The sequence below is a fragment of the Equus quagga genome, chromosome 8 (assembly GCF_021613505.1).
Source record: "Equus quagga isolate Etosha38 chromosome 8, UCLA_HA_Equagga_1.0, whole genome shotgun sequence".
In the NCBI taxonomy this organism is placed as follows: Eukaryota; Metazoa; Chordata; class Mammalia; order Perissodactyla; family Equidae; genus Equus; species Equus quagga.
This window is the reverse complement of record NC_060274.1, coordinates 63,858,411-63,930,499: the sequence shown is the minus strand read 5'-3', so window position 1 is coordinate 63,930,499 and position 72,089 is coordinate 63,858,411. Positions and strand designations below refer to the sequence as shown.

The window sequence follows — 72,089 nt, the reverse complement described above, 5'->3', positions numbered from 1 at the left end:
AGTATAGATAATGCTACTGATTTATGCAAATTGATTTTGTACCCTGCAACTTTGCTGTAGTTGCGATTACTTCTAAGAGCTTTCCAATGGATTCTTTGGGGTTTTCTATGTATAAGATTATGTCGTCTGCAAACAGCGAGGGTTTCACTTCTTCCCTCCCTATTTGGATTCCTTTTATTCCTTTTTCTTGCCTGATTGCTCTGGCCAGGACCTCCAGTATGTCAAATAAGAGTGGCAATAGAGGGCATCCTTGTCTCGTTCCTGTTTTCAGGGGGATGGCGTTCAGTTTTTGCCCATTGAGTATGATGTTGGCTATGGGTTTGTCATATATGGCCTTTATTATGTTGCCATAGTTTCCTTCTATGCCCATTTTGTTCAGAGTTTTTATCATAAATGGCTGTTGGATCTTGTCAAATGCCTTCTCTGCATCTATTGAGATGATCATGTGGTTTTTATTCCTCAGTTTGTTGATGTGGTGTATCACGTTGATTGATTTGCGGATGTTGAACCATCCCTGTGTCCCTGGTATGAATCCCATCTGATCATGATGTATGATCCTTTTGATGAATTGCTGAATTCTGGTTGCCAAAATTTTGTTTAGAATTTTTGCCTCTATGTTCATCAATGATATTGGCCTGTAGCTGTCTTTTTTCGTGGTGTCCTTGTCAGGTTTTGGTATCAGCATGATGTTGGCCTCGTAGAATGTGTTAGGAAGTGTGCCATCTTCCCTAATTTTTTGGAATAGTTTGAAAAGGATAGGTATTTAATCCTCTCTGAAAGTTTGGTAGAATTCCCCAAGAAAGCCATCTGGTCCTGGGGTTTTATTCTTTGGGATGTTTTTGATTGCTGTTTCAATCTCTTTCCTTGTGATTGGTCTGTTCAAATTGTCTGCTTCTTCTTGAGTGAGCTTTGGGAGATTGTAGGAGTCCAAGAATTTATCCATTTCCTCTAGGTTATCCATTCTGTTGGCATATAGTTTTTCGTAGTATTCTCTTATAATCTGTTGTATTTCTGCAGAGTCTGTTGTTATTTCTCCTCTTTCACTTCTGATTTTGTTTATTTGAGCTTTCTCCCTTTTTTTCTTTGTAAGTCTGGCTAGGGGTTTGTCAATTTTATTTATCTTCTCAAAAAACCAGCTCTTTGTTTCATTGATCCTTTCTACTGCCTTTTTCGTTTCAATAGTATTTATTTCTGTTCTGATTTTTATTATTTCTCTCCTTCTGCTGACTTTGGGCTTTATTTGTTCTTCTTTCTCTAATTCAGTTAGGTGTAGTTTAAGATTGCTTATTTGGGATTTTTCTTGTTTGTTATGATGTGCCTGTATTGTGATGAATTTTCCTCTTAATACAGCTTTTGCTGTATCCCATATGAGTTGGTATGGCATGCTACCATTTTCATTTGTTTCCAGGTATTTTTTTATTTCTTCTTTAATTTCTTCAATGATCCATTGCTTGTTCAGTAGTGTGTTGTTTAGTCTCCACATCTTTGTGCCTTTCTCAGCTTTCTTCTTGTAATTAATTTCAAGCCTTATAGCATTATGATGGGAGAAGATGCTTGTTATTATTTCAATTTTTTTAAATTTGTAGAGGCTTGCCTTGTTTCCCAACATATGGTCTATCCTTGAGAATGTTCCATGTGCACTTGAGAAGAATGTGTATTCAGCTGTTTTAGGGTGAAGTGATCTATATATGTCTATTAAGTCCAATTGTTTTAGTTTTTCATTTAGCTCCACTATTTCCTTGTTGATTTTCTGTCTGGATGATCTGTCAATTGATGTGAGTGGGGTGTTGAGGTCCCCTACTATTATTGTGTTGTTTTTAACATCTTCCTTTAGGTCTGTTAATAGTTGTTTTATGAATCTTGGTGCTCCTGTGTTGGGTGCATAGATATTTATAAGCGTTATTTCTTCTTGATGAAGTGTCCCTTTGATCATTATATATTGTCCCTCTGTGTCTCTCTTTACCTGTCTTATTTTGAAATCCGCTTGGTCTGATATGAGAATTGCAACACCTGCCTTTTTTTGCTTGCTATTAGCTTGAAGTATTGTCCTCCACCCCTTCACTCTGAGCCTGTGTTTGTCCTTGGGGCTGAGGTGTGTTTCCTGGAGGCAACAAATTGTTGGATCTTGTTCTTTAATCCATTTTGCCACTCTGTGTCTTTTTATTGGAGAGTTCAATCCGTTTACATTGAGAGTGATTATTGATGCATGTGGACTTAATGCTGTCAATCTGTCGCTCATTATCTTGTTTTCCTGTGTTTCTTTTCCTGTGTGCTTTAGCCTACCCATTTAATACTGCAATTTCTTATGCTGGGTTTCTTAGATTTTTCCTTATTTATGATTTGTGACTCTGTTCTGTATTTTATTTTAGTGTCTACCCTGAAGTTTGTATTTAAAATCTCGTGTATAATATAGTCTATTCTCTGGTGGTCTCTTACTTACTTGGCCAATACTGATTTAGACCCTTTGCTCTTCCCCTCCTAAATAATTATTTTCATTTCTTATTCCAACTCATGTTATGAATTTGTAGTTAGAGTGCTAAGATCGTCCTTGCTTTGGTAGTTTCCTTACCTTTACCCTAATGCTATAATCGAATATTTGCTGTCCTGTTCTGGTTCTATCCATCGGTCTCCCTAGTTTGTGGATTGAGACCCCTTTCTCCCTTTTTTCTTTTTTCAGGTATGAGAGCCTTCTTGAGGATTTCTTGTAATGGAGGGCTTTTAGTTACAAATTCCCTTAACTTTTGTTTGTCTGGAAAAGATTTAATTTCTCCCTCATATCTGAAGGAAATTCTTGCTGGATAGAGTATTCTTGGCTGAAGATTTTTATCTTTTAAAGCTTTGATTATGTCACTCCATTCTCTCCTAGCTTGTAAGGTTTCTGTAGAGAAATCCCCTGAAAGTCTGATAGGAGCTCCTTTGATAGGTTATTCTTTTCTTTTTTCTTACTTCCCTGAGTATTCTTTCTTTATCTTTCCTTCTTGCCAATTGTACTACTACGTGCCTTGCAGTAGGTCTTTTTACATTGACAAATCTAGGAGATCTGAAAGCTTCCTCTACACACATTTCTCCGTCAATCCCAGATTTGGGAAGTTCTCTTCAATAATTTCGTTAAGTACACTTTCTGCTCCATTTTCCTTTTCCACGTTCTCGGGAATTCCTATGATCCTTAAATTCTTACTCCTCATTGAATCCACTATCTCTCGGAGATTTTCCTCATTTTTTTTTTAATTCATAGTTCTCTTTCTTCCTCTGTCTGGAGCCATTCAGCCTGTCTATCTTCAATTATGTTAATTTGCTCTTCTATGGTGTCTACATGGGCATTCAGGGAATCCATATTCTGTTTTGTCTGGTCCATTGTGTTTTTCATCTCTAGTAATTCTGTTTGATTCTTCTTTATAATTTCAATCTCTTTTGTGAAGTAACTCCAGAACTCATTGGCTTGTTTCTCTATCTTTCTCTGTCCCTCATTGAGTTTTTTGATTATAGCTGCTCTGAACTCATTATCACTTAGTTGACCTAATTCCAAGTCCTCAGGACTTAATTCTATGTTTTTATTGTTTTCCTTCTGGTCTGGGGCTTTTATAAATTGCTGGATGGTAGAGGAGCATTTTTTTCACATGGTGGTAGAATTTGGTTGCAGTTACAGCCTGTTGCCACTAGATGGGGGTCGAGAGCCACGTGTTCTGAGCTCTCGCCTTCCGGCAAGATGGTGGCACCCAGTGCGCTTTTCCATGAGGGAGGGGCTGCTATTCTTGCAGCCGATCTGGATTCAGATCAGTTCTGTTCTCTGGTCTCCTGAGGCCCTGGGTTTATGGGGTCCCTGTGCACCGAAGCATTCCCCCCTAGCGGGTTTCCACTGAACCAGCAGCAGGAGTCCTGGATGATCCCCCGGTCACGCAGCCCCTCCACTGCTCCTTCCCAACCAGCACAGCAGGGATCGCAGACTCTAGGGGAGGGAGCCACTTGCTCTCCTACCATTCCAGCGCCTCCGAGGCCATCAGCAGGTTTATGGTCTCTGCCTTCTTGGTATTGTAGGTCTCTAATGTGTTGGCATTAGATTTATTCTCTGAAATTCAGTTTTTCCAATCCTTTGTTGTATTTTGGAGGGGAGAGAATCCCGGGTCAGCTCACCCCGCCATTTTGCTCTGCCTAGAAGACCTGTCCATTTACTTTTTAATAGAGGCTATTATAATTTCTATTCTAAAAGCCATATTTGATTCTTTAAAAAATCTACTATGCTAATTTTTTTGTAGTTTCTTATTCCCTGCAAGTATGTGCAAGCTTTTACTTCATTTATTTAAACTTATAAAACATAATTCTTGTAGAATATTTTCTGATAATTCTCATCTGTTGTCTTATAGTTCTGTTTCTGCTATTTTTCCACCTTTACTTATGTATAGTACCTTGTTTTCTTATATACTTTGTGATTCTACACTGTGGGCTGCATATTGTCCTTGAAACATTATTTGTGGAGAATTTTGATGCCTTGAATAAAGCTACCTTCTTTCAGAAAGCATTTTTATTTGTATTTATGTCAGGAGCCTAGAGGCATTACTAGTCTAAGACCAATTTAGATTAAAATTAAATTCATGGGCTTGATATTTTTTCAACTACTTAAATGATATGAATGTGGACTGCAAATTTTCACTAGGACCAGTTTGTAAACACAGCTTCTAAGGGAAAGATTTTATTTTTCCTCTGCTCTGCTCAGCACCAATACAGACACTTGGGGTTATTTTAGGTGGTGTAGGGGGATGAGTTTATCTCTTGTCATCCTTACCACAATGCTGCAGTCCTTTGGAATCTCAGCTTAACGTGGGGAGGGGTCCTAGTTGACTCCCTTCCATTGAGTATGCCCTGGAACTTGATGTGAAAATCAAAGTTCAAGTTTGGCATAGCAACAGAGATTGGATTGGTGGTTACCTTAGGGCAAGGGGGGCAGGGGGAGGGCAAAAGGGGAGATTAGGCTCACATGGGTGGTGATGGACTGTAATTAGTTTTTGGGTGGTGAACATGATATTATCTACACAGAATTTGAAATATATTACTATGTACATCTGAAAGCTATATAATGTTATAACCCAATGTTACTGAAATAAAAAAATTTAAAAGAAATAATATCCAAAGTCAAAAAAGAAAGTTCAAGTTTTCAGAAATTGGCAAAGGCCCTGAGGACAATAGCATCGAATTTCTGAGCCTTCATTTTCCTCTTAGGCTTCATAGTTGCTTACTTTCTTATCAGCTCTTTGATGCCTTTAAGATCTTTTTGTTATTATTATTTGATGCAGAACTTTTAGTTGTGGGAGGTTTTGGTATTTGATACAGAATGCATGGTTCAGGGAGGGATTGGTCCCAACAAATTGATCTGCCTTCATCACAGAAATAGAAGTCTCCTTCATGTCTTCTGGATCCTCCCATATCCTTTAGCTCCCCTCTTACCCTGAAAACTTGCTATTATCCAGGTTTCCATCCTTGTATTCTTTTCTATTTGTGTATGTTCTCCCTTGGTTTGGTGACATCCACTGGCATGGGTTGATTGCTACATTCCTGTCTTCTACTCTGAGTTGGACATTTCCATGTGGATGTATTTGCCTGCACCCTCAAGTCAGAATCTTTTCTCATGAACCAGTTCCTCCTGTCATATTCATCTGTGAAACAACACTGTTTTCCCAGGCATCGTTCTCAATATGTAAAGTCACAATTGATTCTTCTTCATCCTGTGTAAGCAGTGCCTCACAGTTCTCCCACAGGCTTGCTATCTTCCAACTTGGTCACGTCTCATCGAGCCATTGCTAACTTTTACCTGGGCTCCCTTTCTCTGTAATCTTCCACCTCTGGCCCATTCTGGGCATTTCCTCCAGTAGTGAATGCCCTTTTTACGAAACGCTTCATGGGTTTACATTTCTCAATCAAAAAAGCCCAGACTCCTTAACCAGTTGTCATGTGAGCCCTACATGATCTTCTTCTAGGCTTTCTTTTCAGGCTTGTATCCCACTATACATAGGCATTAGGCCAACTCGACAACTTGCAAATCTCTGAAAACACTGTATATTTTTCTATTTCTATACTCTTGTACATTCCATTTGTGTTCTGGAATAATCTCCTTCATGTATCTCTCTTGAAATCTAATCATGCTAGGTCGAATTCTAAATGTCGCTACCTCTAAAAATATCTTCCGTCTTCACCCTAGCCTTTTTTTCTAATACCCATAGAATCTCTTATATATCAGATTGAATCATATGAGATTGAAGCTTTGATAGGTCAAAATTGGCAATTTCATTTGAGTTGACCTAAAACCTAGCTCAGTGCTTTATGTAAAATTAACACGTGCATAATAAGTATTCACTTAAATGAGTGAAGGAACATTTTGACAAAAATAAGCAATACAGTCCAACAATGAAGGAAGATAAGTCTACTTTAATACTTTCAGAATAAGGAGAATTGAAATTTTACTCCCCTAAATGTATGAAGTATTGTCAGTGTACATTCATATACACATACAGTAAGTGAAATTGCCCAAGGAAGTCAGAAATCACTATGGCTGGAATTCAGAGAAGAATAAGCATAGCAAAAGTAGCAGAATTACCCATGTTTGCAGCTCATACTCACTTCATAAGGCTCAATGGAAACTGATAAGCTACATGTACCCAAATCTACTTTGAACTAATTGAATGCAAGGGACTCTTTAAGAACAAAGTGTTATTATTGCAACAATACTATTGAAAACATCATGTGGTAATTGGAAAATAAAGTCAGGAACTGCAATTTAACTTAAAAATTAAAGGAAATTCATTTAAGAGCTCTCTTGGCATTTCACTTCTTGTTGCTAAAAATCTACTTTTAAAAGCCAAATTAACCAGATTGTCCATTAACATTGATCACATTAGCTAGATAATTTCCAGGTCTCGATCTTACTTATGCTGTGTGAATGCAGCATAATGTGAAAGTGAAGACAATGTGTCTTTCTTTTTTTCTTTTTTTTGGGTGAGGAAGATTGTCGCTGAGCTAACATCTGTGCCAATCTTCCTCTATATTGTATGTGGGACACTGCCACAGCACAACTTGATGAATGGTGTGTAGGTCTGCACCTGGGATCCAAACCTGTGAACCCTGGGCTGCCAAAGTGGAGTGCATGAACTTAACCACTCTGCAACCAGGCCAGCCCCTGGGGACAATGTATTTTGATGCCTAATGTACTGTTTTCACAAGAATCCTCTCTGCCATGTCCATTGTTAGTTAGAACTGCTTTGTATTACATAAGCATGGAAGAGAACCATTAACAAGGACTTCTCTGATGTCATAAAAACAATGTCTCCTCTTTGCTCTCTTGTGTAATGAAGGACAGAGTTCACAGATAAATATGAATGAGACTCCGCCAAGATTTCCTTAGCAGTACCTGTAATAAAGACGCTGAGCTGAAAGGAAAAATCCTCCTCCATTTGCTGAATTGGCTACTTCACTTCACAGAGCTGTCCTTACAGCTTTTTATCACCAGGGAAACAAAGAATGTACCTTGAGCTCAGTGCCAACCTTTGCAACTCTCCCTCTTAAAATAAAATGAGTACATTTTGTACCACCTGCAGAACAGGAATAATTAAGCAATAAGCTGAAAAACATGAATACAACTTGATACTTTTCTCAATGAACTGATATGTATCCAACTAGGAAATCAAGAATCTTGCTTTTTGACAGAATAATTTTTAAAAATATTTATGGCGATGTTTTCATTTTTGTGCAATGTTGTGGTTACTTTCCTTTTAATTTGCTTAGGATTGTATGGGTTTGGTTGTACTATTGGTGGAGAAACTCTAGCATCTGCTCTATTTCAAACCAGAAGAGCTCTCAGATGTATAGTTAATGGCCATCCAGGATGGTTGCAGTGCTGTGTGAGCTTATAGAGCATGTTTGCAGGGAAAAGTAAAAACGAAACACTGAAGCAAACACCTGCGTTTGATTCACAGTTACTACCAATGAGGTGTATAATCTTGAGCAAGTTTTTAACCTATTTTTTTTAACCTTTTCTTCCTTTCTATAAAATTAAAATGAGACTATGCACTTCTTACTTTATTAAGATGCTGTAGGGATTAAAGTATATTTCATAAAAACTCTATGAGGTGCAATATAGCATGCATCCATAAGGTATTACTGTTGTTAATTTCTCTCATAGAAAGATAACAATGTAATGAGAACAAAGAATACTTTAGGAACCGTGAGTGCTATGCATCACTTAATAAAAGGTTGGCTTTATTTCCCCAAATACTTTCTTTTGCTGTTCTGCTACTATTATTCAGACCATTAAGGGAAAATGGTGCACCCTGTGAACAGAATTATGTGTGACCTATTCTGTAATGCAAGTGGGAGCTCTGTTCTCTGATTGCAGCATTGTAATCTCCCATTACAGCATGCACGGTAAATCATTCTGCAGGCAGAAGGCAGGTTGGATCCTCAGGTAATCTGTGAACAGTGACACTCTTTATAACAAGGCTACGCCACTCTGTCCTCCGTGTGATGATGGTGTCTCCAGCATACATGGTACTGCATTTCCACTAGACAGTTAGATGTAACGATCAATAAAAGAAGATCTATTTTTATTCTGTGGAGCAGCTTCTAAAAGGTGCACAATGAGTAAGATATACATTGAACAACATAGCAGACCAAGAAGCACAGATGATATCAATCAAACCAATGATAAAATAGTAATATCTTACACTTGTATGACACTTTTTCGGTAAAAAAACAAAACAGAAACAGAGCCTTCTCATGGATGATTTTATTTGATTTTCACAACAGCTTCATGCGGTAGGTAGGCAAATTACATTTACTGCCATTTTTACAGACAGTGAGAGGGGTTAAGTGACTCGTCCGAGCTCACAGAAATTTTATGATTCCTACTACAGCTCTCTTTCTAACATTTCTGATTATGCAAAAGGCAGACAAGAAACATTCCACCGATTATGTTGCTTTATTAAATTTTTTTTTCTCACCTTCTCCAATGGAGTTTGTGACTAGGTGAAGGTAATGTGAAAAGGGAAAGGAGAGACAAGAAGAAAACATAAAAACGGTATTCTTCAAACTGCACAAAATTCTAATGTATTGGGGCTGGCCTGGTGGTGTAGTGGTTAAGTTCACAGACTCTGCTTGGGCAGCCTGGGGTTTACCGGTTCAAATCCCAGGGGACAACCTACACACCACTCATCAAGCTATGCAGTGGTAGTGTCCCACATACAAAGCAGAGGAAGATTGGTGCGGACGTTAGCTCAGTGGCAATCTTTCTCACACAAAAAGAGGAAGATTGGCAACAGATGTTAACTCAGGGCCAATCTTCTTCACCAAAAAAAAAAAAAAAGTAATGTATTATGCTCATACATTTGGTTTTGAAATAGCCATCTAACAGCAGCATGTGGCATTCACTGGATTTTTTTCTGTAACTGAAATTAATTTGATTTTGATAATTTTACTGTAACCTTTGTGTAGGCACCTTAAGATGCACTGAAATGAAAAGTATCAGTTGTTCATTTTTAATGATTTCCCAATAATCTGGATGCCTCCTGCCACATTGCCATACCTCCCTCCACATGTCACATACTCATACTGCTTTCCATGGCACTCCCACCAAATAAATAAATAAATAATGCATGTATGCATGCGTTAAGAATTTATAATTGGTCAGATAATTTTCTAGATTCTTTAGCAAATATTGTCTCCTTCCTGACTTGAAGAAACCGTAAGCTTTTCGACAGAGAAGGATCTCTTCAGTTAGGGGCCTGTACATTTTGAGAAATAGTGTTTGAAAGTGTTGAATGGAAGAAAACTCAATAAATGAGGATAATGTATAACTCTGGGGCTCCTAAAACTAGACGAGGGAGGTGGGAGTGTGACAGGTTTTTCATCAGTCTCTGCTCTTTTCGTATCTGGCATGGAATGGGTGCTTGGTAACTGTTTGCTGGTGGTTGGTTAGATGGGTGGATAAATTTAAAGTGACACACTCCAAGTGTAAACTTCCTGTAGAAATTATATCTTAAATATCTCTTGCACTTTTGAGCCCCAAATTGGCCCTGCAGGCCAATGTTGGGCAAAATCATAAAAAATTACATTCTTTTTCACTTGACCTCTTACTCATCTTCTTGGCTCTTTGATTCACACAAAAGCGTTGAAGAACATGGTAGCATTTACTAATTACAGTGCAATTTTACATAACATCCTTATAATATATGTACGGCAGACATTATAATCAATACCCCTTCAAAGATTGAGAAACTGATGCTCAGAGAAAGGAGTGCAGCCAAGAATTTGGTCCAAGTTATCTGAATACAGACATGTCCTGTATCTTTCCTATCAGACTTTTCTCTGCTATCTCTTAGAATCTAGCTGTCAGCTACCTATCAATTATTCCACCAGTATTTATATGATAACTAATGATAGTGCTTAGACAATGCTTCCTAGGACACTTAAAGTCTGGAAAATGGCAGTTTTTTAAAAACCTTCAGGATCCAAAGGAACGAAATTATAAAGGTCAAAGGATAAATTGGCAGGGTTCATGTGTTTGGTCAGGAAACCCCACTCAATGCTTCCTTGAAGTCACATTCTCAAAAGTCCTCTGTTGATTAATGTATGTATTCACACACATGGGAAGGGTGGGAAGCAAAACAAAATTTTATTTATCTGTTAATGTCACATGCAGGTTCTAATCCTGACCCTACAAAGACATCCTTCATAATGTTCTCAATGACACACTTAATTTCAGAGTCTTAATACAACAAAATTACACTTCTTCAGTTAATTTCTTTGCTTGTTTGTAAGTGAATTCCAATTGGAATTAAGTTTTTGCCTGGAAAACATGATCTATTCCAAATTTCAGCATTTTCTGTGTCTTTTAAGCACTGTCCATAAAGGCCTCTGGGAAAAGGTTTGAATTTATTTTTGATTATTTTGTTTCTTGCCCACTAGCCCCTTGCCTCCCTTTCATTTTTCTTTATCTCAATCAAGGCCATCCTGATTTTAAACTTGAATTTGGATTCTGAAATCCTCAGGCAACACTAAGTGTTGTCCTAGTTAATAAATAATAGTTATTTAGTGCAAAATTTGTCTGTACCTTAACAAAAAGGGAAAGGGTAAGAAATTGGCAAAGATTTGAATAGTGTGCTTCAACCAGCAATATGAGACATGTTTAAAGATAATTTTCTAGGTTTGCACTCATATATTACTATACTGCAAATATAATTTTTAATATTTTAATAGCTATATTTGAATATAATTGGTGTTCTTTGCAATCCTGTGTGTTTTACTTTATGCATTTAAATATATTTTTCTGATTAGCAGTCCGTCTCATGCTGCTAAAGAGTCCATGGCACAAAATAGGTTAATAACTCTTGCTCCACATGCTGGGATACTAGAGGTCAAACAAAAGACAAAGCTCCAAACACTCATTTACAGAAGTTTAGTGACATCAACACAAAAGGGCCTACTTGTTGTGGTGGCGAAATAAAATTAATTTAAAATAGATAGAGAAGAGATATAATGAAGAGAGTAATGGATGTAAACTTAGTTTGTAAAGTGTAAAATGGTTATGTAAATAATGATGTTACTGTTATCACAAGCAACAATATTAGTGTAAATAATAATATTTACTACCTCTTGAAAATTATTCCTTTTGCCAAGCTTTATGAAGTTTCTAGGATTCCACTCCAGTGGAAAGAAAATTTTAAATTTTATTTAATCTTCATTCAGAAGATAAACTGAATTATAAACTACCTATGTCCTCCTTCAGTATATAAAGCTTTTATTTCCCACCCCCCCCCAAAAGAAAAGGATTTGTATATCTTAAGTATGGTAATTTCTCTGTTTCAAATTTTGTGCTGCATATTCTGGTCCCTAGGAATAACTGAAGATTCTGGAAAAATATCATGTAATAATATCTTTTTAATTTATAAAATGAGATTTTTTGAAATATGTATCTTCCTGTTTCTACAGTTTTCTCCTCTGTACAAAGATTTTACATTTTGCAGCCACAGAACTTGATTTTTTTCTATCTTCATTCCAAAATATCTTATGAAATGAGGCATAAATATCACCCTAGACAAGAGACATTTCATGGAGGAAATGGAAGAGGGAGTTGAGGAACTCTCTAAATTGATCTACAAATTCAATGCAATCTATCAGAATTCTACCTGGCTTCTTTGCAGAAATTGACAAGCTCATATTAAAATTCATATGAAATTCAAGGGCCCCAGAATAGCCAAAACAATCTTGAAAAAGAAGAACAAAGTAGGAGGGCTAGCAATTCCCGATTTCAAAACTTAGTACAAAGCAATAATCAAGACGGTGTGCATTGGCATAAGTATAGAAATAAAGATCAATGGGATAGAACTAAGAGCCCAGAAATAAGCCTATCTATGACCAACTGATTTTCAACAAAGACTATTCAATGGGGAAAGAATCGTCTTTCCAACAAATGGTGCAGAGACACCTGGATGCAAAAGAATGAAGTGCGACCCTTACCTTACACTACATAAAAAAATTCACTCAAAATGGGTCAAAGACATAAGTGTAAGAGCCAAAACCACAAAACTCTTAGAAGAAAGATAGATGTTAAGTGTAAATTTTCATGACCTTGGTTTTGGTAATGGATTCTTAGATATGACAAAAAAGCACAAGCAACGAAAAAGAAAAAATAGCTAATTGGTCTTTATCAAAATTAAACTTTTCTGCCTCAAATAACCTCATCAAGGAAGTGAAAAGACAACCTACAGAATGAGAGAAAATATTTTCAAATCATATCTGATAAGGGACTCATATCTAGAACATAAAAAGAAGCCTTATAACTCAATAATAAAAAGAGAATGCAGATAAAAAATGAGCCTGGGTGTGGAGGACTGAAAACAGAAGAAGTGGTTGAAGGATTGCATAAAAAACAGATGGGCTTCCAAAACCCAAATTCCTTTGTTCCCCACCTCAGCAGAAGGCTCTCACTTTCGTGAGAAAGAGCAGAAGGCTCTGAATATGAAACTCCAGGTATAACTGAAGGCAAGAATAAGGCTCTGAAATGGAAAACAGAAGTTTTCAGGGAAATCTTGTATTTCTACCAGAATATTGGCAATCAGGTTTATACCCCCAAGCAGGAAATTGGGAGATTTCTCCCTGGAAGAACTGACCAGCCCAAGAGAAAATTTGAGGTATGCTCTCAAAACACAGTCAAGTTTTTGCTTAATCACCCTAAGTGGCCCATTAGTCAGCAAGCCTTTCCCCTCACACAGAACTTCTAATCATCAATCAGCTTTTTAGTAACATGCTCCTGAATACATAAATGCAGGATCATCAGATAGATTAGGGAAATCTCAACTAAGAAGAATTATATACAAAAACACTTCACACTTATACTACACATCTGTACACAAAAACCCAACTATAAGCAATATTCTTAGCTAAGAGAAAATATTAACCCATGAAATAAGAATAAGATACTATAAAAAGGAACCCTCAATAAATAAAAAAGAAGCCATGGAAATTCCAAAAAGATGGAGAGAACAGAAAGTTTTAAAAATTCAATAAAAGTGTTGGAGGATAAAGATGAGGATGTCTCTGAGAAAGCTGAAGTAGAAGATAAAGGGGCAGAAAACAGAGAGAAAGGAAAACTATAGGATCAGTTCACAAGATCCAAACTTGAATTACTAGGAAATCCATGAAAGAACAGAGAAAAAGGAAAAGAAGGCACTATCAAAGAAGTAATAGGATAAAATTTCCAAAAGCGAAGGTCATGATTTAGCAGATTGAAAGGACTCATCCTGCATAATGGATGAAAAAATCCATATTTAGGCACATTATCATGAAATTTTTGAACACTGTAGTTAAAGAGAATATTCTGCAAACTATCAGAGAGAAAACCAAGAATGAAGAGAACTTGATACCAAGGAAACAATAATATTACACACAGGAGAGAGATGAAGGAAAATTTCACGACAACAGTTGTGCAGATGGAAGGGGAAGAGACGAGGCTTCACTGGGACATTGCCAAGAAAGAAAAACGGACTTACAGAGTAGCTGATATGTTAGCCATATTTAGCAGAGTTTTAAAGTTCTGTGAGAAAATTTGTGGCTGAATTAATAATAGGTGCATATAAAAGTAAGGAAATTTTTTAAAAAACAATTATTAACCTTAGGGAAACAAAACAAAGAAAGGAAATACAGTCACTCTATAGCATGTAGTTCAACTATTACAATATTTACATATATTTTAAAATGTAAATATAGAACAATGATCTAACCAAAACTATGACATAACCAAAGTAGAAGAAGAGGAAAACGAAGAGGGAGAACACATTGCAGCTATTGACAATAGCCAAAATGTGGAAACAACCTAAGTGTCTATTGACAGATGAATGGATAAAGAAATGTGTTGGGGCTGGCCCGATGGTATACTGGTTAAGTTTGTGCACTCTGCTTGAGTGGCCCAGGGTGCACAGATTTGGATGCAGGGTGTAGAACTACACGCTGCTCATCAAGCCATGCTGTGGTGGCGTCCCATATATAAAATAGAAGAAGATTGGCACAGATGTTAGCTCAGGGCCAGTCTTACACACACACACACACACACACACACACACACACAAAAAGAAAATGTGGTATATACATATGTATATATATGTATATGTATATACAATGAAATATTATTCAGCCGTAAAAAGAGAAAGAGGTCCTGCCATTTGCAGCAACATTGATGAACCTGGTGGACATTATGCTTAGTGAAAGAAGCCTGTCACAGAAGGACAAATACTGCAAGATCTCATTTATACAAAGTATCTAAAATAGTCAAACTCGTAGAAGCAGAGAGTGAATGGTGGTTGACAGGATCTAGGAGAAGGGGGAAATGGGGAGTTGTTCAACAAATATAAGGTTTGTGGGGCCGGCCCCATGGCCAAGTGATTAAGTTTGCATGCTCCACTTCAGTGGCCCAGGGTTCCTGGGTTCGGATCCTGGGTGCAGACCTACGCACTGCTCATCAGGCCGTGCTGCGGCATCCCACATAGAAGAACTAGAATGACTTACAGCCAGGCTATGCAACTATGTACTGGGGCTTTGAGTAGGAAAAGAAAAAAAGAGGAAGGTTGGCAACAGATATTAGTTCCGGGCTAATCTGAAAACAAAAATAAATACAAGGTTTCAGTCATGCAAGATGAATAAGTTCTAGAGATCCACTACACAGCATCGTGCTTATAGTTAACATTACTGTACATTACTGTGTTCTACACTTAAACATTTGTTAGGAGAGTAGATCTCATGTTATGTGTTCTTACCACAACAGTAAAAAAGATTGACTTGGAAAATAAGATAATTATTAAGAATGGAGTCAAATGGTTTCCATTATAGAAGATAGACCAGTAATCCAAATGACTGGCCTCAATAGCTTTGGTAAATAGAGAAGTCTGAGTCTGCTTCTGCTTGTGCATTAGCATTCAAGTTATCTCAAAGATGGGCTGAGGAGGCTTTGGGCAGACCAGCATCCCATGAATAGAAATTCCAGAAGACAGGAACCATAGACAGAATGAAGAGTTTGATTAGGATGCTTTTTACAAATGTGAAACTGTCACATTTTGCTATGAGTCAACAAATAAATTTAAAAAAGAAAAAGAAAGAAAGAGAAGAGAGGACAGTAAAAGAGGAAAGTCATCATCTTCCTTATCAGGAAGTCAGTGTATAAGTCTAAAATTGAAAAATAAAAAGTAGCAGTGTAGGAGTGCTGTTTTATAAACATGATATATTGTGAGTGGGTGGAGGAATAAAGTTGAGTAGCCATTTATGGAAAGATTTTTCTTTAACAGGAGGAGTAAAGAATGACTTCATAGAGGAGAGGTCTTTATCAAATTTCTTTTGGTTGCAAGAAACAGAATCTCACCTGACCTGCCAAAGCAAAAAAAAAAAGAAAGAAAGAAAAGGGAGCGGGGGGTAGTTTACTATAAAGATACAAGGGTAGTTCCTGGAACTTAAGTATGGAAAGTACAGCTAATGCCTAGTGAGGGACTGGAACTGGGAATCTCGTGCCAAATGGAACAAGGGTTACTATATCTACCCCTTCAGAATCACAAGGTCTATGATCTTTGCTTTTCTTTGTTCATCTACCTTTACTACTATTTATAGAATGGCTTTCTCTACTTCTGAGCATGGTTCCTACAGAATGACATTCTCAGCCCCAAAGCCTACATCATCTAGGTCCAAGGGGGATCATCAGAAACTCTCTAAAACTTCTGAATCCCAGTTCCAAATAACCAGAAGAGAGGATCTGAGTATCTCAACTTTGATCAGGTATCAATTCTGGCCATATTAGCAACTGCAAAGGTAGAGGGGTCGTTTATAACAAATAAAGCAGCAGAAGCCTCTACTGTGGCCAGAGAGTGAAAGGAACTCAAAGAAGGAGTGGTGTAGGGTAGGCAGAAATCCTGACAGGTGTCCATCATATATTTTCATGATAGGTATGTTTTGGGCAAAAGAGATATTGGTAAAGAATTCCAAGCAGAGGAAAGAACTGAAGCAAAGCAAGCAAGTGCAGGTCCTGCGTGGATGCCAATATATGATTCTGTTTAGCTAGCAGGGATAATGCAGGAATGCAATGCTAAACAAGGTTGGAAACACAGATTCTATGACCTTCAGACCTAATCCCACTCTTCGTCTTTGCCTCCTGGCTGAAATATCCAGGGTTCTGTTTGTCCTTTGCTGATGGTTGCTGTGTTTCGTAATGTTGGATTGCTTAGAGGATTTGAAAACCAACCTGTTCAGGCCTGTCTGCAAAAGCTTATAGAGGTAAAGGAGTGAAAGGTTTGTATGAGCATCCTGCCTAACACTGTACAAGGGAACATTTAATATCCTAAATCCTCAATTAAAATGGTTTCATAATTATTTTTCCTAGTGAAATTTTAACTAAATTTATACTTAAGAAGCATTTAAAGTACTTTCGAGAGAAAAGGTGATTTTTCAAGCGTCCAGTATAACATCAAATCCTGAATGCCATCACTTGACAGAGGAAATGATTTTATAAGAGAATAGAAAAATTTCCTAGAAAAATACCAAAGTGAAAAGCAAACCAAGCTTCTTTGACAGAAGAAATAAAATGGACAAACATCTCTGAAGATAAGTTTTTGAAAATGTGAGAAGACACTAACCAGCAAGATTAGGAATAAAACAATCAACGATGCTTCAAAGATTAAAAAGGTAACAAGTAGGTATTATGAACAACTTTACATGATGCATTTGAAAACTCAAATGAAATGGATAAACCTCTAGAAAAAAATATGATGTCGAAATTTATTTAGGAAGAAATGGAAAATTTAAAGTCATATAACCATAAAGGAAATTGAATCAGAAGTTAAGAATTTTTTTCAGACACTACTTTTTACAGACAGTGTTGCCAGCAATTTCCAACAAATAGTCAAGGAAAAAATAAGTCTGCAAACATTCAAGGAAAAAATAACTCCAATCTCACACAACTATCTCAGTGTATAGAAAGTGGGAATATTACTAGCTAGCTTTACTAGGCTAGTGTAACTTTGATACAAAACCCAGTGAAACATGAGAACAAAATTGCAGATCAATCTTGCTCATGAACACAGACACAAAATTAGAAACTTAACAAACAGAATCCAGAAGTTTGTGTGTGTGTGTATGTATGTTTTAAGATAATGCATCATTTGGTTGACCCCAGCAGTGCAAGTCTGATTTTATGTAAGAAATAAATTAACATATATCACCATATTGACTGACAAAAGGAGAAATCGTATAATCATCTCAATAGAAATAGAAAGAGCAATTGATAAAATTCCACATCCTTTTCTAAATTAAAAGAAAATAAATTAGAAATAAAAGAGGCCTTCCTTAAATTGAGAAAGGGTAGCTACAGAAAGCCTACATCCAGCATTATATTTAACGGTAAAATATTTAAAGCATTCCTTTTGAGGTTATGAACAAGACAAGTGTATCTGCTACCACCATGTGTGTAATATTGTACTGGAAGGCTTAGCCAGTAATCAAGCAGGAAAAAGTAATAAACAGTATGAGGATTGGAAAGAAAGCTGTCATTACATATCATCACACATCATTACTTGTGGATGTAAACTTTATGTGGGAAATCCAAAAGGAGCTACAAATAAATTATTAAAATTAATAAGGTAATTTAGCATAGTTGTAGGATATAAACCTCAATATACAAAAATAAATTTCAACAAACATAAAATGAAGTTTAAAAAATATATTTACAATAACATCAAAATTATAAAATGTATAGGAATAAATATAAGAAAATTGTTCAAGATCGTCATGAAAAAAATTATAAAACTTTATTGAAAGACAAAGAAAACCTACATAAACATAGGTATACACATCGTATACATGGATAAGAAGACTTGACATCATAGAAACACCAATCCTTCCCAAACTGACCTGTAATTTCAATGTTTTTCCCATCAAAATCCCAGTAGGTATTTTGTGGCACTTGACAAGCTGATTTAAAAATTTATATGGAAGAGCAAGGGCCCAAGAAGAAGAAAAAGAAAAAGGAGTGCTTACTTTATCACATAGAATTATTATAATGCTCTAATAGTTAAGACCAAGGGGCTCTATCATGGGATAGTCAAATGAAACACAACAGAAAGTCCAAAAAGTGATCCACTCAAATGTGGATCTTTGATATATGACCAAAGGTATGTAGAGGTCATTGGAGAAAGAATGTTCTTTGCAATAAATTATCCTGGCACACTTGAGTATCCACGGGTGAAAATATAAAATCATATCCCTACCATACACTATGTTTAAAAACCAATCCATTAAATTAAGTTTTAGATGAGAAAGGCAAAGCTAACAACATAGAATATTCTTTTGATCTCCATATAGGGAAGGATTTCTTAAAATACAAAAACCATAAAGGAAAAGTTAAATTCTATGATTTAATTCAAAAGACATAAAAATAGTTAAAAGAAAATACACAAGCTATGAGAAGAGATTTTTAACACACAAAACTGAAAAAGATTAATATCCAAAATATGTTTAAAAATCAAACAAAAATAAAAACATTTCCTGCAAATGAATTAAAAGAGAGAAAACAGTTCGACAAAAAGGGGCAAAATCTTGAATGAGAATTTCACAGATGAATAATCATAAGTGGACATAAACACAGGAAAAGATGCTCAACTTTATTAGAAATGCTGAAATGTAAATTCAAAATATAATGAGATAATATCACACCCCAAATGGAAGATAAAGTCTGGCAACATTACATGCTGGTGAGGATGTGGGAAAAGGATGGGTTTTATACCGCTGACATGAGTATCAATACCCCATGACCCAGGAATTCCACTCCTGGAAATCCACGTGCATATGCAGCAAGAGAAATACCCGAGAAAGTATATAGTAGCACTATTTATTATCTCAACAAATTTTAAATGACCCAAATGCCCATCAACAATAGGACCAACAAATAAGTTGTGTGTTACTGCCATGGATTACTGTGCACTAGTAAAATTTAACAGATTTCAGCTACACAAAACAACATGAATTTTAAAAAATTTTATTAAAAATATATATGGTATGATCCGTTTCATATAAAGCTAATATGTTGTTGAGCGATTCAAGGAAAAGGTAATGCTATTATAGGAAGAAATGAAATTATAAACACAAAATGCTGGAGCATAGTTATCTGAGACAGAAAATGGAATGAGGTAAGAAAGGGACACACAAGAAACTTTAATATTGTTGGTCATGTCCTGTTTCTGGACTGGACAGTGGATAAGTGAATGTTCATTGTATTTATCCCTTACATCTTACACATGTTCCATAAATATTTTTGCATGGGTCTCAGTTTTTAAATTCTTAAAAGTTGTTTAAGTATCTCAAGCATAATAACAACTTTTCAACACTCTGCATTAGCACCATCTGAGAGAGTCTGTGCTCCGGTCAAAGGATCCAATCAGCTGAATCCTATGGGAGCAAAATCCCAAATGCAGAAATGAATGCATCAGACCACTGGAGCCTGTCACACCCAGTCACCTCATCTCACTTCTCTTGTTCCAATTCTTCTTTTGCCAACCCATCTCCCAATTATAAATTTTACATCCCACATCGATTTGCCCACAGGGAGAGCGGGTACCGATCAACAAACATGAGTCACCAGAGAGCTTGATAGCTCCATTCCTCACTGTAATTTAAAGCTGGCATTCTGGCTGATATTTTAAATTCTATAAGCATCCTCAGGGACAATCTATGCCTGCTGAAGAGAAGAAGGAAAGATGAATCATTCCAAGGACAAGTGGAAGGGGAAGCTGAGAAGGAGGCAGAAGGGGAGAAAGCCATAAATCAGATACAATAACAAGAGACTTTATTATAGGGCACTTAAACAGGTTGCGTGCGGAAACATGAGTGTTTACAAAGCAAATACACAACTTATAAAGTAGTGCCATCACAGAAGACAGTATCCTGTAGTGGAAAGAACAAAGTTTTCAGAGTCAAATTTGGCTTGTGTACTGGCTTCCTCAATCATGAGCTCTGTAAGTCTCAGTATATTTATCTGTAAATGAAGATAATAATACTGGTGACGAATAAAGATAATATACTGCAGCTCTTCTCAAAGGAAGGCAATTTGGTAACATAGAGGGGCTTGGGTTTTGATGCCAGACTCCAGCCTGATTCTGGCTCCACTACCTTCTAGTTTTATAGTCTCCAAGACTCATTTTTCTCATCTATAAAATAGGGTAATGAGACCTACCTTGGGGATGTCATGAGACTTAGAGATAATGAGCCAAGTATTGACACTTACAAAGTGTTCAACAAAGCTTACATGATATTATTGTTACTGGATGTTGATTCGTTATTAAAAAAGCAAGATCAGACATGGCTAGGACATGGAAGTGGAGAGACTCTGGGGACAAGGAGAAGGTGTAGTTACACTGATAGGCCATCAGCATGAGCTGAGGCAGGAGGGCAAAGAGAAGAAATAGTAGTCAATAGCTACATGGGGCTGGCTATGGTAAACTAAGGAGGAAGCACCAAGCAGGAAGGAAACTGGCCTTAGGTTGGTCTGATCATGGCATCAGTGATTCAGATATGGGGCTTCTACTCAAAGACAAATATCTATTCACTGAAAAGGAGACTGGGAAGAAGGAGTCCTGCCAGTCAGTCCCAGAGGAACGTGGGTAGCAGATGGGTAATCGAGATAAGGATTCTGACCCAGATGTAGTTGACAGACATAAGATGCGGAATTAGGTGGTGGAACTGTGGCATAAGTCACAGTATTAATCACATATTCAAAGCAAGAGTCCACAAGATCACAGCAAGGCTGACAGATGCAGAGCTTGCTTTGGCTTCTTAAATATTCTAACCAGGCTAAAGTAATCATTCTCTCCTCTGAGAAAGGAATGTTCGGGAGCTCTAGGGTATAGTGTCTGGGGAACTCATGGTGGCAAGGGGATAGAATATTACTTAACCTGGGGCTATATTACACAGAACAGAGGGAAAGTTCTGTGAAGCAAGATGCTGGACAAAAGCTAGATGCTGGCCAGCCACATCATCCAGAACAAGGCCAGGCAGAGTCCTAGTCATCAGGATGGAAGGCAGGCTTGAAAGCTGGAGTAACCTGTGCTAGCAAAAGTTTCTACAGATGGCATTTTATCTGATGTGTGAGGGCTTGAGAAATAACATGTGGATGGGAACAATCAAAGTCACAGAATTTGCTTGACACAACTGTGCAGGTGTCTGCACGTCTCAGTTGCAAAGGTGAGGGGGTTTTATCTGTAAGGAGCCAAGCACATCCCATTTTCAGAATGGCTGAGATTGGCAAAAAGGGCCTACTGTGGAGCTGATGCCCATCGCATGACCCAATCCCAAACCCACGCTTCTTAGCTTGAGCCATCTCTGCTAGTTCTTAGGAATGACAGAGCAAAATGCTCCTCACAAAGATATCTGCCCCTGAGTTCCTGGCTATGCTGGATGCAAACTTGGTGTTTGAAGAATAAAAATCAATTTCCTGAGAGAACTCTATACAAGAGTGTGTCATTTCAAAGTACTATGAAGAGTTCTATAAATATAGTTGACTTGGAAAATTACTTTGAAGGGAATACAATTGTATTTCTTGAATGGGAAGCTAATCTAGTTTCAGAATAACTTTTTCAAGACAATTTTTCTTCCTAGTTGCCCTCTCACTGAGGACTGGAGAAGTGTTCTAATACAGTAGATACTTGCTTGCAGCTGCCTAGGTTTACTTTATAGCTAAAATTAATTTCAGCACATGCATTATGGTTTGGGTTGCAGAGTGTCATTTGGCTTAAACATGATTCCCTACTCAGGGCACCAAAGAGTGCTTTGATTTTATGTTTGGTAGGACAGGTAGTTCTTTCCTCTGTTACTAATAATCTCTTTTATTAATCATCAGCTATGCCAAAAAAATTGCCTGGATGCTTTTGAGCATTAATGACAAAGGTCTGCTTTTTCCAAATGCCCTCCAACTCGAGAAGAAATAAATCCCCACAAATTCTACCTCCCACACCAGGGGGGTTTATTCCATCTGAAGTTAGAGCGAAAAGCAGACTTAGGAAAATAACTGGACTTTCTAATCCCGATGTAAAAGGTTTAATGTCTTAGTTCACAACTCAAGAATTTTAATTAATAATAATACTGTTCTCTGGTTCTTCTATTCACCCTTTTACTTGGTTAAATATCAATTTATTAATTCTAGTAAATATTTATTATTTGTTTATTCTAAAATGTCTACTATTTCACTGCACATGACATCTCTAAAAATACAAGATTCATCAGTAAAGCCATCACAATTGTCATTTCTGGTGCTTGGTTCTCTTCAGTACTCTAGGGGGAAAAGACCTTATGTCTTTCCTCTGTTCTGGCTTGGAGAGGAATTTAAATATTCCTCCATTAAAAAGTCTGTTTCTACCAGCCTCAGCCTCTGTGGCCATCCAAACTGCTGACCTTTCTCTGGAATGTCAGCTCTTTAACTGGAACTCCTTAAGTTTCCAACTTAAACTAGCTTCAAGCCTATTTTGGGGAATTGGACTTTTGTTTATATACGAGGAAAATAAAATTGCTTTTTTTTTTAAGTAGACATGCTGGAGCTGTGTTCTGAATGAGGAGCAGGACTTATCACTTTTATTTGGGAAGATTTGTTTCTGGGTCTTATTGTGATTCTGTTAGAGAACCACCCGTGGGCATGTCTGGAAGAAAGAACTTGAGAAAAAGCAGGAGCTAAATTGTGTTGCTTAATAAAGTTACAGGGATTCTTGGCTTGTCCCCTGGCAGCTAGAGGAGAATAAAGTATTAAGGACCCCAGGAAATGTGAGGAAGTGGGAAGACGGGAAATTGCAGACCCCAGCAACCTGAGGCATTAGCATCTGAAGAGAAAGATGGCCCCTAACGGATTCCTGTGTGTATGGATTGGCCAAGTTCTTCAGAAATATTGAAGTCAGCTTCAATTCCAGTTAGCTTCTTCACCTCTGCTATGATCCCTCTATTATCCCCAAATCTTTATTAAAATCCGGTGACAATAGCTGCTTTGTGGTATATTTACCTTGGGAATGAAGGAGAGGGTAGCTTATGCACATTTGGGACAAAGATGAAGAAAGGAGAGAGCAGGCAGCAAGAATGATGAAAAACATGTATGGGTGACTGAGGCAAGGCCGGGAGTTCTGAGGGACAGATGACAAATGGCAACCAGAAGAATGTACACTTCTCCCATTCCAGGAGCCCTACAAGCATTAGAGAAGGAGCTGACCTTCCCAAAGCTGCATGGCATGGGGAAGGAGCTGAAGCAAGACATGTTCCCAGAACACTAGAAGACTCAGACACCTATGAATTACATATAACATACAAACTTCTTTTTTTCTCTTTAAAAAGTCAATATCATTTCACCTTATAATGACATTTATGTGGAAAAAAGCTCATTGCCATATTCTTATGGTCTACTCTCTTCAGTCCAAAGCAAACAAATCCAAAGGAACTGGTTGTTCTCTGACAATCCAACTAACAGAAGACTTGTTTTGTTAGGCTAGGACAAAAGACCCTTGTTCTATTTTACGTCTTATAGTGGTATTCAAACATTCCTGTGAGGAGAGCATTTGCAGCTAAGTCACGTTGGTTTCTGGCTGCTCCACTAACCACAGTCCTCCTCAACTTCATTGCTTTCAAAGAAGCAATGGAAGCAAGGAGACAAAGTTATGACTCTCTATAGACAGATGACATAAAACGAGGATGAACCTCTCAGACACTGGGTTCTTTGCTGATAAGTCCAGAATCAGCTCCTGCATTCATCTCAAAACCAGACTCCTGGCAGCCACTAGGGGTCAGTTGGAACTGGCATGTGAGATGTAATGGACCCCCTCTGTGCCCTGTCTCTTCCTCTTAGCTCACCTTTCACTACAGACATTGCTGCCGCCAGTGCCTCTGCTTGCAGGTGCATCCTGATAACACTTCAGATTAACTTCACCACTTGTCTCTCGCTTTCTGAGGCAGGGCTTTTCTGTCACTCTCTTGAAGGACCCTTTGGGAATCTGTCACACTCCCTCACATGTACAAGAAGCTTGTGCCTTTAGGGCAACTCTTGACCAATGGGGGATGGGAGCCAGTGGATAAGAACTAACTGCCCTCTTTTCCATTCCCTGGGTGGCCCACTCTGAGGCACAGTCTACACTGCTTGTCAGAGAATCCCAGTTGCCTACAGCAGTGACCAACTCAAGAATGCACCCTGCTGTCAATTTTCCCTCTTGCCCTCCTTCTCTCTCCACTGTCTTCTGCTCCTTATTCTTGGGACTGCTTCCCAAAATGAAATACCTGCATGCAAGCTCTTTGAGGGGAAAACCAGGCCTAGTAAACTATACCACAACTAGTGAAATGAGTCAGTTTTATAAATAAAATAATTTGATTTTTACTTTGTTATGATTCTTTTATAGTCTCTCCCTCAAGAAATCCAGAAAGGATTTAAACATATGGCATGACAAATTGTCCTTTACACCTCTTCATTGCATGACATAAAATATTGTCATGTAGATTAATTTAATCTCTAATTATTTCATGTTTGCATTTTAAAAATAATCTATAGATGTTTGAAATATTTGCACTTAGTTTTATTACTGACAATTTAAAGTAAACAGAACTTTCCATGTATCTTTTAATTTTACTTTAGAGCTAGCTTTATATTTATTCCTATTTAGTATATTGACTTATTTTTACACTTGGCACTTATTTTTGTGAGTTATATGAGATAGTTTTGATAGAACCTGATGTCAGATTTACCGACATTGTCCCTGACCTCTTGGAAATTCTGGCTGTTAATGAGTGTCCTGTCCTCCTTACGCTTTAAAACAAAAAGGAGGGATCTGAGGTGCCTCAGGACAATCAAGACTTGAGGTTTGTTCTCTGATGTTGCTGCCTGGTTTCTAGAAGTCCATGGAAATGGGAGTTAGAGGGTCAAAAGTAAGTAATTATGATATACCTCAGTGGACAGTTGTGATGAGGGCAAGGCAAATAGGTAACAAATATCTACAACACTCCAATTCCAACTCTTATGATTAGAATAATGCTCCTCCATCTGGCCGGTGAAGGCGAGTTTCTTCTGTTTCATCACTCCACCTTTGTTCAGTCTCATGTTCATCATTTAGCAGCTATCTGCATCCCCGTTTCATTACGGCACTGAGAAGGATATATTTTCACTGTGGTGCTGGGTACCACCTGCCCGGGAAGCTGGCATCACAATCTTCCACCTAGTTAGGAGTGTCTGAGAATGGAGACAGGGTGTGAAGTGGTCTTTTGTTTCTCGGGGCCATGGGAGAATCAGCTTTTATCATCTTTAACTATTTGTCTTATCTTTGAAGGAATGAACATCTAAGTGACTGGAGAGTAGTCTTGAGTAGCATAAATAAAGGATGAAGTCCTCATTTGTTTCTCTTGACCTAACAACCTATTCACTTTTTAATACACTCTTAAGAATTTCACCTCTTTATAGCTTATTGTCTTATTCTTTTGTAATGTAAAATAATCTTTACACCATTTCAAAGGCAAAGGGAGAAGCCCCTTTAGGAAGTTAGCTTGTGATAACTTGTGGTAAGTTATCTCTTGACTTTATGAGTGAGGTAGGAGAGCACAGGGATGAAGCAGACGTTCTCTGGTTCCATTCTGAGAAAGGCTGCTCAGAACCAAGGAACAGTGATGATTACAGGATTGAAGCGGTGAAAAGTAGGCGAAGGTAACTTCTAAAGTGAAGTAATTAGTAATTAATGGTCTTAGGAAACAGACAAATTCTGATAAGATTACTGAGTCTTGAGGCAGCCCAGAATGAGAAAAACGAAAGCGTTTCCATAGAAAGGAAAGCATATACACATATATATATGCAAGTGAAGCTTACAGCAGTTTCTCAGTAATAAGTGAAATATTAAGTGAAATAACTGATATTTGGCTTATTCATAGCCTTTAATCTAAATTGCACTATTGGAATTTTTCTTCAATACCATCTAAAAAGCTATATAAATAAAAAGATACTTGCACCATTATTTATAATAGTGAAAAGTTTGAAACCATCTGAATAACACATCACACATTTATTGGTTAAATATATTATAACACATCAATTCAATGGAATATTTTGCAGCCATAAAAGTAAAGATTATGAAGACTATATACCAACACCATGGAAAACATTTCTGATACCTTTATTAGAAGGCAAGGTTTCTCAACCTCAGCACTGTTGACATTTCAGGCCAGATCACTGTTAAGGGGGTGGAGGACTGTCCTGCGTTGGTCTCTCCCCACTAGATGGCTCAGCTGTGGCAACCAAAAATGTCTTCAGACACTGCTGAAAGTGCCAGGCTGTGCGCGGGGGTGGGGAAAACATTCCTGGTTGAGAACTTCTGTTAAAGGGGAAAATCAAACTACAAAATTGCTTCTATATTATGATGACATCTAAGAGAAATGAAGTATGCACCGAGATCAGAACAAAGAGTAAACACAAAAATCAGAACATTTATTTATTAGGTGGTGGTATTCTGAATAAAAATTCAGAATATAAATTCTGATTAGGAATATAAATTCTCAATAAATAAAAATTTGTAGAGAAAAATACCAGAATTGGAGTAACAGAATATTACAATTGTATTATTTTTGTAATAAAATGAATGGTTTGGTTAAGAGTATATTTTAGTAAATTGTTTTCTTACCTCTAGTCCTAGTAAAGCCTACCCATTGGATTTCAGTCACCTAGAACAAATTCCATGATTTACCTTCCAGCAGGTTCCCAGTCTCAGAGTTATGATATGGAAACATGGTTAGCTTTGTACCTCTTGTCTTTCTCAGTGATGGAAGGTCTGTGTTTTCATTTGTTAGGGCTGCCGTAACAAAGCACCATGGACTGGGTGGCTTAAACAACAAAAATTTATTGTCTTCCAGTTCTGGAGGCTAGAAGTTCAAAACTAAGATGTTGGCAGAGTTGGTTCCTTCTGAGGGCTGTGAGGGAGGGATCTGTCCCAGACACCTCTCCCTGGTTTGTAGAGGACCATTTTCATGTTCCCATGGCCTTCTCCTTATATCTTCACATTGCCTTACCTCCGTCTTCTAATTTTCCCTTTTTATAAGGAGACCAGTCATATTGAATTAGGGTCCACACTAACAATCTCATTTTAACTTAATTACCCCTGTCAAGACCCCATCTTCAAATAAGGTCACATTCTGAGGTAATGAGGAGTTAGGACTTTAACGCATGAATTTGAGGTGGGCGGGGGGGGCACAATTCAACACATAACAGTCAGATCCTCAAGATGAGCAAGAAGAGCTCTTTCTAACTGCACACAAAGCCCTGGAAATTTTGATATGCTCCTCACAGATTTCTTACAAATGGACAGGTGCCCTCTCTTGCTTCCCCTCCCTGCCCCATTCCCTAAGGGAGTGTCTTGCTTTAGGAAGCCACTGTTACTGATGAGACTGTGTGATATCTTTCAGGGGGTGTTGGACAAAGCCAGAAACCACTGGTTTTGGGTAATGTTTTAATAACCTAGATAATAAATATTTTAATATGCCAGTAAAGTGAGCTTTTGTTCCACATATCAACTACATGTAGATGAAAGGTTGAAAATAATATTCCTGTTATGACTTGAGAACAAAGTAGAAAATTTACACGTAATGGCCATGGGGTGGATTTATTTCCATAAAATGGCATTCTCTGCAGTTTCAATTTCATGTGAAGAATTCTAAAATTTCCAAGATGCTACTCAGCAGAGCCCTGCTTATTTATGTGCAGTGGAAGAACCAGTCATGGATTTTGGCTTAGTTTCCAATCTAAAAGAATTTAAGGAAAGTGTTATTTTCAGCCCTAAGTCTCAAAACTTCACCATATTCTAGTGTTAGATCAAACACAAGACATAAATTTAGCTTTCTATGGATTATATGGACCCAGATTCAAAAGTTGATGTTAAATTGAGACCATTTCACAGAAATTTTAGTACATATATTAAGTAACCTGGATATGAGTAACTGTCTTACTAAGTAGTATTGAGACCTTTCACAAGTAACTCGGATGCCAGAGGGGGCCTATATGCCTGTGTTCATCTATGCTCTTTTCATATTAGCCAAGTAGAAATCCAGATTCAGAATTCATCCTCTTCCCAGATTTCCACAAGAAATGCAATGATTTCAAGTATACATTTGGATTTGTGCATACACTGATGATCTGGAGATTACCAAGAGCCCAGCGCACAGCTTCTTTCTCTTTTCTTGATTTCTCCTTTTTGTGTTTTCTCCACCCTACTCCTCTCCCCAAGCCACACTATCCCCTCAGCAGCAATGCCAATTCCTCTTCTTACTTCATGCATAACATGGATTACAATGTACCAATGTATTTTATTTTATTTCCTCAAATAAATGCAGAGATTTCCCTAAGAACAATCAGGAGACCAAATGTTTCTCTATTCCATTACACATTGACCATGGGTAACTTCTTTAACCTCTCTAAAGACATACAATGGAAATCCCCCCATAAGGTGATATAACATGACTGGCAAGGACCTCCATCCTCTGATCAGCCCTTTCTCAATGAGGAAAAGCTGAAGTTTATTTAGGTGGGAGAAAAAGAGAAAAAGCTAGAAGGGAAAAAAGTAAACAATCTCAACCCATTTAGGGAATGCAGGGAGAGGAAGATGGATCCCTGAATCCTGAATATTCTCTTGACCTAAACTGGCCAACTAACTGGGAAACATCACAACTTTAAACTTCAGAAGATTCTCGACATAGGTAGATGGCACACTTGGACCCTGGAACTTCCTGCATTTTATTAATCATGCAATAAAATGACTACATGCTACACAACTGAATTTTTAGATCTCACTTGTCATGTTAATGGTAGAGTTTATATGAATATGGGATGATTTTTAAAGTTCTTTAACGTATCAAGTCATTGGACTCTTAGAACAATCACCCCATTTAACAGGGGAAAAAACAAACAAACAGACATTTCTGAAGAAAGTAAGGGACTTAACAAATTAGTACCAAGAGTTGAAACTCCTATCAGTTCTCCTGATGGCAATTGTACTAATATTTCCTGGAGGTATGCTTCATTCCCCAGGAGACCTCATCAAGACTAGACAGTAGAAACTTATTTTTCCTCCAAAACACTTATTTGGACTGTACTCAGTTAATTATCTCATGTTTTACCCGGCCAATGTCCACATGTTTTAGAACTATGTGGGCCCATGTCTTCCATATTTGGTGGACTCCAATTGCAAGCTGGGTCTAAAACAACCTAGTCTAGTAAATTTGATCAAGCATGTAGTCATTTTAGTTAAATAAATGGATGGCTAATTTTATGTCATAATTTCAGAAGTTGCAGGTTTAAGCTAATGTTTGTTACTTGGTGCTTTGTCTTGGCAACTTCTCATGTGACACAAAGTACTCATATGCTTTACAAGAAAAATCTTGTTCATGCTTGGGGCAAATTTCACCATGGTAAACCAGTGCAATCTGCCTATGCTTATGCCATCGCTTTCTCTCTGCTCTCACAAGTGACTTCAACCTGTCTTCTAGACAAGTAAGGATATTAGAGCTGTTTCAGTCTTAAAGTTCCTATAGCATCATTCTTTGATGAGGACTTTTATATTTAACCCCAAAGCCATGAAGTCTGTTTGTATGATCAGAAGGAGAATTTGGGGACCAGAGCAAAAAGTGACCATCAAGCAATAGATTGCTTGCTGGCATTTTGATGATAAGCAGTCTGTGTTTGAATCTCCTTTCTGCCATTTGTTGACTGTGTGACCTTAGATGCTTTACCTGTCTTCTCTAAGCTTTCATTTTCTCATCTGTAAAATGAAGACAAGAACAGCGTCTGCCTCATTGAGTTAGTGTGAGGTTCCAGGGACTTGAGGCACACAGATGTGTTAGCACAGTGCCTGGCACATAATGAGAGTGTAATAAATACTAATTATTATGACAGAACCTCTTCCCTCTACCACTTCTTGGACATGCAATTCTGACCAAGCCGTTCAACCTCTCTAACCCCTACTCGATAAGGAAATAGACTAGACTAGATGTTCTCTAAAATTTTTTCAGCTATAATTTTCTAGAAATCAAAATCATTCCGTATGTTCATTGCAGGGATAATTAGTACTCACCAAACACTCTATATGCTCCTCTTCATTTCCCAGCATTTTAGTTACTTGGGGCCTCATAACTAGTTCTGGCCAATGGAATGTGGTGTGAATGATGTCCTTCTCTGTGTCCAGGGTAGTCATGAGCCACTGTGAATTCTCCACATTCTCTCTCTCTCACGCTCTCTTGCTTTCATCAGTTAAACTGAAAGCAAAGAATTTTTAAGACAGCTTTGTTGCAATATTGAAGCAATCTGGATCTCTGAGATATCACTGGAGAAAATCTTCCTGGCCTGCATTTGACTGTGACAAGAGTAAGAAACAATTCTTTGTTGTATTAAGCAAATGAGATTTTGAAGTTTGCTGTTAAAGCAGCTAGCAGTTACTTGCCCTGACTTATATAGTACTCAAACTCCTCCACACCTGATATCTCAAAATTTTTATGTAGGTAAATTTTTAAAAAAATAACACACACAATTGTTGGGAGGTGGAGGCGGGGGCAGGACGGAGGAAAAGAATGTAATTAAAGATCAACATGTGGCCTGAGAAGCATGCGTGAAAAACATGGAAGAGGCCAAGAAGCCAAAAATGGCATTGTTTTATGGCTTTCCATAAAACAAAAGCTCCAGGTTTTTGTGGAAGTTACCACATCCACCCTCTTTCTCATCAACTTGGTTCCAGGTTTATTTCACTGTTCATGCAGGGTGGCTCTGACTCTTCAGCCAGAAATTCCTCAAGCTGTTTTTATAACACCTTACCATTTCTCTTGGTATTTCACCGGGCATCGTGAAATTCTTGAAGCATAACTAATTTTATTACAATTACACTAATAGGAATAAAAATGTTTCACACTACAGGTAAAATGGAAAAGCACACAATATCTATGTGCCTACTTCACAAGATTGTTGTGAAGACCAAAGTAGATACCAGAGGTTAAAATCCGTGAAGTGCTGTGCAGTAAGGTGAGGTGGATGATGTGATGTTGGAATGAGGGGTATATTGCAAAGGCACTAGAACTCATGAAAGAGTCTGAATAGCTGAGATAGGAAAACTATATTTTTAAAAAGACAAAACAAGAAAGTCAAAATACAAAGTATGGTTAGAGATCTACACAGGAACTTTACTAACAGGAGCCTAGATTCATTCTGCAGAGTATACCCCATTTCCCTAACCTTTTTCTTTTAAAAAAAGTAGTACATCACACAAAAAAAGAATAACACCTTCAGAATAACTGAAACTATAAGAGCAGTGAGAATGGTCTTTCTAAGCAGCCACGTATTTACACATCTCTAGATAGTTAGGGAAACTGGAATTCTTTGAGAGTTTGCCTCTATATTCTATTAACTAAAAAAAATAATGATAAAGGGAGGCATATATCAATGCCATTTTATTAATAATGATTGATTTAAATATGAATTTGAAAAGTAAGTAAATACCACTTACTCAGCTCTCTATGTCATTTATCAAGATGGATTTATCCAAGCCATTCATGATTCAAATGGAATGTTGGAACAGAGACTACTGCACCATAACAAACAAGGTAGATGAAAATCTCAGAGGATGACTGTTGACCTAATCCAAACAAATATCTCCTCGTTCCACTGGCTGTTGCCAAGTCTCAGTAGAGTGCCAAGAATAAATATAGCACAAGAGAGGAAAGGGGTCTGCTTGGTTTTCTGTTTGTGATTGTTCAAGCGGATGAGTGATAGAGCTGAGAGCTGATCTCCGCCAACTGTATGGAAGCCATCAGATCATTGACGTCAATACTCAGAATGGGGTGTGCTATGAAAGCAGTAGTCCCTCACAAGATAAAAGGGAAAGTAAACAGTGTGACCTGAAGAAGAGGATGAGGCTCGAGGCAATGTCTTAGGTCACTGAGGCAAGAACAACACTTCACTGTATCAATACTCACCATCCAGTGAGGCCCCTCTTGAACCCTGGTTGAGTGGGTTTTCCTGAAAGGGAATTGCAGGAGAACTTGGTGGATGGTATGAAGAGGTACTAAGCAGTATCATATTAATATCAGAAGAGCAATGACCCATGGATTCTCTGAGCCTTTGAGCTACATACATAGTGTAATTTACAGGAGATCTGCTTCTCTAAAGTCTGGCAAACATTTGGCCATTTCATCTCATATTCGAGCTACATATTGAACATACTATGATTTTAAACAGATGCAAAAATCCATGTTTAATAGTTGTCAATGACTCTACATTAGATGCAACTAACCGTCAAATGGTTCCCCAATATTCACATACTGAATAGGTTTTTGGCTCCTCACTCAGGATCTAGCAATCAGTGAAGAAGTCACTACCTCAAGGGATAGAAGGCAGGGAAGGGGAGGGAGAGGAGCGAAGTGTAAGACCTGGAGAATGGAGGGAGGGGATAAAGAACCATAGGAATAAACAGGACTGAGAGCCCTGATGGCTGCATGTCAATCATTGGTTCTTCTGTCAACCACAAATTCCCTGAGTGGAAGAGGGAAAACTTGTCAGCAAACTGGACATGCTTCTCCCCCCAAGACACACACACACACACACACACACACACACACCCCCCTGAAGAACATTTAAAGTATATCTCAGTTTCACCTGGAAAAATTCAGTCTTTTCAAGCCAGAAAAGGATTCTTAATATAACCCAAGACCCCAGATCTGTTCAACATCAAGTTTGATCACATTATTCAATACCTTGACATGAAATATACAGTGGTTGGGTGGAGCTCAGCAGCATTCTTACTTTATTCAGCATGCTTAAAATTTCTTTGCTTCTTGACTCCAAAGCTTTCTTCTAGGTTTAGTTTCCTTCTGATTGAATTACATCAACTAGTAGTTTGTAAAGCAAAGATCTATAAGTAGTAAAATTTACTCTTGAAATGTCTCTATTTTAATTCTTTAATGGTAGGTTAAATGGATATAAAGTTTCAGGTAAAACTTTATTTTCCCTCAGCACTTTAAAGATGTTTCATTGTTTTATGTCTATTGATGCTGAACGGAATTGTCTATCAGCCTAAATATCATTCCTTTGTAAGCAATATTACTTTTTTCTTGGTTAGTATTTAAGGTTTCCTTTTTGCCTATTCTGCAATTTCAACATGAGCTCCTTCAGACTTAGCTTTTGATATATCTCAAATTATGGAAAATACTTAGCGATGATTCCTTTCAATATCTTCTTTTCCTCTACTTCTTTATATCCTCTCTTTCTGGAACTTCACTAGACATATGACAGAGATTCTCAAACTATATATCTCTTTCATATTCTCTATTTCTTGATGTTTTTGTGCTGCATTCAGAGTGATTTTCTCAGATCTGTCTTCCAATTCACCAATTTCCTCTTCAATGAGTGTAGTCTACTGTTAATACATTATTGTCCTTTTTTATAGAAATTTTATTAAGATGTAATTCACATACCATACAATTCACTCATTTAAAGTATACAATTCAGGGCCAGCCCCATGGCCGAGTAGTTAAGTTTGCGCCCTCCGCTTCAGTGGCCCAGGGTTTTACTGCTTAGAATCCCAGGCACAGACATGGCACTGCCCATCAGGCCATGCTGAGATGGTGTTCCACATAGCACAACCAGAGGCACTCATAACTAGAATATACAACTATGTACCGGGGGGCTTTGAGGAGAAGAAGAAGAAGAAGAGGAAGAAAAGAAGATTGACAACAGATGTTATAGTTCAGATGCCAATCTTTAAGAAGAATAAATAAATAAAGTGTACAATTCAACACTTTTAGTATATTCACAGGGTTGTGTGAACATTAGCACAATTTTATCACACTTTCATTACTCCAAAAGAATCCATGTACTTTTAAGCTATCACCCCCAAATTTCTCCTCACCCTAGATAACATCTACATCTGTCTCTATGGGTTTTCCTATTCTGGACCTTTCATATGAATCATAAAACATGTGCTCTTTTGTGAATGGCTTCTTTCATTTAATATAATGTTTTCAAGATTCATCATGTTGTCACATATGTCAGTACTTCATTCCCTTTTATTGCCAAATAATGGTCCATTGTGTCATTATCCCACACATTACTTATCCATTCATTAGTTGGTGGACATTTGGTTTTACTCTGCTTTTTGGCTGTCATAAATAATGCTGCCACAATCATTCATGTACAACTTTTCTGTGTAGACATATTTTTATTTCTCTTGGATATATACTTATGAATGGAATTGTGGGTCATAAGGTAACTATGTGTTTAACCTTTTTTTTTTTTTCCCTTTTTCTCCCCAAAGCCCCCCGGTACATAGTTGTATATTCTTCGTTGTGGGTCATTCTAGTTGTGGCATGTGGGACGCTGCCTCAGCGTGGTTTGATGAGCAGTGCCATGTCCGCGCCCAGGATTCGAACCAACGAAACACTGGGCCGCCTGCAGCGGAGCGCACGAACTTAACCACTCGGCCACAGGGCCAGCCCGTGTTTAACCTTTTGAGGAATTTCTAGATTGTTTTCCAAAGTGACTGTATTGTTTACAGGTGGGAGGTTGATAGGGACTGCACTGACTCTGTGGATTTATTTGGGGAGTATCACCATTTTGCAAACAGTGAGTCTTGTGACCAGGCACGTAGGATGTCTTTCCATTTATTTTAGTCTTCATTAATTGTTTTCAACAATGTTTTATAGGTTGCAAAGTATAAACTTTACACTTCTTCTGTAACACTTATCCTAAGTATTTTATTCTTTTTTATGCTATTGTAAATAGAATTTTTTAAATTTAATTTTAAGATTATTCATTGCTGGTGTATAGAAATACAATTGATTTTTGTACATCGATCTTGTATTCTGAAATCTTGATGAACTTATTATTTCTAATAGTTTTCTTAGTGGATTCCTCAGGGTTTTCTAAACACAAGATCATGTCATCTGCAAATAGAGACAGTTTTCCTTCTCCCTCTCTAATCTCCATGCCTTTTATTTCACTCTCTTAGTTAAATGCACTGGCTGGAAACTTCAGCACAATGTGGACTAGAAATGATGAGCAGACATCTTTGTCTTGTTCCTGATTTTAGGGGAAAGCATTCAGTCTTTCATCATTAAGTGTGAAGTTAGCTATGGACTTTGCCTCGATGCCCTTTCTGGAGTTGAGAAAGTTCCCTTCTATTCCTAATATTTTAACTGTCTTTATCATGAAAGGATATTGCGTTTTGTCAAACGGTTCTGCTGCATCTATTCAGAGATCACGTGGGATTTTGTCCTTTATTCTATTAGCATGGTGCATTACATTAATTGACTTGGGGGTGTAAAAACCAACTTGCATTAATCCCACTGGGTCAAGGTGTATAATGCTTTTCATATGTCGCTGGATTCTGTTTGCTACCATTTTGTTGAGGACTTGCATCTATTTCTTAAGAGATATTCGTCCATAGTTTTCCTTTCTTCTGACGTTTTTCTCTGGATTTGGTATCAGCATAATAAGAGTCTGATAGAATGAGTTGGGAATTTCCCCTCTTCTTCCATTTTTTTAGAAGAGCTTATAAAGAATTGGCATTAATTTTTTAAATGTATGGTTGAATTCACTAGTGAAACTGTCCAGGCCTGGACAGTTAGTAATCACAGTTTTTTTTTTATTACTGATTAAATTTATTTTCTTGTCATAGGTCTATTCAGATTCTATATTTCTTATTGAGTCAGTTTGGTAGCTTGTGCCTTTCTAAGAGTGGGTCCCTTTTATCTAAATTATCTAATTTATTGGCACACAAATGTTCACATTATTTCCTTTCACTTCTTTTTTATTTCTGTAAGGCTAGTAGTCATGTCCCCACTTTCATTCCTGATTTTGATAAGTTGAGTTGTCTCTTTTTTTGCTTTGTTAATCTAGCCTAAGTTTTGCCAGTTTTGTTCATTTTTCAAAGATCAATTTTGTATTTCATTGATTTTTCTATTTTGTTTGTCTCCTATCTATTTCATTAATTTCTGCTGTAATCGTTATTACAGCATCAAAATGAGAAGGGAAGCATAAGCTATCTTTTCCATTATTCGGTCTTACAAATGAAAATAAGCAAAGCCACAAACTCATACTATAGGAAATTAATTATTGCTTCAAACCATCCCCACACCCTCAAGCACAAGTGCCCACAACAGAAGCTGGTTTAAGTGTATAAGAATCTGGAATCCAAAGTCTGAGAGGAGAATCAAAAAATGTCACCCTCTGACAGTACTCCTCATCAAAATCACACAATGAAATCAGATAGTCGTCTGCACAGATAGGCTCTACCGTTTTTCTCTCCCTAAAGTGAACTTATAAATGCTTCACTAACCAAACTAAGATGCATTCCATCTAACCAAAGGACTAGAGCAATTGTTCCCAAACTTTTTACCACCAGTGTGACTTTTAAAAATTTACTTCACCTGTGCCACCCCCATATCAGCAGAGTCTTTAAAAGATTTTGTCTACCAAATAAGCTGCATTTATAGCAAGCAATAATAGACTATTTGTTATGGCATATTATCATGATTTTTTGGTGAATGTTAATCCAGATAGTAAATGATTTATTAGCAGCAAAGTTTATGATAGTATTATGAAATCACATAAATTGCTATCAGGACTGTAAGACTACTAATAAACAAGATTAAGTAAGAATCTAGTCCCTTAGAACATAGAACTCTTGTTTGCTTAATATTGACTGTCACAGTGGCAGGATTCAACCCATTCAAGTCAAACACTCTAACTACTTGACCTGTGCTCTAAGAGCTGCATTTGGCTCAGCACTCTTGTCCCAGAATTTCCTATGATGTCCTCAATGGCCAAATTAAACTGAAATTATAGTAACTTGGTCTTAGTAATAAGATAAACACACACTGTTTAGAAGCTCTGCTCAGCTCAATGATTCCCAAACTGTGTGCCAAGGCACACCACAGTACTGCAGCCAATTCACAAGAACACTGCAGGATATTTTAAATTTTTCAGGGAAACAGCAACAGCTCTCAGATACCACATAAACTATTACTATCAAGTTGTGTGAATGTAAATATTTAATAAACAGAACTGCTAGGAATTTTTTTTGGCCTCGGAATGCTATGAAAAAATTGCCAAATCACTGTGACCTGAGAAAGTTTTACAACCTCTAGTTTACCTATCTGAGTTTTCCCCTATACCTTTATTAAGGACAACTGTATGGGTTTCATTAGCCTTTTTGAAATATTAAGAAGAGCTCCAAGAATCTTTCTTGCCTCATGAGCCCCAAGTTGGTAACTGGTAGACTAAGGTGACTCTAAAGTCACATCAACAGAACAAAAGCCTACATTATCAATCAGTGCATCCTTCATGGCGATACCATTACGGCAATACAATACCTCCTGTTCTTGATCACATTTGCCAAAAAACTTTGCTAGAGGTAGAAAATGAGCAAAGAGGGCAATTAACTTGTTGTGTCACATTTGGGAAGATACTTCATTCATTCAAAAGAACTGATTAACTGTATACTGTGTGTCAGACATGAGTGAACAAAACAAAGAGGCCTAATATGCTAAATCTAACGACTAATGACTAATATTCTAAATGACTAATGACTAAAATCTAATGACTAATATTCTCAAATCCAACGCTTAAGATAATGTCAGATAATGGTCACTGCTGACAGGAAACATAAAAGAGGGGATTCACAGTGTCAGAGCAGTGGGGTATGGTCAGGGAAGACTGCCACTAAAGTGACATTCAAGTAGATACCTGAATGAAGAGGGAGAAAGTCACACAGGTAACCGGAGAAAGAGAGTTCCAGGCAGAAGGTTACAGCAGGTGCAAAGGTGAAAGCATGTTTGGTATTTTAGATACAAGTTTGTGTCTGGCAAGTTGGAGTCTTTAGAATTTGATTCTCGGATACTTGTTAACTTATTAACCTTGGGAACCTATAAAGCCAAGAGTCAATTCAGGCATGCCTTGTTGACCGGACCAAGATGCAGACACCCCATTAGGTCCCACAGAAAGAGCTTTCTATTTTTTTAAAACAACATCTTTACTACAGTAATTTGAAGAATTGGATCTGAAAAACAAAATCAGATACTCTATTTTGTTAAGGTACTTTGGAAAAGACTGATGATGTCTTATCTGTTACAAAATTCGTAAGACCATTTTTCTCTGAGTAGTGAGGTTAAAAGTAAATTGTACTTCCTTCTTTGCATACATTCTGTATTATTTATATTTTTACAGAGCATTTTTAGTAATTAGGGAAAATACCAAAACCATTTTCATACTCATTTTTTAAAAACATGTTACAAAACTATGTATATGTACTATATATGTAGCAAAATCCTGTTTTTATATAAAAATATAAAACCTGTGTGTACCTGTGTGTCTCTATATTTATAAATGTTTTGGTGAGGTTTTGTTTTGGCAGGGGGAGAAGGTCAATGTCTATGGAGATGTACCTGTTTATAAAAAGAAAAAAAAATTAGAAGAGCAGAAACCAAAATATTAGCCGTGGTTATATCTATGTGGTTAAATTTTTAAAAATCATTTTCTGTATTACATTTTAAACTTTTTTATTGAAGCACAACGCGCACAAAGAAAGATGCAAAACATAAACGTACAGGTCAATTAATTATCACATATAACTACCCAGGTAACCACCAACCAGATGAAGAAATAGAAGCTACCAGCACCCCAAAAGCCCCTCATGCAAACTCCTTCCACCGCTCATATCTTGACTGCTAGCACTAAAGGTTAGTTTTGCCTGGTTTTGATATTGAGATAAATAAAATCACATAATAAGTACAACTTTGGGTTTAGCTTCTTTCACAATGCTTCCTTCTGTCAATTAGATACAGTCTTTTTGGGGTTGAAGGAGGCAGAATTGTTTCAATTCTTCCTCACATAATCAGCACAAGTTACTTTCATTTTTGTCAAGTGCATTCACATAGATGCACATTTAAGCCTCACAAAATTCAGTGAAGCAAATATTCCTGTCATCACTATCCTCATTTTGTAAGGTGAGAAAACAGAGACACAGGGAGACTAGGCAAGTTGCCCACAGTCTCACATTGAATTGGAGGTGGAGATAGAATAGGATTCCAGGCTCCCATTCCTGGAGTCTAGATCCCTTACCGCCAGCTAGAGAAAAATATACACAGCTACTGTCCTCTCACATATGAAGAATACAGCTTGACCCTCTATGACATAGTGTGACACCCAACAAATTTCCTTTTTGATTTAGAAAGCATGATTTGCTACATGGCTAAGAGGGAAAACATCTTCTGGAATCTCCCTTGACCTGTACTGAACAAAGAAGAGAAGAGTTTGGATAACTTCAGCCTCTGGGTATGTGTGTTCCCAGCCTCCTCCTACCCAAGCAGTGCAGTGCACAGAACATCTCATAATCTCCTGTCCTTGCTGACTTCCTGTTTTCCCTTCCTTCTTTCCTCCCCTCCTTCCTTCCTTCCTTCCACCCTTCCTTCTCTCTTTCCTTTCTTTCTTCCTTCCTTCCACCAAATGCTTATTGAAAGTCTACTATGCACCATACACTATTCTTGGTACTTATTATCCAGCAGTAAATAAAACAGACATGGCCCTAGCCTGCTTGAAACTTACAGGCTAGCAAACTGGGGTCATTTGTAAACAAAAGATCCCAAGTGTGCTAAGTATTAAAAGCTTGTGCAGTGAACCTGGCCCAAATTAAGAGATAAATGTTTGATCAATGAATCAATGTTTGAATGAATGAACAAATAAAGAGATGGATTGACTGACCTTTAAGATTTTCGAACTCTGAGATTCTTACCGTAGCAGAATAATTAGAATTTTTTTCTGACTCCAATTTTCTATTCCTATATTGGCATGAGTGAAAAACACTGATGAAGAATTAAGCTAAATCTGTCAGTCAAAAAACTTCATAAGAAAATCAATTAAGTAGCTCAAAATCATTTCTGTACTTTCAGGGAAAAAAAAGCAGCTGCCTGATGATATTTTTAATTGAATTCAGAAGCTATTACCTACAAGAACCTTTAATTTATTCTTACCCAGTCAATTGAAAACAATTTAAGCAAAACAGAATCTGTTTTCTTCTAAATTGCAACTGAGCTGAGAGCTGTCACGCCAAGTCACCCAGTGTGAATTTCAGCAGCTGTATGATAAACACCAGTAAAAGAAACCTTTTTCTGGAATGCCAGCAGGACTGCTTTAACCAAGTTTACGCTACCAGGCAACAATCTAAGAAAACCAGTATTCTGTTGCTAATTACTCATCTAATAAGGCTAGAGAGGAAATTACAGAAAAAAGTAATCTGCTTAGTAATTCCCCCATTACTCCATCCTGAATTATCTCTTATCCACCAAACAGTGAACAGAGAAGTTTCAGAGAATCCTAGTTCTCATTAAAGTGGGGAAAGAGAGAGATTGCCTCCTTAAAGGAATGGGCTTAGCGATTCCATGCTAAGCCCTAACCCCTATAGTAATTTACAAATGTAGTGGGTGAAAGTGACAGAAAAGGAAGTCTTCCAGAGACTGGTAGAGCCACAAACCCTAAATTGATGTGAATACTGTTAGCCACATTGTAAGCTGGCCTCTACTGGCTCGTCCATTCATTCATCACCTGTGAATAAGAAAGAAAAGCTTACAGTCTAATGTGGAGGTCAGATGAGAAACAGGTACACAAATAAACAAGATAGTCAAAGATAAGTTTGTCTTAAAAAAACTGTCAAGGTGATGTGATAGAGAGTAACTTGAGAAGCCTTATTTAATAGAGTGGTTAGGAAAGGTCAGAGTATTCTTCTGGCATAAGGTTTTATGTTACAAATGTTTTCTGTGTTCTTTTTAAATCAGTCTAATCATGTTCCTGTCACATTAATTGATGTGGACTCCCAAGCACTGGAAGCTTACTCTCTTTTCCAGCCAACTCATGACGAGTCTGTGGAAAGAAAGGGAAAGGAAGGGAATTGGGGGGTGGGGGGCAGCCTTAGCAGAATGGCTGAAATGAGCCAACACAAGAATACAAGGAGAAAACTCACTTCTTCCTTTATGATCATGGTATAGGCAAAAATTCCTGAGAGAGGCTAGCAAACCAAGAATATTAAAAAAAAAATTGAAAAACTGGATTTCATCAAAATTCAAAGCTTTTGCTCTTAGAAAGACACCATTTAAGAAATGAAAAGGCAGATCACAGATTGGAAGAAAATATTTAATGTATATCCAAAATATTATGTGTATATGTATCCAATATATATCTGTATGTGTAAATATAACATATATGACATATGTATGTATCACGTCATATGTACCTGGAAAAGGACACATAAAGAACATAGAAAGAACTCTCAGACAGCAATAATAAGAAGGCAAACAACCCAGTTTTTAACTAGACAAAAGATGTGAACAGGAACTTCACAAAAGAGGATACATAAATGGCCAATATCACATGAAAAGATACTCAGCACCATTAGTCATTAGAGAAGTACAAATTAAAACCACAGTGAGATATCTCTTCATACCCACTAGAATGGGTAAAGTGAAAAAGAGGACCCATACCAAGTGATGGTAAGGATGTGGAAAAACTCTCATATACTGCTGATAGCACACACAAACTTGTATACAATGTTCATAAAAGCTTTATTTACAATAGCCAAAAACTAGAAACAGTCCTACTGCCCATCACAGGTGAATGGATAAACAAGTAGTGTTGTATCCATAGGGTGGAATACTAATCAGTAATAAAATGAATGAACTATTCATACATACAACAACATGGATGAATCTCAAAAACATGCTGAGAAAAATAAGCCAGGCACAAAAGTACATGCTGTAGGGTATCATTTATATGCGATTCTAGAAAAAAGGAAATCCCCTCTATAAGTAATAAGCAGATCAGTGGTTGCCTGGGGCTGGGGTCAGAGGAAACTGACTGCAAAAGGACACGAAGGAAATTTTAGGGGTGATGGAAATGTTCTATCTTAACTGTGATGGTGGTTGCACAGATGTATACATTTGTCAAAACTCTAAAAATGTGCACGTAAAAAGATCACATTTTATTGTATGTAAATAATAATAAAGTTGATTTTAACTCAATGAAGTTGATTTTTAAAAATTAGCTTCTTTCAAAAAGTAGTCTTAATGTTTTTTCATAGCACTGGTGTAGGTGTGTTATTTATCAGATCAATTCACAGAATTTGAAATTGGAAAGCTAGGCAGACATGGAGCCAAGATCACCACCACAGCCCCAAAATATTCGCAGGCAGAGTTTACCAAATTTATCATATCAGCCTTGAAAAATGCTCTGTGAAAAGAAAAAAGTCTCTAGTTGGTCCAATAGACTGCAGAAAGACAGAATATTCTATCTATAGATTCACATTATACATTACCATAAATATGGTTCTCAAAGTCCTACAGTAAATAAATATCTATTTATGCCAGCCTTTCTTAACTTACTTGATCAAGGAATACCTAGTGGAATACAGTTTGGGAATGCTAAATTAGTTGATCAATTTCAATCTGGAAGGAAGTGTCTTAGAGTTTTTAATCACCAATACATATTTTAAATCTCAAAAAAGAGCAATTTAGTATGTAGCATTTTGCACATGTATTTGAGCACGGTACTCTTTTTCCAGCAGCATCTTGCAAAGTTGCTGTTCCTTTCCATTTTTCTTCCAAAATCATTTTTCTAGGGTTCTTCCAAAGATCTTGGTCCTTGACTCTATCCTTATAAACAATTTGGCCAAATGGCAAAAACAAGATTGTCAAATTTCCAGATGATACAAACTTTTTTTTTATTCACTAAGATCTGGATAGGCAAGATTGATGAAATTGTTTTTTAAAAATCTCCTTTGGGTTTGAAGAATCAATTAGTTGAGTGCATATGTTTTGTAGGGGACAGAGGAGAGCTTGCTTTGGCATTTTAGTTGATAATAAACTCAACCAAAAGTATAATGTTGTGGCATCAAAAGCCAATTCAGCTGTAGTCTCCACTGTTAAGAGAATGGTGCCAAGAAATAAGAAGTAAAAGAGCATTGTAGATAAGTACCACTGTAGATCCACAAGACGGTGAAAGGTCTGGGAACGACGTCAAAGGATGAGTGTTCAAAATCTGGGGAAAAAAAATACACAGGGATAATAGTATTTGCCTCTAAATACATGGGGAAATTTCATAAATGTCATTCAGGCATCTTGATTGCCAGCTTCTAGGCCTAGTTTTATTTATTTATTTATTTGTTTGTTTTTTGAGGAAGATTAGCCCTGAGCTAACTACTGCCAATCCTCCTCTTTTTGCTGAGGAAGATTAGTCCTGAGCTAACATCCGTGCCCATCTTCCACCACAGCATGGCTTTTGCTAAGCGGCCCCATGTCCGCACCTGGGATCCAAACTGGCGAACCCCAGGCTACTGAGAGGTGGAACGTGCGAACTTAACCGCTGCGCCACTGGGCCACAGGCCTATTTTTAAAAGCTGTGATTGTACCTAACTAGGACTATCTTAACCAGAATGAAAATTTGTTCACAAAATCCACAGGATCTGGAAGGGTCAGGTTCAGAAAGTATGGAGGGAGCTCTGGGACAGGGTAGCCAGAAGCCCAGCAGGAGTAAAGATACAGGAGAAATCTGGTGCACACACCTCCGACACTGTCACTAATGATGAATGACCAGCCCCTGCCCCCAGGTTCTTGCAGTTACAGCACTCACTCAAGATTCAAAACCCCATTAGAGAACAGTCAATGAGTTAAACCAAAATCACATGCCTGGCCCTGGCTGGAGTTATTTTGAGTTCTTCCAGAGAACAGAACTAGCAGCAATGAGACAGTGTCTGGGACACCGTAAGGATGTCCCTGCTCGGAGAAAGAGTTTGTACTAAATGAACTCTTATCAAAGATTCTTTCTCAATGTGGGAAAGGCAACAATTACTTAGACTCATTCAGTGAAAACTTTAAAATCAATAATGAACAAACAAGGAGATTTGAGGAATAGAATGCACCTTACAGGTCATCTACAACATCATTTAATCTTTTTCTACATGGAAACTGGGACCTAGGGAGATCAACTGATTTTTTTCAGGGACTCTCAATGAGTGCATATCAAAATAAACATGGACCCAAGATCTCCGTTCCTTCAACCCATCCTTATCTGTTATAAAATACTGCTGCCTTTTTCAACTGAACAATCTCAGTTATGGAAATGTAAAATTTATTAAGATCTCCAAATCTACTCATTTTTGTTAATAGAATTAATGTGAACACAGGAAAGTATGGTCATGTGGAGAAGGAGGAGGTTGTGGGGAGAGATGGAGACAAGATAAAAAAATCCATTCAAACTTAAAAGAATTAATTTTTCTGATATGACCTCTAATTTACAAACATGTCCTTGGTTTTGATGCTAATGGTTTTGGTGCCAACTTTTTCTGGTAATTAAAGTTTGAGTGTTTAAGGAGAAACAAAGCCTTTGACTACTAGCAAGACCTTAGGAAAATGTCACTGTGAAGGCAAATTATTTTTCATCTGCTTAGTAAACTTTTTGACTGAGGAAAAATCAATACTTTACCAATTCTTCTTGCAGGTGTTGTTTGTCTGATACGTCTCCTATGTCATCTGGAAACAACAGTTTAAACACTACTTTAATGAGAAAAATCGCCCATGGCTAGTCTGACACTGCCTTAAACAGATTTGTAGCTGATAAGTGACTGATAAGATGTTTGCTTGAAACATTTTTTGAAGGACAAATCCATTATTTGTTGCCACTTTTTCCAAGATCCACAGAGAAATTAGCTTTAATTATTCCTTTGGTTGCCAGAAGATAGCAAATCTTCCTTTCTTGAGAAAGAGGGGCAAACACTACTAGTTACTGGTTTTGAGCAATTCTTTCATAAATCAAAATTTTGAAACTAGCAGATTAAACCATTAGACAGCTTTCTCTGAAGGACAGAGTACCTCATATTAATTCTTCCTCCTCAATGTAGAGGCAGAAAAAATATAAGGGTTTCCTTAAGCATTGTGTCAAAATATCAAGATAAAACGTGAAAATCTCAATCATTCAGAGACTTCATGTATATGCCTAATAACTCTGTGGCCTCCCACTTCTTTTCAAATTCATATAAGGTATAGATTCTCCAACTGTTCCCACCCTGAAACATAGTGTCCATTAGCAGCCAAGGAAGTAGCATAATCCAGAAGCATTCATTTGAAAGAAAATTAAAAGAAAAATAAGAAAGAAGAAGGGACATTAAGGGACTGGGAAGGAGAGGTCATCCAAAAATTGGGGCCCTTCATCACCATTCTCTCCATAAAATTTCTGGGTGCTGTGGGGGACTGGCATTGACCACCTAAAGATATGTCTCTTTGGCATGAGGATTATTTGGGGCTGGCTACTCTTAATAAACTGCAGACGGGAAGGAGGCTCTGAGGAGTGGAACTTGCTTGCTCTTTGTTAGGAGACATTTACATTGTAAAGGAAATCGCCATCTGTAAAGGTGTCTCCCTTTCTGTACCAGGAAGAAGGGGGGGATGACCTTATCTCTAGAAACTCTTAATCAATGCCAAAGGCAAGGACTTAAATCTGCATTTGTTTACTGTACTCGTGTGGTAATCTCCCATGATCGCCTCCCCCTCCACCCCCAACATCCTCCTTTATCGTTAGCTGAAGATGATATTTAAGGTGGTAGCTTCAGCCATTTTGGCGAGTTGCTCAGGTTGCGTGAGCCTCTCCCATGTATACATGTTATAAAGCTTTGTTTAATTTTCTCCTGCTACTCTGTCTCATGCAAATTTAATTCGTTCTCCAGCCAGAAGAACCCACGGTGGGTAGAGGAAATGTCTTCTTCCCCTACAGTGCCTTCCTTAATAACAACTAGAAGGTCCTCTATTCTGCTGCTCAGCAGCTCCAGTGGAGACACCTCTTCCTCTCAGAGTATGAATCCTACCATTTGGCTGATTTAGACACTGTTGGTGACAGCCTGTTCACCACCCATAACACCACAGGTCAGAGGGTAATCATTGTTTCTTCTGAGCTGGCTCAGTTTTCTTAGAGTGGAGCTCCCACTGGGCAAGCTCCCGTGCAGCAATCGACTTCTTTCTCACTCAAATTTCATAATTCACCTCAGGATTTTGGTCATGACCTCGCTTTACATCCCTGATGTTTCAAGAGGAGGTGCTCATACTGAACTAACTCTGGGAATCATGCGGGAGGAACACTGTTTGCACAGCACTTTTCAAAATAATATTGTGGCAAGCTTCCCAATTCTCAGCCATAGCATCCTGTGGAAACAGCAAAATTGTTTAAAAAGCCAACAACTGCTTTGAATTAGAACAATTCTGCGGGGGCCCAGGGCAGCAAAGTTTTTATTCCTAGAATCTAGAATAGTGGTCTTCTTAAACCATAATCCAGATGGATCTGAAACAAAAAGTTTGACCCCCCAATCAATCTCACTTATGAAAGCATGCTTTTTTTCTTTATTCTATTTCATTTAATGCAGGTTGTGACCCATTAAACTGATTTCATGACCAATTCATTGGTCACAACCCACAATCTAAAAACCACTGCTCTAGAACATGGAGAATTTCTCTCCTAATCTGAAGTCATTTCAGGCGGCAATGTTTTAAAGATTCTAAAGCAATGCTGCACATTAGAGCCACCTGAGATGTTCTATAAAAACGCAGATGGCTGGATCCCCAAGCTAGAGATTCTGATTCAATTGGTGCCAAGCATCAGTCATATGCAAAAGTTCTCCAGGTAATTCTCATGTGTGGCCAGGATTAGAAACCATTGTTCTAGTCGAAAGCAACTAATAAGAAAACCCATTATTGCAATACACTTTTTGTGTGTGTGTGAGGAAGACTGGCCCTGAGCTAACTCTATGCCAATCTTCCTGTATTTTATGTGGGATGCCGCCTCAGCATGGCTTGACCAGCGGTGCTCAGTCTGCGCCCAGGATCCGAACCTGCAAACCCTGGGCCCCCCGGAGCAGAGCACACAAACTGAACCACTACACTACCAGGCCAGCTTCACAATACACTTTTTAAAAGAATCTCTCCTTGTAAAGTTATTCTACATGATATAAATTTGCCAATCAACAAGTTGTTTATCATTTTGCCATATTCAGTACAGGATGATCTTTAAAGCACTTTTACATCTTTTCCCACTTGACCAGGAGAATTCCCAAAGGCCAAGAGGCCTGACCACTTGGCCTCTTGCCTTGGACACCGTGTCAAGGAAGGCATGGGTTATTTCAGAGCCACCTTGGTCCGTGTGACCTTTCCTCTAGTGAGCTTTATTTCCATGAACAGAAACTAGATGCCTGAGGGCTGATGCACGGAAAGTGACTGCTGCTCCACGGCAGTGACCCTTCACCTACTAAACTTCCCCTTGTTGACTCCAGCACCAGGCAGCCAGGCGGTGCAGCCCAGGCTGTGGGGGTGGGACTGACCTCTCACCCACTTAGCCAGAGAGAGGCCAGGCATCTGCTTAGCTTCAACAAAATGGGTTATGTTTCTTCCTTCCAACACAATGTTGATGAAAATTGTGTGTGACAGAGAGTAGCTTGATCTTTATTTTTAAGCAAGAAATGAATCTATGAATTAGTGCCGTAGCAAAGGAAAACAATCCCTATGCTCCAAAACACAGTGCATTTTGAGGTGCCTATTTGTTGAAAGAAGAGGTGGGAGAACCCTACTGTAAAAGGGGTAAAAGGAAGAAGAAAGATGGGGAGCCCCACACCTTTCCTCTTTGCACTCAGCACTGACTGTTGAAATGCAGCCAGGCCCCTTGCATCAATCAAGAACATAAACATGCTGCCCAAGCTCAGCAGTGCCGGATCCATAAATTTATTTCCAAAACAGAAGGACCAAAACAGGAAAGGGGTGTGTGTCTGTGTTATTACTGTTAAAGCTAAAGACGGTCTAGTTTTCTCTCTGGCAAAGTCTAACCAATGCTCTAGACATGAGTGGAGACTAGAAAAAAAAAAAAAAATCAGTGTCCTTGAAGAAACAAACTGTTGAGTTTCCAGCATCTTTTTGGTTTGTTTTCAAACTCAGTTTCACACAGTTGCCTGGTTTTGGCCAAGAGGACAAACAGCCAGTCTTAGTTCTAAAGTGTCAGAAAGGTTTAAAAAACCTTCAGATTCTCAAGCCCCAGAAGAGTGTGCAAAGATTTCTGTTTAAGCTGACGTTTAGAAAACCCATGTTTCCTACCAGCTATGTGACTTAGGTGACTTATTGTCTCCTCTGCCTCAGTTTCTCCTCTGCAAGTGAAAGTGCTGGATTAAATGAATGATTTTCATCATGCCTTTGACAGTCTCATTAAGGGGCATTTCTTCCAAATGGAAAGGGGAGGGCGGGGGCAGGGGTGCTGCAGGCCAAAATGTGGAGGCTGCTCGGACCCCCAGCCCAGGAACAACAAGCCGTTGCATCTCCCAAAACTGATTCACTGATTCTCTGATCTCTAGAGTGCGTGTTGAGAAGAATCCTAAGGATGTTATGATCTATTATTGGTGGTGTCAGCCACACTTGGAGAGGGAGGGACTACCTGCTTGTGCAACATGTACTTTCTTAAACTAGTATTTTCAAAAACAGAAAATTTTAGTTTGACATCTGGGTGTCTGTCCTTTTCCTGCTAAGCATATACGTATACAATGCATTGCACATTACTAATAGGCCAATACACATGAATGGATTGAATTAACCAGGGACTAAAGAGTATTTGTATAACTGATTAAATTTTCCTATTTTTAAGTGGCTATTCAGTGAGATGTTGATACAGTTTTGACCACCCTCTGCACTGGGTTAAGCAGAGAAATCAAAAAAGGAAGTGACCTAAAATTTGTCTCCCTGATGACCTGGTGCCTGATTGTGTTCCTTACATTATCTAGAACATCAGAAAAGTTTGTCTAAGGCAGCCAGTCAGTGCTACACAAACCAAGGCTGGACTTTAGCAAAACTTAGAGTTTTCCAAGTAAAAGATTTCTATTTGGACTCTGTGGTGTGGGTGTGTGGGGGTAGGGGGAGAAGACACGTCCTGTTTGGTGATAGTCTTAGGAAATTCAGACAATGATCAGCAATCAGAGAAAAGGAACAAGTCACAGAACTGGAAGCAAAGTTTCAGCTGACAGCAGCTCAATGCCAGTGCACAGAAGACAATGGAAAGGAATGATAAGGGAGAGAAAGAGCTGACTGCTGGCTCCTCAGGTCTGGAATCTCCAAGCCTCTTGGAACAGATGTCCAAGGGGGTTAGAAGTAGAAGGCAGGAGAGTGACAGACCCAATTCCTTGTCCCCATTCTGCCTTCCAATTTGGTCAAAAGCCTATTTTGAACAGATATCTGCCAAATTCTTCTGCCTTTTCTTTTTCTACACCTATTTTCATTTTAACTTTTGAAACAACATTTATTTTCCCTATAATTAAGAAGTAACATGTTTCATTGTTTAACATTTGGAAAAGCACCAAAAAGGCAAATAAAAATAATTCTGCCACCCAAAAATAACCAGTATGGACGTTCTGAGGTGTTTTCTTTATACATATGTTTATGCATATGTTTGTGCATATAATACTCAAAATATTATCCATGTATGTTTTCCACCAACATTTTTATTATCCCATGACCCCCTCTCTCATTTGGGCAGCTGGACCATGACTCACAAAAAGAGCCAAAAATACTTACACAAGTTTGGGAGATCTGCTTTACTAAGGAATAGAGATACATGTTTTGTTTTTCTTTCTCAGATCCACAAAAACCTATGTATGGTTTCTAGGATCCTTCCACTAAGCCCCTCTTAGGATTCATTTGAGCTGTTGTCAAGTTTCTCTCAACTTTAATTCTCTTCTGCACCCCCAAAACCGGAGAATCTCTTCTAGTTTGAGAGGTAATAGTGGGAACCTTGATGTGATTTACTGCACATTTACTATGCTCCAAATTCCTTCAAGGCCTTGGTCTTTGAAACTCATTTTCTGCACCAAGACCCAAAACATGGCAAGAGTAGAAATGGCTGCATGAGGGATTAGGTAGACAGGACTGAATCAACCTTCTAGAGCTTCCTGTAGGCCAGTGTGGTACAGTCATGACAGAGGGTCACTGAGGAGGATGGGGTGTGAGACTACCGTGCAGTACACTTCAGGAACAGCAGAATGAAATGCTGCTCATGTACCCAAGAGCAAACAGAGGCCACAGTAAAAGAACCAGACCCAAAGAGGTCTTTTGGATGAGAATGAGGGATGATGGAGCAGCAATTTGCATGAACAAATAATCTAGGACCTGATTTAATGAGAAACATCTTAATGGAAGCTATCATGGCTAGATGACACCAAGCACTAGATGTCCATCTGCCCTGATACCTTGGGCCTATATGAGCTCCTGGGAACATGGATGCGGCCCTGAAGGAAAGAATGGTAAAATCTCACATTAACCAAAGGGCCTTATAATAGACATTAAATTGACTTACAGGAAGGAAAAAAAAAAAAATGTTGGCACTTTCACATTTGGCATTTATGGACTGAAATTTGTACCCACTCTCTATATTTTGAATGGCTTAACTAGGATTGGTTCACTCAGTGAGTGAAACAGAGAGAGAGTGAGCCAGGAGTTTCCCTAAGCGTATAATTATGGTGTTGGACCCTGGAGACCACACTGGGTGAGAGGAGAAGAGAAGACATAAGAACAATAAGGAAGGCAAAATGGGAGTCTCAGTGAGCCTGAGGTACTGTACTTCAGATAATGGTTGAGTCAAATACTCCAGGAGCATAGGAAGTGGTCTGCGGGGAGTGGAATACTTGCTTGTGATATTTTGGATCTGGTGGTATTATTTGTCAAGACAAGTTCTAGCTGAGGTGGGCTGTAGATAGATTTTAATAAAGTAAAGAGATTGATGAATTGAGGGGTGAAAGTGTAGATGGATCATCCACAGTAATGTTGAAACCAACAAGAATGATGACAGGAATCATACTGGCAAGGTAGCAGCCAGGTTCTCCACAAAGGTAGTTGGTGGTATCGTCTGATGCCTTGTCTTCAAAGGTCCTGTGATTGTAAAGGAGAATGAAGGAGTGATGTTTTGAGTGCTGAAAGGTAACAAACAAGGTTTGGAAGGAGGAGGACACCCATCTCGCCTTCAGGCCATGAAATATTTTGCGTTGAAGGGAAAAGCCACATCCACTTAAGAGGTTGCATTGAGACATGGTGTCCTCAAGTTGTAGCAAGAATATAAAGGGAATATTCAGAGAAGAAATTGGGAATGTAGGAACTTTGAAGACAAATGCTGAGTTCCAGAAGGCAAAATGGAAGTGTTTGGAAGAAGAGCAAAGAGTGAGAGACTAGGTCAGGTTAGGGGACACACAAAACAACCTGGAGAAGAGACTAGTCAAAGATGGAACTGAAGGGAAGAAATGTCAAGTGGTACCTGAGTTAAATCAGGACTTGAGGCATGATAAATCTGGTCCAGGTAGACTCTGAGGTCACAGTACAATATAGAATCCAGAGAACCATTTAGCAGCACTATGTGGAACCAAATGTCCACTGTTCACTCCTGCACCTAAATGTGTTACGGCAGCTGGGGGAGAGGGATCCCACCAGGAACACAGGCTGCAAAAAGGCCTGAGCACTTATTATCTCCTGCAGTGTTATGGTAGACAGAGGAAAAATATCTCACAGGGAAGTAAAGATGCTTGTTCCTTGGTTAGTAGTAAGAGCAGCAAAAGAAGAAGAAAGGGATAAAGGTGAGAATGAAGGAAGTAAGGAAGCAAGGAATCTAGGTTGGATAGGGAAGAAACGGAAAACAGAAGATGAATGATATATCATTAGCAAAAGGGATAGCCAAGGCCAGAAGATCTTTATGAATGCCACAACAGGGTTAGAGAGAGAGTGGGAATGAGCCAATGGAAAAAGAGGAGACAGTGGGTTGGGATCAAGGAGAAGGGAATCACTAGCCTTCATGTTTTCAGAGGTAAGATAGTCCTGACTGATAATCAGGCATGCGAAGTGGCCACAGGAGTGGGTAACAGAAATGCAATGGGTGTCAAGGTCACTGGGATCAAGGAGTTCAAGGAACTATGAGGACAGAGAGTTAGATAATTCATCCACCTGGCTTTTGAAGTTGTCCAGGATTATACCGTTCTTCAGAGCCCCAGATCAACCTTTCAATCCAGTGGCAGTAGGCCAAGATAACCATGGCTGGACCATTATCACTCATTGCTCAGCATTTATTTCTAGAAACGCTATCTTCACTTTACCCTCCCAATCCTTTGCATTCAGGCAAAATGGAGTCACACAGGACCACTGGAACTATCAGTGGCACAGTTAGCAATAGCAGTGGTCTAGTTCCTAGCTGGCTCAATCCACTGATGTTTCATCCCATAATCCCATGGGACAAGGAAAAACATAAGGACAAATAAGTGACAGAGAACAACCTTTCCCAGAGCAATGTATACACTGTTCATTTGGTCAAGAACTATTACCGGCTTTAGTATAAAGCACTGAGCCATGCACCATGGAGAATATAATAAGGAGGTATTAAAATAAGAAGTGAGAGTTCCTCCCTCCACACATCTCAAACACTATGATTGAGTGTTTGGCGGTGTTCCTTCCCAGAATCTACCATGCATATATCAACCCATATTCACATAAACAGTTTTACTTTTTCTTTCTTTCTTAAAGAAAAATTGGACCATACTGTATACACATTGGTCTGTGACATGCTTTTTACAATTAATAAAATATAGAGGGCAATATTCTAACATATAGACAGTGTCAGTCTAGGTCCTCTGGTAAGCAAATGCTGAGACAGGAGTGCAGAAGATTTGGGGTGGTTTTTGGGTTTTTTTGGTAGAAACAAAAACATACATTTACTAAATCAGTGGCTGTATAACACATACCTGGGACCATAACAATCTGCTCTAGGTAAAAGACCACGTCCAGCAAAGCAGTTTCCATAAGGGATACTACTCCATTTATTTATAGTAATCTATAGTCATTCACAAGAAACCATCCAGTTTCCCCATGAATTCAATGGAGATATGATGGAACTACCACCCTTGAGATACGTATAAGGATGGAATTGATCTCCATCATTCCCACCAGGATGCCATATTGCTTTTTATTGTTATCTTAGAGGCAGTTTCAGAGGCTTATACTTGGCCTTCCCCACTGTGACAGCTCTAACCCCAAAGGCCAAGGACCTAATGTGGGATTATTCTAAATGCCAATTGCCAAGCATGTAAATCACAGTTATTCATTCAAGGACCAGGGAAATGACCTCTGTCTCTGCCCAGCATAGGACTGTTTTAATGGGAAATGTTTACTCTGGAGCTCTCAGCTGGGTTGGCTGAGAAATGACCTGTGGGAGTCTAAGGGGGAGAACGCAGTATGGGGTCGGGAAAGCTTTCAGACTGTGGTGCATATATGATACCTGTGAAAGGAAAGGGAGCATGGGAAGCAGAATGGAGCAGGGACGGCCTCAGACCACATTGAAATTTGACAAAGCCTCAGCCAACAAGGAGAGGTCCTCAGAGCAAAGAATTCCCATTGGCAGAGTTTCACATTGAGGAGAAATAGCTAGCCCCAGATGCTTATCCATCACTGGGGGCTGCTTGGGAAGAGGATCACCTTGGTTCAAATGCCGTGTGGATCCCAAAGGTGCTGCAGTGGGACGCTGTCAGCTAACTGCACTCCTTCCAACTGACAGCAAGGATTTTAGTGCATGCATGTATTAGTTATTTATTCATTTCCCCAAGCTGTTTGTTTTCAAATTATTGTTCTTACAGGTAATACTGCAATGAACAATCTTGTACATATCTTTAGGCTCTCTGTTGGCAAAACTGTAGAATAAGTTTCTAGAAGTGGAATGGCTAAAACATCACGTAACTATTCTTAAAATTTTTATGGATTTCAATTGCCTTCCAAAACATTTTTGCCAATTTTACACTCCCACAAATAGTATAGTAGAGGGCTCATTTCCCCAGGACTTGCCAACATGAGATGTTATTAGCCTTTTTTGTTACTTGCCAATCTAATGGTAGAACAATGATGTCTAATTATCTTTTTACTTTTTCCTTTCCTACTCACTCATTAGTTTAGGCATGTTTCTATGTGTTTATGACGCCGTTGGTTTTCTTCCTTATTTTTCATTTCCTTTGCTCACCTTCCCTTATTGCTTTGTTTTTAAAAGCAAACATGAAACACAATTGAGAAATTTCTTGGGGGAAAAAGAATGCTAAACTTGTATTTGAAGCTGAGACAAAAATTCTTCTTGTCTTACCACAAAAAGTCAAGATGTGTTAGCTTTAGGATTCACTTGGTTTTTTCGGATAACATTGGAGCTACAGGTGCAAAAAAAAACCTTTTTGCTTTGGTGTTGCTTTAGTGAGGGGAAGGACTGGGGCCTTGATAAGAATAAAGAGGCCAAGAATGAAAAGAAGGGCTGCTCCAGAGGGAAGCGTTGTGCATGGACAGAGGTGAGATGTAGCTGTAGGCTAACAGGAGAGGGGGCCTTGTGTGAAGAAAGTGGGGAGAGAGTCTCACCATCTAGCTTCATTTCCCAGCAATGGCTTAATAGCCCTTGAGTTCTCACCCTCCCTTCACTCATAATTACAGCCATGACTGTTTCCCTGGTGGTTTCTCATTAATTCAAAGTGTTCTCACACAAACTCATCATTTGTGTTCCCTCCTCAGTCAACTTACCATTTTCTTCTGGCTCTTTTTAACTTCTCTGCTTCTGTTAATGAAATCATCCCCACCCAGTAGCACAGGCTTAGAACATCAGAGAACTTTTTTTTGCCTTCCTTCTCGGCTTTGACAAAGCCTAGAGATCTTACTAACAAAATGGCCCTTTCAGTGCTCTCTCCCCATTGCCCCAACACCTTTCCTCTTTGTCTGCCTATGAACCTTTGTTCAACCTTTACAACTCAGACATGTCACCTCCTCCAAGGAAGTCTTTCCTAACTGCTTTTTTCTTTGGATTATTTACATGTCTTTCTTCCATCTTTGAAGACAGGGATTATGCCTTTTTCATCTTTATGTCCCCAGCACCCATCATAGTAGCTTCAACATGGCTTCAACGGTTCCATGTTGCCTGCTCCAAGAATCTAAAAGTCCTCTTACTAGCATCGAAAGCTTTCATGATATAACCCTAATCTTCCATTTGCTCCTCCCATCGGGTACTCCAGGCTAAATTAGTCATTATTTCTCCACTATATCCCTCGCTCCTACTTCTGGATTTTTGCTCAGTCTTAGACATCCTTCCTCACTGTCTACCAATAATTTGCTAAAATCTTGCTCATCATTTTAAGGTCATCGCAAAAGCCAGTTCTCAGAGGAAGCATTCCTGAATCCCCAACATAGCTCTTCCTCCAAATACCCGTGAGCACCATTAACATCACCACCGTTCAGCACTGTAACTATCACCACCCACATGACAAATTGATCAAATCTCTCTTATGAACTGTTTTTACATGCATTTAATTGTAAGCTTTTTGCCCTGAGGATTAAATGAAAGTCTCGTAAATTAAAAAAATAATAATTGACCATTGTTTCCCATCACCAACTATTAGTCTGACGTACTTGAGAGAAGATGTTTTTGCATCCACGAAGGTGTCTAGTCCAGCTCTGGGCACCTAGTACCCTCTAAAAAACAAATAGAGATTTAGGCCTTGCTTTTCCCAATCTCCTCCCCAATATTCCCTTCTCATTCCCAAAAGAAGGCTGCTCCATTTCTTCTAATAGTCACTTTCTCAGAGAGACCTTCCTTGCCCACCAAATCTAAGGTTTTGAATGTTGGAGATGTAAGTCTACCCCTCAGTAGTTTATGCACTCTTAAGCACTACTCAGAAAAGTGGCAGCTCAATCAATTTGCTTATTTAGAAGGACAAAGTTCAGTAAGAGTTAGGCAAGTTGTATCTAAGGTAGTTCCAGACGATTATATCCTTCAGGTGCATTTTCCTCATAGCCCTAGTCTTAATTTAATGCATACGCTTACTGTCCTTTTCTTGTGTAATGCCTGTTTTCCCCACAAGTCTATAATCTCCATGAGGGAAGAGATCATGAGTATTTTGTTCCCTATAGAAACAGCTATTTCTTAAATAGTCATTTGTCTGTTACACATTTTGTAAATATTTTCTCCAACTGTGTTGTTCATTTTTTAACTTTAAATATTCTGCAGTCAAATTTGTTCATCTTTCCATCATTGCTTTTGAAGTTCCTGTTATGTATATTTTAAACTCCTTCCGTGGAATATGTCCCTAGAGGTGGAAAAATTGAATAGACATTTCTTTAAGGGTCTTGATGCATTTTGTCAAATTGGACACGCCCAGCCCTCTGACAAAAGTGAGACTTGCATTCTTAAAGCTCTACCAGCAGCCTTATGGTATTAGATTTTGCCAGGCAAGCTGGACAGAATTCATTTAATGCTAGGTAAGCACGCATGAAAATTTCAGGAATCAGTAGCCTCAAGCAGGGATGCTGTGTTTAACATTGTGTACAAGGGGCAAACTTCAGTACCTGCCCCCCTCCCTGACCCATTAGCACTGAATCATTTGATAGTCCTCTCTCACGGTTTACCTTTATTCAAATGAATGCACAGATTTGTCCATACCCATTTCCCTCAAATAATTACCTTTGCTTTACTTCTGTAGCAACTAGATCACCTCCAAGATTGTGGTCATTCTGAGAGTAGAAGTGTCACTCTCTTTCTAGGTCACTCTCTAATCATGGTAACACATAGTGTCTTAGCCAACTGGCTAAACAACTTGACCTGGCTTTTCCAGCCCAGCTATCATAATCATTGCCAATTATAACAGGTCCCATCATAGAGAAATGACATAGAAGAATGTAACGTACTGTGAAAGGAACTTGGTAAATATTATTGAATGAGATGACATGGAGACAAAAAGTTTGGTGACCTCAGTTCACATTCAGCCCTTAGCCATCTCTGTGAACATCAAATGACTTCAACTGATCTTTAATCATCCTCCAACACACAGGGAGTAGTTCTGGGTAAGCCAGGTCAGCACTCAATGGGGCTTTCCTAAATTAGACCTGCCCGTAATGCATCATTTCCATCACCTTTCCTCTGAAAATTAAAGAGTATAATTCTTTATAAGACATATTTTTGCCTATTCCAGATCATACACACACGGTAAGAAAAATAAATGTATGTTTTACTGCTACTTCTGTTCTTAGGATGTAATCCAGGAAAAAGAAGGGCTTTTTACCTTAAATTTACTTGCTTCATGAGAGAGAGTTTTATTTTGTCTTTTGGCTTCTTGAATACATTTTTTGTTTTGTTTTTGCTTCATCGAGTTATGCAAATACACAGCTATGTAAATAATAAAGGATTCAGAGTACAAACAAGTACATCATAGTGGCACGAAAACCTATCTCCAAGGGGACAGCAGGTAGCGCAGTGGTTAAGTTCACACGTTGCACCTTAGCGGCCCAGGGTTCCCAGTTGGGATCCCAGGTGCGGACCTACGCACCGCTTGGCAAGCCATGCTGTGGCACTGTCCCACATATAAAGTAGAGGAAAATGGGCACGGATGTTAGCTCAGGGCCCATCTTCCTCAGCAAAAAGAGGAGGATTGGTGGTGGATGTTAGCTCAGGGCTGATCTTCTTCCAAAAAAACCCCACCTATCTCCAAGTGGAGATGCAATTTGGAACTTTCCTCCATGTTTCCACAACTCTTTAAGCTTGAGCAGCAACAATGCAGGGTATAAATCACAACATGCATCAGACATGGTCCCAGCCCTGATCTTTTTCAGAGGAGGGGGCTCAGAGAGGGACAATATAAGAACATAAAGAACTACAATACACTGTAACGTCATAGTGTCAAAAGCCATACTTGGAAGGAGGAGAAGGCAGAGGCAGTCAGGAAACATCTCCCACAGCACAGTTTGTGCCCGACATTTACGGGGAGAACAGAATGTCTTAGGCAAAGCTTTGGATTAAGGACATTTTGTACAAAGGGAACAGAGTGAGCAAATTACTTGAAGGGAGAAAAAGGGGAGTCAAACTGACAAATGGATCCCTTTTAAATTTCATTTTTAATTAACAGAGTTAAACCTAATGGAGAGAATACACATTCACATTACTGGAGAGAAACAAATTGATGGCCTTTTATCACCACAAGAAAAGGTAAATGTATTTTGGGCAGCACCTCAAGTCTCAGCAAAAGGAACTTCTAGTTCCTGACATGTGGTGTTCTCTCCTGGAGAAAATGCTGGAAGAGCTCTTTGGGCGATTTACTCCTTTCGTTGTCCAATGGGAGAGAAACCCATACTTTTGGACGCACTTATTGGTTACTGTAAAAGCCCCGCTCTGAGCAAGGACCAATTACATCCCGGAGCCCCGATTCTTGGAAATAGTTTCTGGCCGGGAATGCGTGACATTGAAACAGCCTGTACTCGTAAACAAGGACGAGTCTGGGCGGGACCCCAGCCCACGCGATCCCGGGCCCTGTCCCAAATGGCTTGTCTTGAGCCCACGTACCTCTAGATGTCCGGTTTGGCTTCCTCCTACCTCCTTACCGTACCTCACAGTCTCGGGCACTGGTGCCAAGCCTCACCGCGGGGCCCGCGGCCGGGGGAGGGGCCCACAGTTCTTTATCTGAGCTGATTGGCGCGGCCCCAAGTTCAGGACGGGACTGTACGTCCCACTGACTCCTCCCCCCCGGAGTTGGCGGGGCGGGGGGGGAGGTGCGGGGAAACAGATAAAGCCGCGGGAGGCGGCCGGCGGTGGCAAGATGCGAATTTGATTCTAGAGCCATTCAGTGCCCCTGCGACTCACTGCTGGGCTCCTCCGCCCCGAAGGCCCCCCGAAGCTCAGCGCAGGGCAGGGTGCTCGAGCCCGCCAGCACATCTGTGCGCTCCGCCTCTCGTCGATCCCAGGTTCTGCTCCCCGCGGCTTTCTCCCCTCAAGTCAGACGCAGCCCCTGCCAGAGACGTGGGCATCGAGATGAAGGCGGCCCGCTTCGTGATGCGTGGCGCCGGCTCGCTGAGCGGCGCCGGCCTCGTCCCCCGCGAGGTCGAGCATTTCTCGCGCTACAGCCCGTCCCCGCTGTCCATGAAGCAGCTGCTGGACTTCGGTGAGCGGGGACGTAGGGCCGGGCGGGGTGAGGGGTTTGGGGCTGGGGAGTTGCCATAACTTTGTGCCCCAGTGCAGGGAGGCCTGGGCTCTTGGCTTAAGACAACTGAGATCCGCTTTCGTGCTGAACCCTGGGGCCTCGAGGCCAGCGCACCTTGCCTTTTCTGGGATCTGCCTTCTTTCTGACAGTTTTTGCCAACAGATCAAGGCCACTTACAGCCTCGCTGATGCTGGATGGTTTGAGCTCACCTTTCCTCCTCTTTCTGTCCAAAGCATGCGGTCAAAATACTTTTTGCCTTCAGTCACCATTTAACAATGAACTAGAAACTTTGTCCCCTCCTTCATGGCATAATACTTCTTGAAGAAAATTCCTAGTGCTATAAAGTAGCCTCAAATTAATTAAGGTTTTATCCCTTAGCCACTCTCCACCCGTCCACAGGGTACATCTCTGCATTCCTAACAAATTTCTTTGTTTCTTTACCATTATAGTTTTCCATATGTTTGCATTACTGCTGAAAATATTTACAAACTTTCTGTAGTAATCTTATAAGGAAAATTTGAAGGATTTAAATGTGATGTAATTTATCACTAGTCTAGAAACATCATGGCTCCCATCCCACTCGCTTATGCCCCCTCCAATTTCAGATCTAGAACTCTGTGAACGATGTTATCTCATTGACATTGTGGTGTTGACTGAATTCTGCACTCTCTTATAAGTACTGAGAGCTGTAGGATATTCTGACTTCTTGGAAGTGAATCCTTTTCAAAAAGAGAAAATAAGAATTCTCATATTGGTCACTTTAAAAGAAAAAAGAAAGAAAAAGACAATGAAGAAGAAAATACTTAGTCCTGAATTATCTATAAGCAGTAATCCAACTGATGGTGAAATATAATTTTATAATGTATGTGCATGTGTTCAGTATTGGATGAGTAATTCTATTCAAATGTCATTTAGACATACTTTTTTTCCAAAAACTAAATAAATGTTATTTATCACAGGTTCCGAAAACGCATGTGAAAGAACTTCTTTTGCATTTTTGCGACAAGAATTGCCTGTGAGGCTAGCCAATATCCTGAAGGAAATTGATATTCTCCCTGATCCATTAGTGAATACATCTTCAGTGCAATTAGTTAAAAGCTGGTAAGTGGTGAAGCGTTCTAAACCAGTCTCTAGTTTCAAGACAGTTATCTGAGTATGAATTCTTATAATATATTAACATAATTGGAAAACAGGTGGTCTGAACAGTAAATGCTTTTGAAAGATGTAAAGAATGTTTTATTAACTTAGAGTCAGTCATCATAAGGGCAGTTATAAGGCTATAAACAGACATTTTTTACTCTGAAAAAGTACATACTTTCACAATACAATTTTTACTTCTAGAGGAAATATGAGAAATAATTGACACTTGCAATTTTAGTTTTGTATTTTAAATAATAAAAGACAGTTTCATATTTCAAAAGGAATCCTACCCTAGAAATCAATACAAATGAGTACTATTTAGAGAGGCCCTAATTTTTGTTACTAACAAGCAAATTAACAGAGCAGGCTGTGGGTTCAAATCCTGCCTCTGCCTTTTCCTAGCTGTGGAATCCTTGGCAAGTGTCTTCAATACTCTATGCCTCAATTCCCCCTTCTCTTATTGAGGGGAATAAAGTATATGCCTCCAAGGGATATTTGAGTGTAAGTGACTGAAGTAAGAGGTAAAAAAGCACTTAGAACGGTACCTGGCACACAACCAGCACTCAGTTTCAGTTTTATCATCTCATTTAACAAATAAGGGTGCTGAAGCTTAGAGAGGGTAGATGACCCACAAGAGCAGATTTTCAGAGAACAGAGCCAGGATATGCACTGCAGCAGATATGCACCAGAGCCTCACCCTAATCTGCTGACTATACAGCGTTTTGTTCATTGATTCAAGAAATATATGCATTCCACACCCATTAAACAATGACAATCTGAAACACATATTCAATCCATAGTCTTTACTGCTGCTTTCGAGACTTCTACCCACACATGAATGAATGAAGTAGAAAGAAATATGAAATCTTTCTTAAAAATTTCTAAATACTTTTGCTATAAAAAATGAAAACATTTGCCAAATAAAACTGAATATTGCTCTGGAATAGTTAAACATAAATTTTAAGTTAGAAAGTTGAGGGTTAAAGTTGCATCTTTCCTTTTTTTTAGATATATTGTTTTCCAAATGTCTTGGAGGAAATTTGTCATTTTAAACATAATGCTTTATCTTTTCAAATCATTTTAAAAAGGCAGTCTGTTTTCAGCCACTTGGATCTGACTATTTCATTTTCAAACTTAAAGCACACCTATTGCTTTGCAGGTATATCCAGAGCCTGATGGATTTGGTGGAATTCCATGAGAAAAGCCCAGAGGACCAGAAAGCATTGTCAGAGTAAGTTCTGTGAATTAGACTGAGTGTCTAAAACTTTGGCTATTTCCAGACATACTCCTAAGATATTTTTTAGACCTAAATTAAAGGAGCTCCAACCCTGAATAATAAATAACTACCCCCTTACAAATGACAAGTTCTGTCTTGTTGCTTTCTTAAAGGTGATAATGAATTATGGCATTGAAAAATGATGCTGAGTAGGAACAAGGGTAGAGGACTTTTTTTTTAAGGAAATCTATCTTTACTGTAAATTTGGTCCAGTGATTAGATTTGTAGGAGGATTTACTATTACCTCATATTAATGCATTGGAGACTAAACATTTCCTTTCAGAGTAACTGACAGTTTCTATCTGTAAGAATAAGAAATAAGAATATTTCCTGAATCTGACAAGAAATTTGGAAAGTTTTTTTCACCATGGCATTCTAGAGTCATTTTCAATTTTAATTATTTTTAATTACTATTTTTTTTAAAGAGAAGGCTTATTGAACACCTAGAATGAATACACCAGTCATAAAGCTGGTATTTTAACATGTAAGCTAAAAGGAAAATAAATCTGTTTATGAAATGATCTCTTCTACTATAGTCAAAGAGACTGATGAGATCCTTAATAAGGCTACATCCAAACATTTTATCATTTGATTTGTTTAAATGGGTACTTAGAAAAAGCTTTGGCCTTCTTTGAAGTAATCTAAGGAATGTATGTGAATGAAACTTACTTGAACTTTCACTAACTGTAAACATATTTTGTATTAGTTTTGTAGATACTCTCATCAAAGTTCGAAACAGACACCATAATGTAGTTCCTACAATGGCGCAAGGAATCATAGAGTATAAAGATGGCTGTACAGTTGACCCAGTCACCAATCAAAATCTTCAGTATTTCTTAGATCGATTTTACATGAACCGTATTTCTACTCGGATGCTGATGAACCAGCACAGTAAGTTAGCTCATCATGGTCGTGTTATCCAAACACGAGTATAGAATATAAGCCATACTCAAACTAGATGTTTCGCTGTTCGGTGGGTCACGTTCTTTCTCAGTGGTAGTTTTAATCATTATTATTGTGATTTCTATAACAGTATTTTTTCTTTTTATTTTTCAACAGTTCTTATATTTAGTGACTCACAGACAGGAAACCCAACCCACATTGGAAGCATTGATCCAAACTGTGACGTGTCAGCAGTGGTCCGAGGTAATTTTTAGATTTCTGCATTTGCCTTATTGAAAATATACACTATATGATTGATATATCTATAGTTGGGGTGACTTTGTGAATGAATTTGTATTCAGAGTGTTCCATTTATATTTTTATAAATAGTGTCATGAAGGTCCTTTGCTTTTGAGAGTCAGGGGTTTAAGCGTTCATTTATAATATTAAAGAAAAAATCCAAACATCAACGGCTAATGTGCTGTATTCTTATATATTGTATTTGATCTCTGAAGTGTGCATATTTCCATTGCTACAGCTAGAACTTAAACACTGTCTTAACTTTTTCTTCAATAAAATATTTTAAAAGCTTTTTTTCATATTCATAAACCTGTACTCTAATGAATATTTTAGATTAAGGGTAGTATACACACTGAAGATCACTTGAAAATTTTACTTGGCATAAATTCATTTCATCATTATTAAAAAAATTTTCTATTCCAGATGCCTTTGAGTGTTCAAAGATGCTTTGTGATCAGTATTATTTAACATCTCCAGAATTAAAGCTCACTCAAGTGAATGGTAAGCTATAAATTAATATGTTTTAATCTATGGAAAATTCAGTGTTCTCACAGTATGATTGCTTCTTGTAAATACAAAGCACCTTTTGTGTTCCTTTTTTCCCTTCTGAACTTTCACACAATTTCTTTTTGAAGCCAAAGTTCTCTTTATCTCAACTGGAAAGTTCCAATTGAGCATGTTTAGTCGCTAATGACGATTCATAAAGAAGAATGGTTTAAACAAATAATTTGGGATTTAGTGGAGCACCTAAGTTCCAATATCTTAAATGAAAGAAAGTTTGCTTACTACAGAATATAGGGGATAGGGAGGCCAGAAGCAGGAGAAACCACTTGGTAGCGGAGCTCTCCGCCTTAAGAGGTCACTCATAAGACCTGGAAAGAAAAATACCTTAAATTATACTGTAAGACGTAAACCAGTCACAGAAGGACAAATATTGTGTGATTCCTCTTCTATGAGGTATCTAAAATAGACTCATAGAAGCATAGACTCGAATGGTGGTTGCCAGAGCCTAGGGGGAGGGGAAAATGAGGAGTTGCTATTCAATGAGTGTAAAATTTCAGTTATTCACGGTGAATAAGTTCTAGAGATCTGCTGTACAACATCATGCCTATAGTTAACAATACTATATTGTACACTTAAGTATTTAAGAGGATAGATTTCATGTTAAATGTTCTTACCAAAAGTTTTTAAAAATTATACTGTCAGTGTATACCACTGTTCTGAAAGCAGAGCGTACTTCAATAGCTTCAACTCTAGGGTGTATGAAAAGATGAAGTCTTCCCACATGGACTGAAGTGATTATATGATGAATGCAAGGCACTGTTTTTATCTTCTCCCACAGTTGCGTCTCAAAGCAAGACAGTGTACTTCAATTGGAATAACATTCTCCTTTCAATTCAAAGTAAACATCTATTCCAAGTAATAGTTATTCAGGAATAATGTTTGTTGGTGATGAAAGTTAAAATTAAGTTGCTCAAGTTGAGAGTAGCCTAACTCATGGATTGGGAAGATGCAAATATAATTAATTGTTAAACTAAAATAGAAGTACAAATAAAGATTGAAAAACATCTCTAAGCAATAACAGCGTGGTTGCATAATACTTGTAGATAGACTGCTTGAACTCTGATAAAATAAAGAGGGAATTGTGCCAGACCTTGTGTTCTCTGATTCAAACTTGGCCAATGCCTGGGACACCAAAGAATAATACTTTTATTTTTCTTTTCAAACAGTATTATGAGGTTTTTGTTGCTGTTTTCTTTAGCTGTTTGGTGAAATTTAAGCATGTTTAGCCTATAATGTTTGGGTCATAGAAATCAAGAATAATTAGATGTATTTTCCCCATACATTAAAAATATGAAAGTTATAGCTAGCATTAATTTTGATGTTACACTATAAACACTATATTTATTTTTTCTTCCTTCTTAAAATGCATATAATTTTAACTCTGAAGTTGTCCAGTACAAACGTTTTGGAAATAGAAACAAATAACCCATCTAATCTAATTTAGAGCACTCTTCTTGTCCACTTCATTTGAGTTTGTACATTTGTAGAGAAATGCAAAAATTAATCACAGAGCACTAGGTAGCAACGGTAGTAGCATTTTGAAAATCAGCCAGTTGCGTTCACTCTTTAAGAGGTAGATTCTAGGGTAGAATTTTGGAGCGAGGAGGATGAGGGGTATTCCAGTACTGTTTAAGTCAAAAATGTTAATCAAATAGATATGGAAGTTTATTTTAATGAGATGTTTGTTTACCAATTCTAAATGGGTTTAATTTTTTCTAGGGAAATTTCCAGGCCAACCAATTCACATTGTGTACGTCCCCTCTCACCTTCATCATATGCTCTTTGAACTATTCAAGGTATGACACTTCAAAATAGTTGCAATTTAGTTTTTTTAAAAAATGTTCCTTGGTTACTTTTATTTTCCTTCATTATTTCCCACTGAACAGGAGCCTTACTATCTTCTCCCAAGCACACTTCTGTGCTTCTAACAGAAAGAAGCTACAGTTAATGTTTGAAAGGGTACATGCAGTTCTTTGTAGCATCAACACAAATTTGAGAATGCACAATACGATTCATGATGTCTCAGTGTTCCCTGTTCCCATTATTTTTCAAGTGTGCAACAAAGCACTAGTCATTCATGCATTCGTTAAGGAAGGTCATGGGACGGATACTTCAGGCAATGAGGCGTTGTTACCTCCACCCCCACAGGCAGATCTGACTCCAAATCCAGAGGTTCAAGTCCAGAATTACTGTAGGTGGCAGGGCCCTAACCTGAGTCTATAATATACTTGGAGGACGGTAGGTAGGTTCCTTCAATGATCTGCTTTAATGTGCATATGTATCAGCTGGGGGTTTTGTTAAAATGCAAATTCTGATTCAGTAGTTCAGGAGTAGGGCTTGAGATTTTGAATTTCTAATAAGCCAAAAGGTGATGCTGCTGGACCACAGGCCACACTTTTCTGTAGCAAGACTGTAGGGCAGTGCTTCTCAAACTTCAGTGTGCGTTAGAATCACCTGGAAGGCATGTTAAAATGCAGATTCTTAGGCTCTTCCCCAGAGACTTTGATGCTCTAGGTCTGAGAATTTGCATTTCTAACAAGCTCTTAGAGGATGTGGATGTTACTGATCTGGGGTACATGGGTGCTAAGAATGAAATCCTGTCCTGGACTCTGAGACCAAACTAAAACTCTGCACTTACACCAAAAGATAGAAAACACCTGAAACTTTATGATGCTTCCCAAGAGTCTCCTGGACTGGAGAGGAGAAGTGTAAAAAAAGTGAAATCTACCTCTAATTCTGATAAAACTTTCTCAAAACTTACTGTTTCCTAACATATTCTAATGGTAGTGCAAAGAGGTATTGATTGTACCAAAAACATCTGATCTGTTTTATTTCACTTCAGCTAATGATTAGTACTTAATATTATACAGAAACCAGAAAGCAGATAACCTACCAGAAGAAGGTTAGAGAGGAAAATGGGTGAAATAAACCAAAACTTTGTATGAGATTCATCAAGTTGTCTGAAAACGTGTTTGAATTTTCTTCTCTGTTAAAGAACAAACGATACTTTTTTGTGGATTTGATTTATTTTTTAATTGAATAGTCCAACTCATGGAGTTATTTTGCCATCATTGGTAAAAGCTAAGATGATAATAAAATGCAAATTGAAATTTAATTTAGAATTATTTGCTATCCTTTTAAATAGTAACAGCCTTTTCCCGCAAATTTTATAAAAGCCAATAAATTGGTTCAATGATTCACTGTTCATTTGTTATGTAATAGTCTTTAGTGCTTGGATGTAAAATGTAATAGAAGGACAGAAAAGAGAGAGCCAGGAAATGGACTATAACGACCAATTTCTACATTTAAATTAAGCTTACAGATAAGAACTTGACAGCCAGCAGAATTGTTTTCCCATTAGACATTACTCCCAGGAGCTATATTACATGGTAAATGAATATTTTTCATTATACATCCTGGATGACGCATTCATAAATGGCTATTTGCAGAGCTGTTTTACTACGAACTTGAAAAAATAGGAACGTTGAATTACCCTCCGTGCTGCTTTGATTTTAAACATAAAAAACAGTTATTTATTGTCCCTCCGTCTTCCGCCATTGAATTCCTATGGTTTTGTTTTCTTTAGAATGCAATGAGGGCAACAGTTGAACACCAGGAAAATTGGCCTTCCCTGACACCAATTGAGGTGATTGTTGTCTTGGGAAACGAAGATCTTACAATTAAGGTAACCATTCTCTGTTTTTCTTTCGAGTCTTTCTGGAGAGAATTAAAAAAGAGTCAGTAATAGTAAAGCTCTCTGCTTGGAGCAGAAGATCAAAGTCATGTATACCAGGTGACTTTTAAATGAAGGAAAGACATTTTTATGTAGACAAATGCACATCGTTTTTAATATGTAGCTCTAATGACTTGTTTTTTTGTTTAAGATTTCAGACAGAGGAGGTGGTGTTCCCCTGAGGATCATTGACCGCCTCTTTAGTTACACGTACTCCACGGCACCAACGCCTGTGATGGATAATTCCCGGAATGCTCCTTTGGTAAGACCAATTATATAGCTAAATTCATCCCAGCCACCTAGTTCTAAATGTAGAGGAAAGATTACAAGAAAGTATTTAGGCAAGTTAATCAATTTAGTTAAATTGGGCATGGAGGCTGTGAGAAAGAATGATAAAGCAAGCTAAAAATGGTGAAACAATTCTACAGAGTCTCTGAATGGAAGCAGAAAATATTTATCTAGGTTCTAGGACATCAGTATCAGGGAAAATAATAACTCCTTCCTATATTTTGTATTCCAACAATCGTGTCCACCTCTTTACCAATAACTGGTCTTTCCCCTCTAGGCTGGTTTTGGTTATGGCTTGCCAATTTCTCGTCTCTATGCCAAGTACTTTCAAGGAGATCTGAATCTCTACTCTTTGTCGGGATATGGAACAGACGCTATCATCTACTTAAAGGTAACCTTTAAATTCAACAGAAAAAACCCTATTTCTGGAAAGATTGCTTCTCTTACAGCCCTGAGTTCTATGGTCCACAGCGAATACCCCAAACTGAGTTAATGCAAATAATGAACACAAGTCAGTCTGTTTTCTGATGGTGTGCGTAGATATACGATTTAATATTTAATATGGTAACTTACCAGAAAGGAAGTGGTGCGAGGCTACCTGCCTCCAGTGGCAAAACTGTTTCTCAAGAAGCATATTAGTTTCTGAGTCAGGAGAAGCTCCAGTGAATTTTTTATTTTTTATTTTTTTTTTTAAGATTGTATTTTTTCCTTTTTCTCCTCAAAGCCCCCCTGGTACATAGTTGTATATTCTTCGTTGTGGGTCCTTCTAGTTGTGGTATGTGGGACGCTGCCCCAGCGTGGCTTGATGAGCAGTGTCATGTCCGCGCCCAGGATTCGAACCAACGAAACACTGGGCCGCCTGCAGCAGAGCGCGCGAACTTAACCACTCGGCCACGGGGCCAGCCCTCCAGTGAATTTTTTAAGGCAACTCCTTTTGGCATCTGTGAGAATAGCTGTACTTTTGTTTTATTTAAACTTGTGGGGAATATATGCTAATAATATTCTAGCCTAGAAAAATAACTGCTATCAAGATACTCAAGACCTTAAGCTGACCTTTTTGGAAATCCGGGGAAAGGAAACCCATTTAGAATTTCCTGTTTCAACTTTAAAATTTGGTGCATGTTTTATCTTTTTTTTTATTTCTGGTACAGCCTCAGTTTATTTGTTAAGGTCACTGTCCTGATTCTGTTATTCATTTGTCAACTATTTTGACTGAAAATATATTTACAGATATTAGGAACTAGAACATTAAGCTTCTAGACTCCCATTTTGTGCAAAGGAATTTGCCAAATGGCCTTTGACCATCTGAAATAGTTAATGTATTCGATTCTTAAATAAGCAAAAGTCTTCAAAGTATTGAGAAATATTGATAGATTATAGATTTATAATATCAGATTTTAATACATTAATAGTATCAGATTAGGATTCTCTCTTTAGCAAAGATACAAAGAACAGCTCTGCTATTCAACTCCATCGTATCAGCAATATCCAAACAAGGGACATGTGCAAATGTTGAATGCAAATTCTGTCCCCTAATTTAGAATCCTGTGTGTACTATTTCAACCCCTATAGGGTGGAGATAATATTTATTTTTTAGTTTTCTTTTACACAATGCCTAGCATGTTTTGGGCTCTGATGTGCTCTTATTACTAAATCAATTAAAAGAATATATTTGAATGTTTGAATGCTTAACCTCTGAGTTTATTTTGAGTAATCACTTCAAGTACAAATTATGCCATGAATAATTTCTTTGGTTTGATTTTTTTTCTCTTCCTCTTCTTTCAGGCTTTGTCTTCTGAGTCTGTGGAAAAACTCCCAGTCTTTAACAAATCAGCCTTCAAACATTATCAGATGAGTAGTGAGGCTGACGACTGGTGTGTCCCAAGCAAGGAACCAAGGAACCTGGCGAAGGAAAAAGTGGCCATGTAAAGAGGGGCACACTGGACACTTTAAGGGATCAAAGTGGGTCCATGCCAGTGCTGCTTCCTGAATGTTTGCGTGTGTACTTTTGTCTCCTCAAAAACAAACAGCAGCAAAATCTCCTTGATCAGTACATTGATGAGAAGAGGAACAGCTCGTTTCTATGACCCAGGAGAGCATATTGCGGGATTTACAGATGGCTGCCTCTTTATTCTTTAACTTAGAATAACTCAAGTTTATATCAAATCCTGAAGAAGAAATAAGCCTGTTTTCCATTTGTTTATCAAAAAGAATGAGAAAAGGAGTGAAATGAAGATGTACAGTAGCAGTTTCAATAGACTGATATTTTAGGCCTCTGGTTGGTATCATAAGATACTGATATTTATTGAATATCAAGTGTCAGTATAGCTGTATTTTCCGACAGTCAAAGGATGGGGACTTGGTTTGCACTATATGGTTAGAAATGTACATCCTGTATATATCTGTGCACTTTAGGGAGGAAAAGCTGGTGATTAAAGGAACATTCCGTTTGAATGAGGAGGGAGTCAAAACGTTTTATTCGAAGGTGCAGCCAAGGCATTGGGCCTATGTAAAAACTCAGAAGAAAGCCTCTTCTGATAAATAAAGTGCCTTTATTATGCTGCTTTTCCTGTTCACACTTCACATGATACGTGAACACTGATTGCCAGGTGCCTAGTCTTGGTGAATTTTAAAATATGCACTGAATTCAGAAAGTTGTGGTTGTAGGGAGAGAGGAATTGCCAAAATGATAGAAAAATATCTCTCACCTTGTTTTGTCTATAAATTGGAAAAACCAATGTTAGGAAAAGAAATCACGCATTTAAAACCTAACTCAGTAGAAAGGACCTTTCTCTACCTTGCAGTGGTGGTAATCTAAAGGCATCCATTTTCTAGGCTTAAAAAGATGTGTTTTTATATATTTAATTATATTTGCTACACTCCAGCATTAACATGTCTGTAAAGAAAATTCCTAATTATCAAGTGGCTCAAGAACATTAGAATTTAAATACTTCTTGGAGTATTTTTGAAAAACAGCCTGGGAGCAAGAGGTTTCATGCCAGGATGCTTTCATTTGTGAATCATTGAGATTGAGAGCTGATGAATGAAAGCTGTAATGTCTATGCAACTTTTGGGAAGTTGAGGAATAATATGCAGGTTGACAGGCCAGTCTAGCACATTACTCTTAGAGAAGGAATGGGAAAACAAAAGAAGGAAAGCGGAAGGAATGAAAGAAGAAGGAAGTAGAGAGAGGGAGAGAAGCAGAAGGCAGGCATCTTGCTATATTCCCCACAAATTACTTCAAGAAATGATCCATATTTTCATGGATAAATTATTGGCAAGAGGATGAATTGGTGTCTTTCAAAACGGTATGTCTTCTTTGAATGACTCTCTCGCTCTTGCAAGATAATAGGCTTTTGTGAGATAATGAACTCATCTATTTCAAATTAATAATTAGACGGGAGTACAGAAAAAATTAGAATTGTCTGCATTGTAGGATAATCAGTCCTGTCTATATGTTGAATTTAACGTTTGTGTTTAATTTTATCACGGCCTGGTGTTGTGATGCTTCTGGTAGTGGCCAGAGAAGCCTCAAATTGCTTGTTGTGGATTTCAGAAGTCCTAGACAGTGACTTTTCTTGAAGGTGGGACTCTGGCTCATCCATTAATTGATTACACAAAACTATTTGCAATAGGTTATTTGACTTTTCAGTTTTTACTCAAATTTAAACTTTTTTGCGTGTAAATACTTTTATTTACCAAAGATTTAAAGCAGTTGATTAATTAATTAACCCAAACACTGTGAACTATCTTTAAAACACTAGAGAAAAAGAAAAGTTGGTATCTCAATAACATCAGCTGTGTAAATGGAGTTCTGTAAAATAGAAACCGTCTACATTGGTATTTGCAAAATCTGTGAAGAGCTTTAGGATTCTAGTGGACAGATACTGAATGTTCAGGCACATTTAAATTATTAATGTATAAATTGTGTTTTTATCTCCAAGCTATGTACAAAGAAATGTGATAATTTTTATAATAAATATTTTTTATTATAATGGTAGACGTTGTCTTTTAAACTTCTTTACTCAAATTACTGGCAAAGTACTAAGAAGAATTTGAGATAAAATTTTTCTTCCCTTTACATTCAAGTCTAACTTATCTACATATTTGGTATAGACTTTTAAAAGGATGGAAAGCAAGTTAAAATCTTAATGTTCAAATAACAGATAAGTACTTTACAGCAGTCCAGAAATTTCTGATTGTCCTATGCTTTTCATGTATGCCTCAATAACACATAGTACAATGTGTGTTTATCTGCATAAATATATTCAATAATCATTTTTGCAATGCATATGTTCTCTAC

At 38.2% G+C, this 72,089-nt stretch overlaps 1 protein-coding gene across 1 annotated transcript; it reads left to right on the top strand.

Annotated features, from left to right (window-relative positions):
* Positions 1–59,239: 59,239 nt before the first annotated feature.
* Positions 59,240–71,786, top strand: PDK4 (pyruvate dehydrogenase kinase 4). The gene is made up of 11 exons (XM_046670171.1): positions 59,240–59,564; positions 60,563–60,704; positions 61,903–61,974; positions 62,726–62,910; positions 63,079–63,165; positions 63,625–63,702; positions 65,485–65,561; positions 67,352–67,450; positions 67,650–67,760; positions 68,064–68,177; positions 69,572–71,786. The coding sequence occupies exons 1-11, from the start codon at positions 59,435–59,437 to the stop codon at positions 69,713–69,715; spliced, it is 1,239 nt and encodes a 412-aa protein (XP_046526127.1). The 5' UTR covers positions 59,240–59,434; the 3' UTR covers positions 69,716–71,786.
* The last annotated feature ends 303 nt before the right edge of the window (positions 71,787–72,089 follow it).

What these genes read in the sequence shown, in the direction of transcription:
- PDK4 (XM_046670171.1), top strand. Translation starts at nt 59,435, where the DNA reads ATGAAGGCGGCCCGCTTCGTGATGCGTGGCGCCGGCTCGCTGAGCGGC. An exon ending in GTGCAATTAGTTAAAAGCTG is followed by an intron (nt 60,705 to 61,902) that starts GTAAGTGGTGAA and finishes ATTGCTTTGCAG; the next exon opens with GTATATCCAGAGCCTGATGG. An exon ending in ACGAAGATCTTACAATTAAG is followed by an intron (nt 67,451 to 67,649) that starts GTAACCATTCTC and finishes TTTTTGTTTAAG; the next exon opens with ATTTCAGACAGAGGAGGTGG.